Raw genomic sequence first — 72,089 nt, 5'->3', positions numbered from 1 at the left:
ATGGACACTGGATATAAGGCAACAACTGTATATAATCTGGAAAACTCCAGACAAAGGGGAGGAAGTTGAACCAAATTTTTTGGTCATAAAGAAAACGTCACAATCTTCCTCCCAGAACTGTAATTGAAATATCCTTCTAGATGAACTAAAACAGCGAAAATGATGGGGTAGCCTTACATATATATTACAGCGTTTCTACTCTGCATGTTCTCAAAAGCTTCAAAACAGTTATTGCTAAAATAGTGGTATGTCTGGCTATGAAGACTGAATAAGAGAATGAAGACTTTTTCTGCTAGAAGAATTGTGCCTCTACATGCCACAAGAGCAATGAATGGGCCAATACGACCACTTTGAATAGTAATTAATCTCATAGTGATACTTCTTGTGATCAGAAATGCTGATTTACAGAACATCTCTCAAACTACAGTAGCTGAAATTTATAGTCCCGCCTTCCTTCTGAAGCAGTTGTGAAAGATTAAAGTGGGGAAAAACTGAGGAGGAAACGGGTAACAGCCAGTCCAATACAGCTCTCTCTCTTAACAAAAAAATCAATAATGTCTGTAGGCATCCAAACCTTATCTTAACCAATCTTCTCTTAATTTTCCTTCTATTCCAAGATTCTGTTTCATTTGCTAACATCTGGTTTATATGCACACCTATTGTGTGTCACCACCATTCCCTAAAAAACTCTTTCCTAGAGGTTGTTCAGAAGTTAATATGGCAACAAAAGCTCATATATATAATTTTATTGAAAAATAGCAACACAAATTCAAAGGAAAGTAGAATTATGCAGTTGTATTTACTAATATTTTATCTAATTGCTTTCAAAATACTTTTTATTACCAAGCACCCTCTGTAGAGCACTTTGTCACAAAGGAGAGTAAACAAATCTCTAAGTACACATAGGGATGACAACTATGCTGTGTTTTTATGTACAGCTGGGGGTAGTTTGAAGCATTTGTATGATCTTTAATTTGGGCCAGGCAATACATTCTTCATTAGTGTAATATATTAATCTTCATTAATTCAATATATTCTTCATAATGATGTTTATAATTTTTACTTCCAAAGATCATGTCTGCATGGTCTTCTCACAAAGAAAATGTTGTATTAAAAACACACTATCCTTAACACTGTACATCTTGTCTTTTAAAGGTGTCTGACACAAACTTACCACTGTGAATTAGAGTTCAGTACAGGTGAAAATCATGTCATTATTCACTTCATGTTATCAAAAGCTGCTTTGCAAAAGTGATTGTCTCTTACAGGCTGTGTAAATACAGAATTATAAATTAATTATGAAACTATAAGGAAATTGAGTTTGTAAATCATGGAATTATTTGAATCATGAAATGTTGTGTCCATGGTGTTTGCCGCTAAGTTTACAGACTATTGTATCTCTGCCTAAGGCTCTAAATCTATCATGCAAGATTTTATTTCAAGTAAAGCCTGTTACAGCCAGTAGGAGCAAAGGTCTCAGATGTTGGAACTTAGAATTATTGGTAGTAATTTCAGACTTCCACCAGGAATTGTCCCCTGATCATTATTTCAGTACCTCAAATTTTCAGCTACTGACCATACTACTAGCTCTGTACAAAACAAAATAAAAAGATCATCATTTCCATGTAGAGCTTGCAGTTTAAAAGAGCAATCACAGATAAATAATCACAGACTGACGGTCAAGGTTTTTTTTAAAAAAAAGGAAAACACCTCAGGCATCTTGACAGTGCAACAGAAAATTATATTCACATATGATGATTCCCTTCACTCACCTGCATATAACTACCAAACATGTGTACATATCTGAACAACTCACCCTAAATTCTTCTTAAAATAAAACAGAGATAAAATAAAGAGAGAAATATACACTTCTAGAGTGCAAGTATCTGACTTGTATTACACGTCCTTTAGATTATTTTTGAATTTGAATGCCTATTTCTTTATGCTCATTATAAGAAAATCCGTATAACCAAGAATAAGCAGCCTAACTGTTGTCAAAATCTTTGGATTTTTATTAAACTGTTTGTAGTCAGAATAGCAAAAGAGAGCTTTTAGGACTTTTTGAAGAGGTTAATGGGTTCCTTTTCTGTACCCGTGCTCATATGAAACCATGAGCACCAAGAAGTAAAATTTCTGTGTGAATGAGAAAAGTATGTGATCTAAGTGGATCCTGAAAGATCTGCAATGATTTGCATTAAAAATAAGCTATGTAAGAAACAACACAGAAAGATACAGAGGCATTTGTTAATGGGAATACTCAAAGTTAAAAAGTAGCAGACGAAAAGAAGTAGGCCAAGGACAGAAATCTAGAGTCCTCATTGCTTACACGGGAAAAGGGGACTGTAACATTTATAGTTGAAGGGATCTAAGTAGAACTGATGTAGTGCAAACTGTGCAGATCTAGAATTAATATGTTTTATAAGAGTGTAGATTCACTGGAGTTTTTATTTTATTTTGATTTTACCTAATACAGACAAATTTCCATCTTATTGCACATTCTGGCATCTGCAGGTTGGAATGACACTGAGATTTTCCTGTACTATTTTATCCTAAGTTTATCTCATGACCTATGAGCTTACTAATGTCACCATTGTTTGTATAACATACCTTGGACTGGGCTAATCTGTTTGTCTGAAAGAATTTCCCACAGTGAGATAGTGTTTGATTTAGTCCCAGTGTTTATACTACCAAGAAGTGACCTGCACAGAACTGGTGGCTCATACTAGGTATTTTATTTCTCAGTTAAAAAAAAAAAAAAAATGCATAAAAATTCACACTTATTTACCTGCATATTACTACAGACCTACAGAAGGTCTGATAATCTCATAGTAGCAAATACAACATGTCAGTGCACTTAGTTTTATCCTCACCTGTCGTACAGGCTTACACAAGTCTATTTTTGTAATGCAGCACTTTTCTCTCTCTTTTTCCCCCTATGTTTCTAGGAAATTAAAAACCTGTTTTAGGCTTCTGGGGTAAATCTGTTTCTTCTCTCATAATTGTCCCATCAGAGAAATATCTTCTCAACTTCAAAACAAAAAATAACTCTCAGTTAATATTGACAGGTAAACATATCACATTACTCTTAGAGATATTTCCTTAAAACTTTTTAAAGGCTTTTCTTTCATTGACTGAGTTTGAATTCAGTGACTAGGGAAAGCACCTAGATTTAGCAAAAGACAGACTACTCAAGATGAGCTGATAGTGTAATGCAGTGCCATAAAAGTTAAACTACTTCTTTGTTGAAAGATTAAGATCACATTTCTCTACTATATACAAGCTTCATAATATAAATTACAGTTTCTTTAATTTAGTAGTGTTTTAATAAAACTGACAACTTGTTCCTTGGGGTTTTATCATGTGCAGGTTCTTTCTTTTGACTATTAGTTTCTTGTTTATTTTTACCCAATAATTCTCTTAACTTTGAGTTGCATGATATTTCTAATAAGTATAAGTGAGATGAGAGTAAAGACACCCACTGCAACATAGTAGTTGTGCAAGTAGTTTGTGTCCATTACAATTCAAGCAGCATTGTTACATAAAAATACACAGTTAAAGATATTATATGCATTGTCAGCGCAGCCTGCAAAAGGTACTATCTGTATTTGTCTTGCTTTATTCAGTAAGTTCTTCACTTAAACTACATCTAAAGCTTGAACACCATGATGTCTATAATTTGAAAGAAACAAATCAAAGAATAAAATCCTAAGTTTCATCTATCCAGTATTATGCACCCTGGCAGCCTATGTTTCTAGAATTTGAAGAGATACATATAAAAGTTTTTATAAAGGAGAGAAAGAGTAATACACGGTTCGAAAACACTTCAGCTCGACTCAGCAAGACAAAACTTGACCTCAAATTGATCTTGCGCACATAAAATGAAAGTGACCACTATGTAAAAAACACAGCTCACAAAAGCCAAAAAGAAAGAAAAAATTAAGTGATTAATCAAAACAACAGGTATGAATCCTAGCCAAATGAGTGAAAGATGCACTTGTCATTCCATTAAAGACAAGTAACATGCTGAAATAGTCTGAAGAATTTTGACCACTTTAAAAATCCATCCAGCCCCCCCCAGTGCCAGCTGTTGATAGCAATTCTTGCCAGCTTATGATTAAAGTCACCTATTACTTAGGTTGCTTTCACAATGCAGCCTGGCAGGTGACCAGTGGTCCCAAAGTCCTGGATGAAGCCTGAGTGGGAAATTTCATGAGGACTTCTAATTGAAATGGAAAGGAAAAACAGAATCTTCATCAGGCTTGAAGGGCACAACTGAATCTTCCAATCAAGAAGTAGAGGTGGGATTTTCCTGCACCATCAAAAAAATGTATCTGAAAGCTTACACTGTAATTAGGTGCATATCAATGAGGCAAGACTGACAACTTTAATCTGATGACAATCTCTTCATGACCGCATTGACACGCTTCAAATCTCTCACAGATGAGTATTTCAACGTTTTGTATAATCCAGAGTGCAATGACAGTAAATAAGAACATAAGTTATCATTCCTTTTACTGATCAGAGCAAGTACAGATCTAAACGACTGTTCATGGAAACCACAAGGTTTTTGCCAGCAATGGAGCTTGTCCTTTCTAATGGCTATGCTTTGGACATTCTTGCTTTTCCACAACTCAGAATTTCTTCTGCTTATGTTATGTTTGAAAATATGTTTGGTCCATTTTTTCGCGTTCTCACCCATGAATGTTTATTTAGAACTTACCTTATTCAGAATTTGGCCCTGAAATGTTGAATGTTCTCTAGGCTGATCTCCTGAAACGATAAATAACCACATCTTCAGGAAAAGCATGCATTTTAGTATTTTGATGCATTTTCACTATGGTATTTATGTGTCATCCTTTGCTTTCAGCCAGTATAACTGCTTTAGACTTCATTCATTTCCTCAGTTAATTGTTATTTATATTTTGTGAAAGGCAATGTTGGGCAGAGTTGCTGAGGTCTGCTCTTCGGTGACCTTGTTTTCCTGAGAGCTGTTGAAACATAGTATCATTTAATTTATCTTCACATATAATCCGTTTTCTAGCGTGAGTACATTGGATTTTACAGTTCTATGCTATGACACATACCTTTTATTATTAGTAAGGTGGGGTATTTTACCAAAAATATGTTTATAAATGGAACATATCTAATATTACTGTCTTTGATGTAGTACACCTCTTGTCACTGTCAACATTAAAGCTTTCCTCTAGAAGTTAAATTTTAAAAAACTTTTGCTAAATCCTCTTGGAAAAATTTGTCTATTTTTGGTGAGATTTTACTAAATGAATCAGTCTTCCAGCAGTTGAGCTCTCATTTTCTTCTTAAAAATGGTTCTTACATGTAAATGCAATTCCTTCGTAAAAGCTGAAAGCATTGAGGAAAGTGATTTGTTTTAGAGGTTTTCTAGCTTGCAGCCCTACGTTATGACTTTGGTCGTTTCTTTTTATCTATCCATTCAACAATGAATGTAAGGCCCCTCCGTTTTAGAAATACTGAATATACTCTAAATTCCTCCTTTTTTGATATTTGATCAAAGGCTCAAATAAGTTTTAGAGCTACCATGAAAGTTCAGGTATTTATTTTTAACTACATGTTTCTCAATTATCGTGGTTTCTCTCAGGATCATAATAACTTATAGACTCATTTTCTAAGTGGGCATTATCTGTTGTGGTGGGTGGGGGAAGCAACCAAACCCAGAATACTAAGACAGATTTTAAGCAGAAATATTGGACAACATAAATAAGGGAGAAAATCTTAGTGAATCTAAAATTGCTATCTTATTGTCCTACATTTTTAATTTCAGTATTGCAGATGACAAATAGAGAAAAGTGCTGTTACTAGGTAGGAGGTAATATCAATAAAGTTTTTAATTAAAAAGAAAGTATATTGGGAAACATATACACATAAGACATTCTACCCACTTCTCGTCCAATACTTTTAAGGGAATTACCTAAAATAAATTTATTAAACTACTAGCAATTATTTTTGAAAAGTCATGGAGGGCTAAGGAGATACCAGGGAAAAGTTGCAGTAATGATGTTTGAAGTATGTAAACAAGACACAGGCAATTACTATCTAAAAGTTTCAACCAGAAGTCCTGGTAGAAAATATCATCTACTTTTAAGAGGTAAAAATATACTGGTACTGAGGACAGCAATGAAACTTTGATCACTGTACAAAAGAATAAATCTTGCCATTCAATGATTTCTTTGATCAATTTAAGTGATCAATAAGTAAAGTGTAAATTAGTGAGTAAGATAGAGGATTGTACCCTAGATGTACACTTTCAAGTCACAGCTCACTTCTGTGACAGGAGTTACTTAACCTTGTAACTCAAGGTCTACTCTATCTCCATTCTTATTGTTTTAGAGCTCGTTATGTCCCTACCTTTCAGGTGCTTAGCGAAGATAAAACCCATTAATAATTGTAAGATGCTCAGATACAACCCTGACAAGGGCCATAAAAGTGCCCAGAAAGGTAATTAGAATGGAATATATTATGATGCGTTAAAGTTGAATGTAATGTCATACAGACAAATGTAAACATAACGCCTAACTATAGCCTAAAGTTTAATTTTATCTCTATCTTGCCCTTTTGAAATTAACTGAAAATTGTCTTGTGCAGCAAACATGAGTAAATACACCTTTGGCCCCTAAAAATTCAAAGTTCTCCATGAGGGTAGGTTTGCTAATATGTCACTCTTATTGGGAAAAACAGGAAAAGCACAGAACTAAAACCTAATTAATCTGGTCTCTAGTTCAGAACAATGCATTATACTGAAATGCTCAGTTGTATCGAGTAGTCCCTTTGGTTCTGAAGGACTTCTTGTGTAAAGTATGAATCATTTGTTTGAGAATAAGACAGAAACAGGGACACAATTATTAATGATATCAGGAGAAGAAATGGGTGGCACACTACCTGAACTGACATACTTCATTCAAAGGTTTTCCATGTATTAAAGGAGATCAGACAAAGCAGAATGGAGCTAAGGAATTTAAAAGCACTATCAAGCATAATATATTCAATCATTGCAGGCAAATATAATTATATTTCTTTATCCTGCAAATATGTCTATGTATGCTAGGCATCATAAGTGGTATATTTAATTTAATGGGTCACAGAACATGTATATAAGAATATGGCCTATTTTGTACAATAGAGAAGTATGGTTAAAATTTATTACTAAATAAGCTTTATAAATTAGGAAACTAAGATTAATTTTCAGTATCTTTATGTAAGTTTAATGATATTTCAAGAAAATTCATTTTCAGTGTTGTTTCTCTTTAAAACAGCACTAAGCCAGTAATCACTAGGCAAAGATAGGAGAAAAGGCACATAAGAGTTGTGGGTACAGGGGCACTGAGCTCATTTCACTTCTGTGTATAACATTTTAAACATAGATTACAGACTGGATGCTCATTTGGAATTTCTAGTATAGGAAACTAAAATTCAGACTCTGACAACATTACCTTTTCCCCATAGAATAACTGATCTTTTCATACAGTGACTAAGAAATCAGCTATTTTAACAGTAGTGATAGTCCACACTGAACCAACATATTTCTGCAGGCATTCAAAGAAAAACATTAGTGACTTCGGCAATGATCCTTTCTCATTTGATGTGCTTTCCATAAATATTCTAACAATAGTTTACTGAACAAAAACACTACAGCAGCAGCAAATTTTCAACAATTGCTGGAAAATATCAACAGCAGCTAACTTTTGTCTTTATAACTGAAGTTATTAACAAATACTCTTACTCATCAAATTCTCACTCTCAGGTATGTATTGGCAGAGATAAGAAGAAAGAGCTGCATATCCAACCAGAAATAATACAGCCTAAATGATTAATAGTCTCAAGGACTTCATAAGCAAGCCATGGGCCATAACCTCTTCTAGAAAACAACAGAATCACAGAATTAATCAAAAAATGCTTGAGATTGGAAGGGATCTCTGGTAGTATCATTGGTTCCCACTTGGAAGAATATCATGGGGTAATAGTCAATAGTGTCGGAGAAGCTTTGGCAGTATCTCCACAACATCCCAGATCCAAACCCTTGGCAAGCAGCAAACTTCTGTAGATGACAGGTCAGGCTGGCAGGTGGGCACCCTTGTTCCACACAGCAGGGATTCGCTCACTCTGCTATCACTCTCCAATTCTTCCTGGTGCTCCTACACAGCTCAAAGTAAGTCAGCCCAGATGTTACACTTAAAAGCACCTCCAGCTCCTCCTCAGCTTTGAGGGCAGTGAACCTGTCCCGTAGTTGCAAGCCTTCAGGTGGAGCAGGAGCTGTCCTGCTAGTGCCAGAAGTTAGTAGTTTCCAGCATTTCTCTTTCTCCCAAAATGTTTGACAGATGTTAATGAATAGCAAAGGCAACTGAGGTAACCATAATATGCTGAAAAATGTGTAAATGAAGCCCAGAAATCTCTCGGTTCTGTAGGATGTTGTCTAAATATTTTCTTCAAGTATGTTGCAATTTCATACATATACATAAAGATAAAAACAAAGAAGGAAGGAGGCATGGACAAAGGAAGAGCCTTTTAGGTAGCACTGTAACATGGGTACCACACTTAACAAACAGGTCAGAACAGCATCGATATCATCTGCCCAAATATCAAGGACTGCTCACAAGTAACCCTCCATACAGAAAGTATTTGTAATATAGATCTCATATTTATACTTGAGTATGTCACAGTTTTAAGACTTGTCTTCACAATATCACTGGGACAGAAGTGCCAGTATCCCTACCTCATAGATGGGTATATGTGCCATACAGTAGTGAAATTACTTCTTTCACAGGGTGGTATGTCGAGGGGTGGCATCAATAAAAGTGATGACCCCCCAAAAAGTAAAAAAATATTATTTTCTTAGCAGAGAGTGATTAGTAACCTGCTTTAAAATTCTGCATAAAGCTTACCCACTTCTGAAATCCCCAGGATTAACAGTCTTTCTCATACTGACATATTTAAAATTAATATTTTGTATTTTTCTGCAGATTCCCAACCAATATTCAGTTCACTTCCATCTGATATACAGCATCTGAACACATGGAAAGGGATTCCCTTGACTGCAGACAAGGGCAAACAGTAGGCATTTGTAAACTAGTGAGTGTATCTACCAGGTGCCCACCAAAGTTGCTCTATCACTCCCCATCCTCAGCTGGACAGGGGAAAGAAAATATAATGAAAGGCTCATGGGTCAAGATAAGGACAAGAAGAGATCATTCACTGATTACTGTTGGGCAAAACAGACCCAGGTTGGGGAAATTAATTTAATTTATTACCAATCAAAATCAGAGTAGGGTAATAAGAAATAAAACCAAATCTGAAAACACCTTCCCCCCACCCCTCCCTTATTCCCAGGCTTAACTTTACTCTAAAATTTCTCTACCTCGTCCTCCCATATGACAGAGGGGGACGGGGAATGGGGTTTGTGGTCAATTCACCACATGTTGTCTCTGCTGCTCATTCCTCCTCACACTCTTCCCCTGCTCCAGCGTGGGGTCCCCCCCACAGAAGACAGTACTCCACAAACTTCCCCAACATGAGTCCTTCCCACATGCTACAGTTTTTCATGAACTGCTCCAGTGTGGGTCCCTTCCATGGGGTGCAGTCCTTCAGGCACAGACTGCTCCAGTGAGGGTGCTGCACAGGGTCACAAGTCCTGCCAGCAAACCTGCTCCAGTGTGGGCTCCTTTCTCCATGGGTCTGCAGGTCCTGCCAGGAGCCTGCTCCAGTGTGGTCTTCCCACAGGGTCTACAGCCTCCTTTGGGCACATCCACCTGCTCTGGCATGGGGTCCTCCACGGACTGCAGGTGGATACCTGTGCCATCATTAACCTCCATGGGCTGCAGGGGGACAGCCTGCCTCATCATGGCCTTCACAATAGGCTTCAGGGGAACCTCTGCTCTGGCTCCTGGATCACCTCTTCCTCCTTCATCACTGACCTTGGTGCCTGCAAGGCTGTTTCTCTCACATATTCTCACTGTGCACCAGTTTTTCCCCCTCTTAAATATGTTACCCCAGAGGTGCTACCACCGTCACTGATGGGCTCATCCTCAGCCAGCAGCAGGTCCGTCTCAGAGCCATCTGGCATTGGACATGGGGGAAGCTTCTAGCAGCTTCTCACAGAAGCCACCCCTGTAGCCCCACTGTTACAAAAGCCTTGCCATGCAAACCAAATACAAGTAATTGTAGTAGAAGTTTAAACTGCTCAGGTCTTTCTGAATCTCAGGTTAAATCAGTGCATTCTAAAGCCTGCTGATTTCCTCAAACCAGCTGCCTACTCCGCAATGGGGAAAAATTCTTTCTTCCCTTAAAAAATATTTCAAAAGTCTGGTAAATAAAAATGAAAAACAAACCTGCCAAAAGAATGTCCTTTAAATCAGCATTTTCAGTTTTGGGAGTTACTGGACACTTTCTCCAAAGCCAACTCTTCAATATTTTTGAAACTTTAAATAAACAAGAATAGTAAATTCAACCACAATCCCATGTGAGTCTTCCGTATTACTCTGGTTGCCTACAAGATAGATCTATGGTCTATTCTGAGACCAGTAACTGTCTACTACTAAGAAAGGAAAAACAAGAACAAGATTATCTTGTTGGGTTTCTTTGTTGGACTCTTAACTCTGAGTTACTGAGGGTTGTTTACTAGTTGGAGATTACCTACAGTATAGGTGAAGTGGTACTTTAGCCCCAGCTATTTATGTCCAGCTGTAGTCCAACAACGGCATTATCACATGCAAACTGGTTCCCCACAGCTGGGTGGCCACATGGCACTTCCCAGCATTTGAGGAATGCACACATTTGAGGCAGCATGATGGGTCTGGCAGTCTGCGTCTAGGACAGGAATTCTGCCATCCAGAGTTTCTGCACAGCAGCAGCATGTTCTTTAGTCCTTATGCTGCCTGTACTTTTCCATTTTCTGTGGTACTCCAGCAGCCCACTTCTCCGATAAAAGAAAGTTGACAGTATCCCAAATTCTGCTATGCAGTTACAATAGTGGTCAGTCATGGAGCTTTGTTACACCTCAGTTTATCTGTTGCATAATTGAAGTAATAATATCATTGCATTTTACTCCCAGGCTGCAGCTAGAACGATGACTAAAGTCAACCTAAAAAAATGAAGACTAGGTGAAGACATTAAATAATAAGAATTTTTAAAGTTCTTCTTCATAATGAGCTTTTTTGAAAGGATTTGGGTGTCCTGGTGGAAACTAAATTGACCATGCGCATGCAATGGCTGTCTTGCAGCAAAGGCCAGCAGCATTCTGGGCTGCATTAGGAGGATTGTTACCAGCAGATTGAGGATGTTGACCGTTCCCCTCTCTTCAGCACTGGTAAGGTCACATCTGGAGTGCTGAGTCCAGCACTGAGCTCACCGGTAGAAGAGAAATGCAGACGTACTGGAGCGAGACCACAGAAGGGCCACAAAGATGATAAAGGGACTGAAGCATCTCCCATTTGAAGGAAGACAGAGAGAGCTTGGACTGTTCAGCCTAGAGAAGGCAAGTTGTGGGATCTTATTGATATGCATAAATTCTTGTTGAATGAAGTAAAACTAGAGTAAACTGTTCTCAGTGGTTCTGTGATTTATATACATATATGCTGAAAATAGCAAGGCTGTCTTTGCAAAACTGTAATATCACCCATAGATGATATTTTCACTTGTCATTTGTGTGAATTCTGTAATTCTGTGATACTAGCACAGCACGGTCAGGCATGGTATAACCTGTTGATAAATCTATTTAGGCTGGGAATCACAAGATCTCCAGTCAGAACAGTAAAACATTGTAAAAACAGCTCCCTAATAAGACTAGTGAAGACTATCAATACCTGCAGATTTCAGGGAAGAAACTGATAAATATATGAAAATCATTATATACGACCATTGCCTGCGAATACCCAAAAACTCAGGGATGCAGAAGGTCCCATCTAGTCTTATTTGCACTGTATGAAAGCATTTTATACGTAATGTTGGGGGCTTATTTATTTATCATGACCTTTGAGTGTAAGGACACAAAATTAATCTCAGTTTGAGTTTGGGAGTTCAGACACAAATCTGAGATATACCTCATGTATTTTTACGCATGCTGAAGGAATAAATCTAGACTATGGAATATGTTTTTAATAGGTAATCATTCTATATTTTATACATTGTTCTTTCTATCATCTAGTATGTTGTGCATCCAAAGCACAGCACTTAAGCATTTATATAGCTTTAAAGATATGAGTAATGTGGGTGTTATGGGTAAACACACTGTTATTTCAACCTATCTTCCTAGTATTTCTTCTGTAAAATAATACTGAAAAAACTCTTTGAAACTGGTAATCAGTGAGATTACTTGGTTAAATAAACTAAACATGTCCTTTGACGGTTAGCCTCTAGTATGAACATAATTTGCAAATATGCAAAAGATAAAAGGAATAATTCAAATAGGATATTTTAAAGTAATGCCATATTCATGATAACAAAATAATATAAACCAGTTCTTTAATATTCTTTTTCCATGTGTTGTTGCCTGTCACGGAAATAAATTACCGCGTGTCCCTATAATGACAAAGTGATACATGACAAAAACAGATGGTTACTGAAATACATGGCTATCTCATATGAAGTTTTAGCTGCACTTCTGATTTTCTTGGTAAGTTTTCATCTCTCTTTTTTTTCCATTTTTTTCCAGTATGACCATCAAAACTGTGTTTACCTTCATTATCTCTCATACATTTGATGTAATTCAGGCTAATTCTCTTGGTTAAGCCAAAAGTTTGTGTGTGGGGAGGTGGATGTTGAATTTTATACAGAGGACAATCACACATTCTATTAAATTTTTGACAAATATTGTGTTGGATTGAAATACCCAATGTTTCCAGATGCAAGTATGAGACCTATCAAAACGTACAACTGTAGGTGGAGTAGATTATTGAGGTCTAACGTCAGCCATAAAATATTTTGGATACATGACAAGACGTAAAAGAGATTATAAGAAATTTCAGACAAGCAAAACAATTTTTGTAGTGAGGTTATAAGCTATACTAAAGAAGAAGATAGATAACATGTTTCTTTTCTCACAGTTAGCTACATACTTGAGCTACAGCCATTCATCCCTAATTCCACCCACTGAACATAAGCCATCATTCAATGTTCTTCTCTCATCCACAGATGAATAATTAACTCCTTTGCCTGAAATTGGGAGCTGTTTAGACAAGGGAACAGTGGTACCAAAATACCTGATACCTCCAACTCTCACAACGGTTGTTAAAAGTTCCTTTCCCCCCCTTATTATCTCTCCAGAAAGGACAATGAGCCATTGGAAGCATTCTGCTGTGCAATGAGCTTCTTTATGCTGGTAATCCTCAAACAGTCTGTATTTGCTGAGGATAAAGAGAAATATTTCATGTATATTTTTTGTTTCATTTTGTGTACAGGTGTTAAAAAGAACTGCAATGAATGATGGTCAGTTCACAGGCAGAGGAGAATCTGAACTACATGCTGGATTTCAGAATGTTTAACTCTGTTTATTTTCATCATGCAAACATTAAACACCTTCTTGATCATTGCTAGTTAGATCTCTAAACACTCTTCCGGCAGAGAAAGCACAAATATTGCATACTGGTTTTGTTTTCTCTTGTTCTGCTGTTCTTATCACCTACAACTAAAATGTTGATTCTTCTTTATACTAGTTTTGTGCTGAAGTTAAAATAACATGAAAAGTTTTAAAAATAAATGTACAGTAAATTAAAGAGCAGCGGAGAGAGCTTCTGCATGACAAGTGCTGAGAAAATTTGGGGAAAGTTTGACATAGCTTAAACTACAAGGGCATGTAAACTGGAGACAATTGTCAACAGAGAGCTCAAGATCAACAGCGTGTCAAGGAATTGAGAAGAAAAATCATTTCCAGTTTGATTCTGATGCTTAGAGTGAGAGGATATTATATTTCCCTGTAAATAAACAAGTTTGTGTTTGATATATGGCTTAAGTATAATTTCTTCTTAAAGCCCATCTGCACGAGATGAATTAAGCTAACTTGTGTTGCTAGAAAGAATGGCATAGTGCAACGACTGCAATCATTATGATTTCATTCCAATCAATATGGTGTTCATATGCCTACTCTTACGGACACTTTCCCATCATGATTCTTTTTCTGCATGTTTTCATAATCACTAGAAAAAAATAATCTTTATTTAAATATGAAATCATGACAATGATGGTGATAAAATAGTGAAGTTATTCTAACAAAAGTGAGACAGACCCACATTGTCCATCAAATATTCACATTCTGTCTGGAAGATAAGCTAATTGGCCTTTTCAAGAGAGAAAGAGAGAATGTTAGGACTTTGCAAACAAGTCCTAACAAATACAAGTGGTACCTAAGAAAAATACAGTGCCAATGGAATATGACTCTACTACCCAAAACTGAATGAAAATGAGTTTGAGTGGATCACTCTTCCACTACAGCCTTATCAAAAAAAAGAAAAAATCAGTATATTCAGAGTGCAATATTGACTAAAAGATCTAAGTCATGGTATTCCATAAGGTCACCTTGACATTTTGGCTCTGAAAGCTTTCATTAAGATTAAAGTCCATTTTTAAGGTTGAGACATTGTCTGTCCTCAGAACCACTTACAAAGAAAATATTTCTAGTCAGTACACTGATTTAATATACTTAATTCAGTTATTGCAGTACAGAATGTAAGGACACTCACTGAGATTTTTTTTTTGCCATAGATAAATATGAATTAAATATCAGTTCTCAGAGTACAAATAGGACAAATATACTTGGACATATCTTTAATTTTCATTAAACACAAAACAGCCCCAGAAGTACTGGTAAAAGCATGAGTATTTGTCAAATTTTATATGGAAATCTATCAAGAGGAGGGAGCTTCATTAAATCTACAGTGTTATCTTTGCAATGCCCTCTTCTGAATCATCAAATGCAGGTAGAATTACCCACGAGGAGCAACTGCAATCTGGCCAGAAATATTGTGGTACCGAAGAACAGTTATTGGTTTATTTTTATTTAAGATTTTTCACTACATATTTAACTGCATTTCTTGCTTGTGCACCGCTGCTAAACAGCTTCTCAGTCCAGCACAGACACACCAGGCCCAGAGAATGAGCAAGTTCTCTTACAGAGAGGGTTTCTAGAAGGTTGTTTAAGGAAGGAAAGCATATACACAGCCTGTCTGACCTGACTCAACAGTACCATATCACCAGATAGAAAATGGTCTTGCCTTATCTTAAAGCTCAGTAACTTCTGAACTCAAAAGAAAACCTGAATTTGGGCTTTCTATATATTCTATCTGCCTTGGAGATGTCAAGGTCCCTGTGATTGCCTTTTCTACCCATCATTACCAATGTGACACTGACATAAGGACAAGTTATGTGCTGGCAGACTGAGTTGACACGTGCATTGCAAGGCCAAAATGCATGAACCTCAGCAGATGGAACCTGAGCAGAGCAGGAACCATGTTTTGTCCTTCACTACAGTAATGAGCTTTCAGCAAGCCCACAGAAGAACAGTTTGCATCCAGGGCAGCAGGCAAAGCACAGTTATATCATGATAAAGTCAGGGTCTCACAAGAACATCTGCAGATTACTTATTTTCTTAATACCAGACCTCTTTTTAATAGTATCATATAATTGAGATGGTATTATAAAACTTTAGATGCTAATTACTGCTAAAATTAATGATATTTCCAAGGACATTTTGTTGCAAGCTTTCCCAAAAAGATTTTTCTGACATTTCAGATGAAAACAACAAGAAAAATAATATTTCTTTTTACCTTTTCCTCATTTATAGCACTCTTGTGCAATGCTCTTCTGAAAACACCTTCTTGTACTGAGAAATACTACTCTTGAAACACTGTGTTAGAGGATGGAAACATAACAGTGATGAGTATTGAAGTTAATCACTCCCAAATGACATGCTTTCCTTCCCCATCCACTCAGGACAGTTGATTGCAACTGGTTGATTCCACCTACTCATGGCATTTCAGAAACAGAGTTGTCGACTTTTTTTAATCTGTAGCACCAGCTGCCCCCTACTACGTAATGGCTATCAATCATAGAATCATAGAATCATTAGGTTGGAATAGACCTATGAGATCATCAAGTCCAACCATTGACCTAATACCACCATAACCACTAAACAATGTCCTGAAGTGTCATATCTACACTTTTTTGAACACCTCCAGGGATGGTGCCTTAACCACTTCCCTGGGCAGCCTGTTCCAATGTTCAACCACTCTTTCGGTAAAGAAATTTTTCCTAATGTCCAATCTAAACCTCCCCTGGTGCAACTTGAGGCCATTTCCTTTTGTCCTATCACTAGTCACTTGGGAGAAATGACCAACCCCCACCCCACTACAACCTCCTTTCAGGTAATTGTGGAGAGCGATAAGGTCTCCTCTCAGCCTCTTCTTCTCCAGGCTAAACAGCCCCAGTTCCCTCAGCCGTTCCTCATAAGACCTGTTCTCCAGGCCCTTCAACAGCTTTGTTGCCCTTCTCTGGACACGCTCCAGCACCTCAGTGTCTTTCTCGCAGTGAGAGGCCCAAAACTGCACACAGTACTCAAGGTGCGGCCTCACCAGTGCTGGGTACTGGGGCACAATCACCTCCCTACTCCTGCTGGCCACACCATTTGTGATACAGGCCAGGATGCTGTTGGCCTTCTTGGCCACCTGGGCACACTGCTGGCTCATGTTCAGCCAGCTGTCGACCAGCACCCCCAGGTCCTTTTCTGCCGGGCAGCTTTCCAGCCACTCCTCCCCAAGCCTGTAGCGCTGCATAGCGTTGTTGTGACCCAAGTGCAGGACCCGGCATTTGGCCTTGGTAAACCTCATATAATTGGCCTCGGCCCGTGTATCCAGCCTGTCCAGGACCCTCTGCAGAGCCTTCCTTCCCTCAAGCAGATCAACATCCCACCCAATTTAGTGTCATCTGCAAATGACTGAGGAAGAACTCAATCCCCTCATCCAGATCACCGATAAAGATGCTAAACAAGACCAGTCCCAATACCGAGCCCTGGGGGCTGGATGGAACTCCATTCACCACCATTCTCTGTGCTCAGCCGTCCAGCCAGTTTTTAACCCAGCGTAGAGTGCACCTGTCTAGGCCATGAGCCACCAGCTTTCCTAGAAGAATGTTGTGGGAGACAATGTCAAAGGCTTTGCTAAAGTCCAGATAGATGACATCCAGAGCCTTCCCCTCATTGACTAGGCAAGTCACCTGGTCATAGAAGGAGATCAGGTTGGTTAAGCAGGACCTGCCCTTCATGAACCCATGCTGTCTGGGCCTGAGTCCCCGGTTGTCCTGCACATGCCATGTGAGCATCCTCAAGATGAACCACTTCATAATCTTCCCTGGTACAAAGGTCAGGCTGACAGGCCTGTAGTTCCCTGGATCCTCCTTCCGGCCCTTCTTGTAGATGGGCATTATGCTGGCAAGCCTCCAGTGATCTGGGACCTCCCCTGTTGACCAGGACTTCTGATAAATGATGAATAGTAGTTTGGTCTGTTTTATTAAGGGATCACCTTGAAGTTCAGTCCTGCAGACTGCCTACACCATTGAAACTTCTTTTTTTCATTAATGTATTGACATGCATTAGGTTAAAAACACATTTTAGGGTGTTGGAATTAGAGGATCCTGTACCATGGAGGACTGAGTCTTTATGCTAGACTGGGGAGAGAGATCAATGTGACAATTATCTCTTTGCTATCCTTTCCTTTGTGCAAGACGGACACGCTGAATTTTTAGTAGTAGTAGTTTTAATTAGGCAGTTTGATTCCTTCATGCTAACTGAAAGGAAAGAAGACAGAGAAGCAGTAGAGGGAGTGCTTGTAGGATTACAGGTTGATGTGGTATCAGCACTTTGTTTGCAGTAATTAAAGTGTAGTGGGCACAGGGATTGAAGCCTGGAGGGGACAGATACCTGAAAGTGGAGGCAGACCTAGATGTTGCGGAAACACAGTCATAGAGGAAAGTGCCCACCCCTGCCAAAGGACAAACAGATTTTTTTTTGAGAACTTATAGCTATTTTGACCATGAATTTGAACACTTGAATTAAAACAGTTAAATTAGTACAGACAATAGAAAGAAGGAATTATACAAGGTTGTACGAGCACAGTTTATCTTGCTTCCCATCTGGGAATAGTTACATCAGTTTCTATCTAATCAAATATATCAACATTAATATTATTATACTTGTTTAATTAAACAGGTTCAAGTCCTTGCATTTCAAAATGATCTAACTCTTCCAGCTGAATAAATTTAACATAACACACTGCTTCACAACCAGGCAGGACAAAGGTCACAGTAAGTCATCTAATATATGATAACTCATGAAGTGGCAGTAAATCTGATCAATTTCACACACGTCACCATATCTTTAAAGTGACATAAGTGTATAATTAGATTGCTTACTTCTGATATATTTAGGTACTTACAGTACTCTTTATAAATATCCGTATGTAACATTGTGCAACAAATCACAGATGAGAGAAAGTGGTTGCCAGTTGTGTGGAAAAGTGTCAGTACCTACACTTTTAGAAATAAAAAAGATGACCCAAAAAACCCAAAGAATTAGACACTGTTAGTGGACAGACAAAACTGCCATTAAAAGTGGAGCAAACAGAGCAGAAGAAACTTTGAAATCAAGAAAAGACAGAGACAAGCAGAAATAGAAAATACTGCAGATTAAGAAATTAGGTCTCAGTCTACTTTTAGTAAAGCAAAAGGCATAATTCTCAGAGTATGCAAGCAAAATTAAATTCAAACCAAGGAAACCTACAATATATTCCAGTTTTTCAAAGTGCGAACTGTAAAGAAACATACTTAAACAAAGCATATGTATTTACTACAGTCAAGTTTAAGTATTTTCACCTATTTCTAGAGAAAAATACTATATATCTTCCTACATATATGCAAAATCTGTAGAAGTCTGAAAACTTTTCCAGGACACACCCAAAATCTGATTTTTCCCTGCTGTAGATAACATTCCTTTTGCATGACAAGAAATCAATTGCTAGCAACCAAGTAACTGTGAGAGCTGCCTTATTCAGTGTTACTTTATAAAAATACTCAAATGTCACCTGGTTCAAATATGTGGCTTATCAAACACTGAATACCAGGATTATTTGCTAACAAGATAGTGACCTGGTGTTAATGTGCAATGAGAAGGCTTTATGTGAAAGTTGGAGTAACTCATGGACACTCAGCTGCCTATCAGCTTCAGAGAACATGACAGCGCCTGCCAGAAAATAGTGTGTTGGCCCCCTCCAGTGTCGCAAAAAACTAAGTGTGTCAGCTGTGGTATGTCAAATCAACATGCCTGCTAGTGACTCACCATTTTACATTACTCTGATCTTATGGTTCCACCACAGCAGACAAAAATATTCTTCAGCAGCAGTCAGATTTAAAGAAATTAAAAAATGTGTGTTAAAAATAGTAGACAATATTCAGGAGTCAATCTACTCTTAAGAAAGGAATGTAACACATAATTATTCTTCAGGGAACAGATTTAAATGGGAAGCTGGTAAATGACATGCAAGATCTGGCCACGGTTTGAGTAATTCTTTTTTTCTCTCCTCTTGTCCTACTTCCTTGTTTTTATTTTAGTGTGAAGCATTTTCTTCTACATCTGAAAACCTTTTAAAAAGTTTTTTTTTGTAAAACCTAATAGTATCCATTCATTTCAGCTTTCAACCTATATAAGTTGTTCTACACACTTCTACTGCCATTTTCCCCTGTAAAATGAACAAAGTACTAAATTATGAAGAAAGTGGTGCAAATCTTTGTGAAGAGACAAGAACAACACATTACCAAAGCACTTCCCTCTTAATTTCAGCCCCTATAAACTCATTTCACACGGTGAAAAAGCGATGGATGTTACTTTAGAATATCATGCTGCTTCTCGGATCTTCCTGAGAAGGTTATTATTGAAAACTTCATGCAGCTGAACCTGCCTCAGTAAGCTGAAATTGCCTCCCTGAGTTTAATGCACCAAGGTTTTGAGAAGAGCTCCTCAGAGAAAGGTAAATATGTGTCCTTTCTCACTCACTTTTCTCTGAAATTCTTGCCATAGATTCAGAACCAATGCTTATGGGAGACTGCAAGCAGGGTCTTACACTATCCTAAATAAAATACATATCTCTTAATTAAGACTGGGAAAACCAGAGTTTTCCCACTGCTTGTAAAAGGACTGGTAGAGTTGTGCTGAACATCTTTTTACAATATCCTTCTCTAGAGTTGTTGCTGTGTCTAACTACTGGTGGACCAAGTTTGCACTTCTGGAAGTCAAGAATCACCCATACTCAAATGGTTGCACATCACAGTTTGACAAATGACCTAGGACCATCTCTACTACTGTGTGCTACCTAGAACACTTCCCAGCACTGGGAAAACCTGACAAAGCAGCAACTTCAGAAAATGAGATATGGCTTCCCAAAGTCATCCTAGCACATCTGCAGGCCGACAATGGATTTTTGGGGGAGCAATTTCTTTAAAAGGCTCAAACATCCAGTCAAAGATTGTAAAGGATTATTTTCAAGACATAACACACTGGCACAGCTTCAGTAATAAGTCACCCAATAATTTTTTTCCAGAATAAAATTCCAGTGTAAAATTTCAAAGGATTTTCACTTAAGTTTACATTGAAGTCTCTTGCCTTGCAATAGGCCACAAAGTCCAGCTGTCAATCTCATTTCAGAGTGAAGACTTTTTCCACAAAACCCTCCTTCACTCTCAGTGTAGTCACATTAATGTAGGAACCTAAGCCACCAGCAAGACCCTTGATCATCTCTGTTCGCTTCCTCTGACATGTTATAATTATGGCTTTTGGTTTTTCAGTTGCAAACTTAAGACAAGTGGCAGGATGACTTTTGCAACTATTGCTGCACTGTAATGGTATATGAAATAGGGACATTGCAGCTCTGTCTAAGCTAAATGTCTGTCACATGGGCACCTGTTATCCCTTCCAGTCCTGTGGTCCTAAATAACCAACAGGTTTTTGTCAGCAAGGAATGGGTGAAGTAAGGATAACTTTAAGGTGTTATAAATCTGTGCTGCTTACAGCTGCAGCATTAATCTGTACCATTTGCAGCTCTGCAGGCTGCCTCCTGAAGAAGCTGCTGCCAGACCTGGTAGGGGACACCAAAAGAATTTGCCCAAAGTGTATTACTGTTGTGTTGGCTTAGTTAGTTCGTCTGCTACATAGGTTTTAATACAATATCTGCATAAAAGGAGAGACTGGTGAGCAAAGTAGCAAAACTGAAGCCAAGGCCAAACTTCAAAAGCATGAGGTATCTCTGGTGACTTGACTTCAGCTGTGTTGGTGGATGCCCAAAGGATCATATTCAAATAATAAAGATACAATCCCTTTTCCAATATTATCTTAGATTTTGGCGAAGGACCTCCCCTTAAGCTGATATATCCTCTAGATTTGAATGGGTCTTTCTACAGATTTTAAGGAAAGCCGTAAGATGTAGAGAACACAAAGCATTTGTATGATACGGAGTTTCCCCTCAAAAGATTTTGAATGAGGAGGATGGTAAGGAATAAATAACTGTCTACAAAATCCTACTAAACAGACTGTAGGAAATGGGGATTATACTTTACTAAAATGTTAGCAGGTTTTCATTGACTGGATGATAGAGTAGTTCTGCAGCGCCCTTTGATTGACGACTGCAGCCAGATGGATACCAGCACTACAGGAAAAAACCCGCTAGGTTCTGAGAAATGCTCATAACTGGCTGACATCTGCTGGCTGCAACTGTCCATTGGCGCTACGATCCCAACGCTACCTCCATCACGTGTCAGAGAACACAGAGCGGGCCTTTGTGGTATATATATATTTATATATAAGACAATTACGTAAGGTACAGGGTTCTTCAGGGAAAGGTAAAATGCTATTACCTTTCCAAAAAGTGTTTTAAATTTATAAAAAAAACCCCTCCCAAACTAAATCTAGCTTTATAAAATCATATAAATGGCTTTATATTTTCTCATTATCCAGTAACTAGTGATTTTTTAAAAGACAGTAACAATTTAAGGAAACTATAAAGCACAGACTGAATATAGAAATAGGTATCTTGGCAGAAGTAAGCAACTTCTCTAGTGCTTGAACTGATTAATTGGCAATCAACTATCTAATGAAACCATGTTATGTTCAATAATATAAAAAATGTTCTACACAGAAATGTAAAAAGTAGGGAAAAATGGAAAGAGTCATACCTGAAGGAAAGCAAATATACATTTTAAGAGATTTTTTTTGACCGTCTGCTGCATTTTGATTGTTTTATTATAACGCTCAAATACTTTAATGTTATCTAAGTTCCTGTGATAAGTAAGAACGTACAGTATGTTACATAACTGATTAAACCCATTAAAACATTACAGGATAGTACTATTTTAGTATATTAATTTCAATATGTTAGTTGCTCTAATAGTGCTTTGACTTTGATTTTTTTGCCAATATCTCCCCAAACACCCATTCACAAAATACATTGAGCCATCACCCTAATGAAAAATCCTGCAAACAATTGAATGCATATCTGATATAATTCATTAATATTGCAACTATTGCAAAAGATAAAATGAAGACCTTACCTTATGCCTTTAGAATACTTTTACTATATTTATTACTGCTATTACTCACTGATGGGTTACTATTATTCAGTGATAGTTAACATGATTTAAGATAACTTCCATTCTTAAATGAACCATTATTACTATTAATGTCCTAAATAATACTTAGCCAATGCAGTAGTGAAGAGCTAAAGTAAGTTGGTAAAGGAGCGCTTTGAATGTTTCACAGTTTAAAATAATCTGTAAGGTAGACATATTGGTACTCAACACCAAAAGACTTTTTAAGCAGCAAAACTGATAAAATCATTTGTGAAAACGTAAAAAAATCTTTTGAAATGCAGAATCTTGTGATGATTATGCAATACTTAGATAATTAAGCATGCAGTTGACCTTGGCACATTACAATATGTAATTTAATTTTATCTGCCTGAATTTTACCTGTAATTTCCTAGCCTGTAGTTGTTTAATGATACTGTGCTTTAGGCTACTTTCCACCAGTGGGTACCTTCAAGGACATAAGAAACATCTTCCACAGGGGTGACGATGGCATCTGTCCCCAAGCAGCAGGAATGTTCATTTGCAAAGCTCATTTTACAGCACTGAGGCCTTCATCAATAAGACAGATTGGCACCTTTTAGCAGGAAAGATACACTGTAAGCATAGAAAGGTGTGGTATAATACCAGGATTAACTTCACCTTCTTAATGCTTTTATTTAATATCAGTTGAGGAGAATTAGAATATATATCCCCTGCAATTTATTATGTTTTATTATTATGGACAGACATCAACCTTGGGCTTCAGTCACTGCTTTTTTGCATTTATTCCCATACAAGATGCAGAGGAAAAACTGTTACTTTTGCTGTACACAAAGATCTGCCAAGTCTCACATATGCAGTAAGACGCTCTTTCTGTCAGCCCACCCTTTTCACATCCCAGATATATGCCTCCTGCACAGGTTGTATGGCACCATGCCTCCCTCCTGCTCCATTATCCCTTCTGCCAGAGGCAATTGACTGGCAACATCCCAGCTGGTGGCATCTAGTACACAAAGTCAAAGAGAGGTAGAAAAGACAGTGAGGTTGTTCTGCATCCCAGGACTCCCACACTCTTCCGCAGCAGAGTTGGACCACAGATCCCCCAGCATGGAATTCCCTCCTGTCACATGACCGTGCGCTCTTGGGTCAGCCTTAGCCACTGAGAAGCTGCTAGCTTAGAGTCCTGTAAAAACCACAGTACTTTTGTGGATATTGATGATTTTGCAGATTTTGTCATTCATTGTGCATTCCACGTCTGTGCATTTTGATGACGTGCAGTGTCAGAACTACATTTTCCCTTAGGCAGATTGCCAGTGAAACCTCTCAGTCTCAAAGACTAGGACTACAGTAACAAAAGAGCGAGCCCAAGCTGTGCCTGCACCCATCCATCCTCCCCAGACTTGACAGGCTGGCCAGCGTGGCTCTGGCCACCACCAATAATTATCCTCCCAGGCTGCCAGGGCCGGCGACATGCCAAGAACCATTCTCAAATGATATTTGTTCACAGACACCCTGAAGAAGGAGTGAAAGACTTTAAATGTATGGACATAAGTTGTGCTGTGCCTCTTTGCCCCAGGACCTGAGTCTGGTCCCCCACCATTTTTATTCACTAGTAGCCAGCAGGAGGTGTGTCTTGTTTTTTAACCACAAACCCACTCTTCTGCCAGGTACAGTATGAATAAAGGCCAGCAATCACTATTTAAAATATTTACCCTTCTGTGATTCAAGCTGCTTTAGGTTTCCATTGTTCCCTTTAAAGGCAGAGCTTCATATACGGAATTGTGTGCTGCTGCCTTTCCCCAGGCAACCCATGTCAATGCTACTTCACCTCTGAGGCAGCAGCCTGTCCCTCATGTGCCCTTCAGTGCTGCTCTCCACAGATATTAGAAGCAAATTCACCTCCCTCTTTCTGTCCCCACTTTTTTGGTGGTATAATCCTCATTAGCAACCCATAGGAGAATTGAAAAGAAATCCTACTGGTAAACAGCAGGCTCAGAAAATACCCTTCCTAATACTTTCTGTCACACCCAGAGAACAACTGATCAGGTGCCATGTTTTTACCAAAAATCCAAGTTTGGTATAGTTTGTCCCTACTTGAAACTAAATGGACACACCTGCTGTTCCAAATTTTCCAGGTGAATCTGGATGTGCAAGCAACTGAAATAACAGCAAAAGTTGACTAACATGAAGTGCTCAGGCCTGAGGTGTGTTGCAGAAGTATATTGCTGTGGAAGGAGATTGAATATCTGTCCTTTGGCTAATTGTACAGACAGCAGACAGACCCAATGCAGGTGGTGTTTGACATTTGGATGGAAGGAGAGAAGAGAAGAAAGACAAAAAACCCTCACTCAGCCTGGCACTTGCTGGGAGCCGCATGGCACAGCTTAGGTACCAGAGCTGAAATCAGGAACCAGCACCAAGAACCAAGATAAAGGTAGCTCAGGAACTGACCCTGTTGAGCAGACACTCAAATACTTGCAAAAATGAATCGGATGAATTAGGGGAAGTGGCCTAAGACTTGCTAGAGAAGGGTGGAAAACAGGCATAGTGTGTCATCAGTGAGACTATCTCTTTCTGTGTAGAGTCATTACTGTAAACACATTTTATGACAGATACAAAGACAGAAAAATCCACAGTCATCTGAGACAATAAACTGTCTATTCAGGTGCAGACGCTTCCCAGGCATTTTGAATGCGTGGATCTCAAGGATAAGTAGAATTTTATGTACAAATATGTTTGGGTACTTCAAATGGTATTTCAAGGCACCTCTGTGTATCAGCTTTTAGAAACCAGCAAGTCAAATAAAGCTCGTTACAACTCATTTTGCTTTCTCTTTTTTGTTTGTTTTTTCGTGTCACGAAGTCAATATTCATTACTGCTATGTAATAGGAGTTAAGCTTTTTGCTGCTTCCTTTTTCCAGCACTAACTTGTTTCAAATACAAATTAAGTGCTATTGAGCTAAACTGTCTTTCCAAATTTGCTGTAAGGCAATTTGCCATTCTCCCAAATCCAGAACAAAAATAGAATCAAGGTTTGTGTTTCTTGCAGAAAGCTTAAAAAAGTCTATTCCAGGCTGAGGCATGTGTTGAGAGTTCCTGTGTTTTATAGCAGCTCTTGCCAAATCACAGTAACATCTCAGAAGCAACCTTCCCACTCTTCTTTAGCAGGATGTATTTCATATTAGTATAGAAAAATCTGTATGAGAACTGCAACACTGCCAAGAGGAAATAATAGAGACTGACACAGTGGAGCAAATATATTATAATTTCATATTAATATATACTTGTTCACTTGCTTTCTTCACACATAACTTGGCTACAGACAAATAGATCAAGAATAGCTCGTAATAAATTGATTGAGTTCTCTCCTAATCACAAAAAATTGAAAACAGTGATAATTTTCCCTTCATTATCAACTTTAGATTTAACTTTTAAAGCCTAGATAAAATTATATTCCAGTTAAAGGTCACACTGGGTCCAGCAGAAATCCTTTCCTTTCAAATTTACTTTAAATTTTGATATTTATCAGCTAGAAAAGTTTGATAATTTTTAGTAAGAAAATGTTTGACATTCTCAATTTAAGCTTCTTTTTCTGAAATACTGAAGGTCAGAACTTTATTTTTTTCTTGCAAAAAAGAGGTTTGCATTTCTTAAGTAAGACTGATCATATTTAGGAATGCAGTACATGTTCAGATAAATAAAGAACAGTTGCTAGCAATATATGCAATTAAAATAGTGGAAGAAATTAAACTTGACATTCATTTGACCAAACATGTTTATTCATAAAACGTGAAAAATAAATTTTCCTATTTGTAATAACCTTCCAGGTACTCTAAACATAGCTCTGGATAGATTTATTAGAAGATGGTCTATTACTATAAACAAGCAATTCCAGTATTTGGAAATCAAGATTGTCATTGCTTTCTTCCTAAATTGTTGGTGATTGACTTGAGAGCTGAGGTCACTATCTTGCCATCAACTCATATTTCCTAGACAGATGGCAACTACAGATATTCTTGGGATGAAACAAGGCACTGATGTAAGGCATAATGAATATGTGACAAGAATGATACTAGGTGCCAAGAAAATTCACAAGATATAGTTCTAGAACTGTTTCTTTAGGGAAAATAAACTGTCTAAGTAGTTTGAGAGAAGACTCTGCTTTAAATCTCGTCAAAATCCCAGATGGGGTGGCCAAAAGAGTTTGTGCTTCATTTTAGCTTGTGCGGGAGTTTTCTGCTCAGGCTGCTTCTGAAACCAGGACAAGCTGTGGATATAACAAATGAGACCACAGTACAATAACATGTTCCTGTTTGAAGGTAAAGGCCCCTCATCTCATAATTCACTGGCTTTAGGGTTATTTCACATGCAATGAACTGTTGGACTGGGGCCAGAGACTGGGAATATGTAAATTTGAGGGCTGCAGTTCAACAGAATGGCTTTGCTTTACCTAGCCTTGAACATGTATTGGTTAGCTTTTCTTTCTAACCTGTCTTAGTCTTATTTTGTCTATAGGTGTACTGAGGAGTAGCTTCAGTGCTGTAAACACATTTTATCACTATTATCTTATCCCCTGGAGCTTTTCTTAGACTCCTTTATATAAAATCATTACCACTGCTGTAAACCAGGATGAAGTCTAACATGCCCAACTTCAAAGCAACAGGGAGACGAGCCTTAGGCCTGAAAAACATAAGCACTTGAAATAAAGGTTAATTTAGTGCCAGAAAAACCTAATTCTGACTAATTTATTTTAGTTTAATGCATGCCTGGAGGCTAAGCCCAGAGCTAAGGGTGGCACAACATCTGAGGCTCACCCCTTCCTTGCTTTTGTCTTGCTTCGGGGAGTCCTAAGTTACTACTTGCACTTCAAAGGCCAAAGTCACCCTACCCCTTAGGCCAGGGAACAGGGGGGCTATGGATGGAAGTAAGGTTTATCCCACTCTTTTCTGCCTCTTCACAGCCAACTTGACCCTAGTAAGAAATGCCTTGAGAGCATCAAGATCCAAGAAAAAGTAGTATCCAAACAACAGGTAGGATACAGTGGCAAAGAGGTCCTTCAGGCTATTTAGCTTTTTGTGACTTTACTTACTCCCAGCACATTAACAGTATGACAGCATATGCTAGCACATGCTGGGTGGGCAGCATACACTCAGTGGCAACAATCTAACACAAAGAGCACAATTGGAAAACAAAAGAATTTGTAGTTCAGCGTATTTGAAGCATTTTCTTTGTTGATCAATGATAAAAGGAAGAATAGTTCACAATCATGAAAGTTTAAGTAATTTTAATTGCCCAGATGAGTTTGAAGACTGATTTGAAATCTTAACCGATATGTGTTTATATTTTCAATTATTTAACTTGAATTTAGAACCTTTGCAGAATTTTTAGGAAATGGAAAGGAAAAGACATAGTAGTACTGAGACCTTATCTTCATCTAACGAATTTCTGTCCTTGCTTTGATTGCTTCTGTTGACCTTCAAACATCTTTTATCACATTATATCCATAAGTTTGTTTTATTATCTTCACTTGGTCTAATTACCTGGATGATTCTATACTGTTCCCTACAGGGAAATATACTGCTGAAGTTTGGGTTTTTAAATACTAATTAAAAAATTCATTAGTGTGTGAATTAATTTCCATGCTTTGTATTTTCCTCTCCCTCTTGATAGCCATCAGAATCTGATAGCAACATAGCTGTTGCCATACTTTAATTATACTCGTCGGATTCCTTTATCCACCTGTGGTATAGGTAAATAAACTTTGTTACACCCAATCTAAATGCAAAGCCATCTAAACTGTAAGTTTAAATATAGTTTTAAATATAAATAAATATGTTTAAATATAGCTTTAATAGGTTTAAATATAAATAAAATTTCTTCATGTAATATAAATAGGTCAACTGTTTTCCTAACATTTCATATGTATTTAACATGTGGAACAATATTTTAAACTATCCTTCTTAAAAGTGTTCTTGGGCAATATATTGAAGGTTGAGTTCATAAAACTTATTTGCTGTGATAAGTTATATACAAATGCACTGCAAACAAGTGTCAAACCACTTCCAGTTTCTTACTTAAGACTGGTGTTTGTTCAAGTCTTACATGGCTTGTACACACACACAGTTTCATGACTGTGACTTTAAGTTTGTGAGTACGTCAGTGGTAGCTTTTTGTTCCTATAATTGATATGTGCAAGCTAGTGTTCAGTGACTGAACTAATTGGCCAGGTTTTAATGACATAGGATTCAGACTTGTTACAGAAAAATACAGGTAGGGCATGACTGCTGTAAAAACAAGATCCAGAGAGAGACTATTTTGCAAAATCACATAAAAAATACTGTAACAGTACAGAGGGAGCATCCATGCCTGTTGAGCCTGAGAAACATCAATATGTCCTATTCATTCCTGAGGAACATATGTTCATGATATTGTTTAAAATGCTGTTAACTACAAAAACAAGCATCTAATCAGTTATATGTTCACATCCTGTTCTGCACAGCTTCATTTAGTTTTGTCTTTTGTTTTTCCTGTGTCTTGGTTTGGCTGGGATAGAATCACAGCCCAGCCATGTTAGGCAGGCTTTTGGCAGTTTTGGGTCAGCCAGGGCAGCTGACCTGAGTGAGCTACAGGTGAAGCCCACACCATAATGTCTGCTTGTTATAAAGGGGGAAGGTTTACTGAGGAAGGGGAGCTGCTGTGGGATTCCTGCTGGGCTTCTGGCTGGTATTCTGCTGGGCTTCTCCCTGCTCCTGGGCACTGCTCTCCTGTTGATTGTGACTGCTGCATGTTGATTTGGCGGAGTACAACCTTGTATACCTCTGTTGGTATTAGTGCTGTTTCGTTAAATCTGTTTTCACTTCAACCCGTGGATCTCCTCTCCTTCTCCTAATTCCCCTTCCTGGCTGGTGAGGGGTTGTTGGGTGATAGAGCAACTGTTATACTTTAGCCCGGGATATGGGTTACATGTAGACATTCTGTTATAAAGTTGAATCAAAAAAAAAAATCAGAGTTCCTTTGTGCTGTAATTCATTAAGATCTTGTCTAGTTGTCCTCTATCAGTCTGTATTACATTTTAACAGAAAAAAAAAAGTGTCTTTCTAGATTAGGTCTTCATTTATCACGAAAAAGGTAAAATTGGCTGTTGTAATTCTTGTCCCACTAAGGCTAAAGTAATTTTAATCTACAGCTTCATACACTGCACAATAGGAAAGTTCTTCAAAACTCATCTAGGATGATGAGGCCATATTAGTGCAACAACAGAGTCCAGTGGCAGTAACTCTGGTCCATATTATGAACACTGGGCTGGTGTTGTTTCTCAGTTTGATGGAATAAAGTGTGGAATTGCTACTACTATTACTTTTTCTCACTCTGATTCCTATTTTTTTAATTACTTACTGCACATTTACAGCAACTTAGTAGGAGAGGTTAAAGCTGCAGATCTGTTGCCCAAAAGTACAAACTAAAAATATGGTTCTCTAACTGAAGGAGGACTAGAATCTGTAGCTTTACATTCCAGATGACTACTGAATTTGTCAGAATGTTATAGTTACATAATTACAAGAAGGGTTTCCAGGCTGCAATTCTCAAAGCTGAAAGGTTCCAGTCACTTCTTTTTTCTACTGGCATCTCCTGTGGGCTCTTTAGGCATATCTTTGCAACTGCCACCTTTTTCAAGTGCTGGCTGAATTCCCTTTGCACATCCGTAGCTTGATCTGACACACATAAAGAGGTTAGAGAAACAATTTGAAATTCAGGTTCAGAGCAACCTACATACATGAGGAGCTATCTAGATATTTGAATGTTGTGTGCGACAATACTAAATGTCAAAATTCCCAAGTTCCTTTGCATAACTGACTCTAAATTCCTTTATGGTTGTGCTTCAACTCCCCCAGACTACCTTCTTCAGAATCAAGTAGCCCTGAAGTGTCTTCTCTGCTTTTTCAGAATCTGCACTAACACTTTCTGAAAACTGGCTGCGATAAGGTAATTTCAATTATTTGACCACAAAGTCAGAAATATCAAGGTCACTGTTCAGTTCTGAAAATCCACAGATATATATGTGTGCATACATATACACATCTGTACACAAACCTCCTCTGGTACATATAAATATAACTTCACATACTTAACTCACTCTTCCTAGCAAATAAAGCGTTCAATGATTTGTGATGCCAATACACATCATTCAGAAGCTCATGAGGAAACAAAGTGAAGGATCAACAGTCTGATCCTGTGCACTTACTAACAAGTTACAAAATTAAGGTTTCAAAGGAGCAGACTGACAATGGCATTCCTTCTGCTGCATGTTTGCATTCATTCATATCAAGTAGCATTCCCACTATCACATATGAGATACACAGTCTCGTCTTATGCTGAACAGAAACTGGTATGGTTCAGTAGTTAATGTATGTAAGTCTAAAGAGATTATTTCAGCTGTTTGTTATCTAGCTGGGTCAGAGTTTAGATAGGGAGGCTCAAAAGAGACAAGCAGCATAGGTGGCCTATGGATAAAAAGATTCATTCTTCTGTGCAATCAATCACCTTCAGGGACAGAGAGTTTGCTTTACAAGCAGAGAAAACAAATACATATATGACTGAAAAGGTGAAACCAGCTTTGAAGAGACATGATTACATTTGCCTGAGTAGAGGCACACCAGTTTCATCTTAAACTTCCAGTTTAGATTACATAAATACACACTTAAGGGACCCAGTATGTGTTAATTTCCCTTAACTTTACATTCATGCTTTCCCAGTTTCAGTGAAAAATCTTATTTGCAACTTATTAATATTCGGGTAAAAAAAAATCCTGTTCTCGTAACAGGAAATTATTTGATTAAAAGTTACTATATGAAACAGAACATGTGTATTACATTGTTCTATTTGCAGAGAATATTGGGTTGGGTGAAAGAAATGCAAATTAAGTTGATTAATAGTCAGATTTTACTGGGGCTTGAGCACAGTGTTCCACTTGAACTTCATGAGAATAAAGCATTGAAACAGATTTTTAAAACCCGGCCCTAATACTAACATTTTCAAATATGATTATTTAAAGGTAGACCTTGTACTGAGGTCCTAACCTTGCACCAACAGATGTGCAAGCCCCTCTGTTTTCTGCAAGATTGGAGTCAGAGACATCTATTACAGAATCACAACACAGATGAGGTTGGAAGGGACCTCTGGAAGTCATCTGGTCTGACCCTCCCTGCTCAAGTAAGGCTACCCAGAGCCAGCTGCCCAGGACCACATCCAGACGGCTTTTGAATATCTCCAAAGGTAGAGACTCCACAGCCTCTCTGGGCAACCTGTGCCAGTGCTGAGTCACTCTCACAGTAACTAAGTGTTTCCTGGTGTTCAGACGGCACCTCCTGTGCTTCAGTTTGTGTCCATTGTCTCTGGTCCTGTCGCTGGGCACCACTGAAAGAAGCATAGTTCTCCAGGACATATTTTGCAAGGTTGCTTTCTAGCTGGGCAGTTCCTAGCATGTACTGGTGCCCACGATTGTTTCACCCCAGGTAAAGGACATTGCGCTTCCCTTTGATGAACTGCATGAGGTTCCTGTCAGCTCATTTCTCCAACATTTTATAGACAAGTACAAGGAATCATCCTACTAAAGAAATCTGGGATTGGCCAACCCTTGCTTCTGACAAAAGGTGAGGAGATGATCCTCCAGTAAGGAAAGGATTTAGAAAGAGATGGTCTGGGAAGAAGCCACGGAACTAAGAAGGCAGGCTTATACTTGAGTAAAGACCGTGGTACTGTTCTTTAATCAGTAAACAAAATCTCGATTCATCATGACAAAAACAGGAGGCAATCTTGTGCCCAAAGAACTGAGGAGGAGGAGAGGAAAATTATTCTAGGTGTTTATGTATGATTTTCACTGCTGTTAAATATCTGCAGCTCCAGTTAAACAGTTGGCCAAGAGTTTAAAATGCAATATTGCATCACATGCTCCACAGCTGGGGTTGCAACCATTTTGTTCCTTTGCAAGTCTGGAACCCCTGAAGAAATAAATAAGTAAAACAGAGAGAAGATGACATTTTAACTTCAGAAGCTGATTTGTCAGAATACTGGTAATACAGTTAAAGTGGAAAAAAAAAAAAAGGAACATGTGTTTTTATTCTTGTGTTCACTGTGTTCTGCCTGCAAAGATGCACAAAAGGTCATGTATACCTTTGAACAGGAAATTATTGCTCTTGACATATAAGTCAATATAGCTTGCAAAGTGTGAGGAAGTATAATGTGACATAAAGCTTACCCTGCAAGTGTCTCCCTCAGTTCCTCTCTAATAATGTGAGTTGAATAAAATTTCCTTCTATTACGTTATATCCTTTGCCTATTTGAATGTTAGGAACTTTTAATTCATTTGCCTACCAAAATAGAAAGTGTCTTATTTGATATCTCTCAAGTTTAAAAAGCAACGGTGAATAGTAATTCTGAAGTGACAGCCTTCATCATATTTTTGCTTCACAAAATAAGAATAAATGAACTTTGTGACCTATGCTACATATCTGAGCTATTTCGGCTTTTTGAGAAAATATATTTCCAGACTTAAGACTTCTAGCAGGAAAAGTTCTGCTGGGATGACTCTCACATTTATACCAGTGACAATATGGATCTTTCCTAGAGGTAAGTCTTACCTGTATAAAGCTATCTCTGGAAAGAAGAAAGAAGAAAGAGGGTATATCTAATCTAAAAGGGAAGCAGCAGAAAAGTTTCTGTAGTTGTCTAGAGCTTAAAACTTGCACAAAGGGCTAACTTAATAATACGAAGCTTTTCCTCACTTATTAATATGAAAACACTTGGAAATAGAATTTTTACCTACTTCAATTTTCAATAAAAACAAATGCAATCAAAAATAGAATAGTATGTTAAATGTAGTACAAAACTTACTGGCAACAAGTACTGTTCTAGTAAAATCTTGGCTGCATGAATGGACAATGGAAAGTCAGTCCCTGCTTTCCATACTAGGATCAAATTTCAGACTGTCTTAAAGTGCTGCCAGTTGCACAAGGCACATGGGCTCCTGAATGCCAAAAGGATGGATTTTATGATAGCCACATTCCAGATAAACTAGTGCGTTCTCCTGGCCTACCAAGGACAGAAAAAAAGGCTTTTTGATTACTATTTCTGCAAGACCATGTTACAACATGCGACACTGCAATATCAGGTACAAACAATTGCCTAAGCTTGTGTATTGCGTGGAAACAAACTAACAAAAACAGGCCCAGACACCATTCTTAAGAGATTTTCCAGTATTAATACAGTCCTATCTATGCTTGGTTCTCCTCTGTGATCTTGCCTAACTGCATGTGGCTATAGCATTCATAGCAGTGGCAGGGCTAAGCGGGACAGAAATATAAAGGCAAGTGTTAGCCATACACCAAAACCAACACCTTAATAAATAAATAATTGAAGAAAAGTTGGTGCATAAACTCAGTACAGGTATCCCATTCAAACTGCAAAATGAGGAAGGTTGTAAGAAGACATAAATACAGTGTATAAAGTGAAATTTCTTTCTCAGAATCAACAAGAGTCTCAAAAATACAAAGTTCAGATATCTTCAGATATCTCACTGATAGTATAAACTGTCATGTTATGATTTAAGAACCCGGTTCTACTTCAGTTACACAAAATCCTTTTTCATTTTCTAGGATATAAAATACGAAATGATGTCATAAAGATTTATTGCAGGAGGGCCCTGTCAGCCAGTCATTAAAATGCAGAACAACTGAAGGGTAAACTAAGACCAGGGTTTTTAGCAAAAACAAAGAGCACTGTGAAAAAATCCATGCAGCTATAGAGGGAAACATTTAAATCACTATAAAACGAGTATAATTTGTTTGTTCTGAATATAGTTAATATTTGATTAGGTAGGTGCTTGGAGTTAATGTCCTTCTTAATTAAATCAGACTCCTCCTTCTCTACCCCAAGAGAAAAAAAAAAGGATTGATAGTGCTTTTTTTCAAATGCTAATTACTATAAGCAGGGAAAGTCTTAAATCAGAATGCCTTATTCAGTCCTGCTGCTTCATCCATTTGGATCCTACTCACATTTCCTTGGGAGGCCTGCTCTTTTCTATCTGTGAAAATAAGCACAGATGTTGGCTCCACCTTCCTCAGAGCAAGTTTTGCCTAATGACCATTTTGAATTCATCCCACTTGCACCTGTTCAGCATTTTAAAGTAAAATAGAGCACTTGATTGACTCCCAATATCTTGTCCAAATTTTCTTAACTTGATTATGTTGCCGTGAAAGCCAGGAGATTATTTGAGGAGCAGCCACAGTATGAGCTGGAGTAGGGCCAAGTTCATTATTCCTGGAACCATTTTTCTGTTGCTGTTGAAAGTCTGACTTGGAAGATATTGCAGATTAATTAGAACATTAGATGGCACTACTACTGCACTGAGGTACAAAAAGGAACAAAGATAACCATATGCAATTATTTATAGTGCACTAAGTATACAAAAATGTTAAAATTAAAATGGTCACGTTGGTCTCAATATGACATTTCTGCAGAACTGCGCTTTTCTTCATCAATAGAATGCACCAGCTTTCTTATTTTTTACCTTTTCCTGCAACAGAAATCCTCATACTTATTTACCTCTATTATTCCTCTTTCCTCTTCCATTACAAGTGTCTGAATTGCAAAATTACTCTTTCACAGAATGTGCCAAACCCTACCATCATTAAATTTCTCATCAGTTGCCTAAGTTTTTCAGCAGTCTGGAAAAATTCTTTCATTTACACTTACATAAATATGAATAAACTTTTCTGAAATTTATAGGCCGACTTCTGGTTTCACAACACTAAAGCAAAGGGAATTTGGTCTTTAATACCTAACAATATATATTTTCAAGTCATTATTTACACCATTAAAATTTACAAAAAAATAACTGTTTCATAGCAAATGAGACATTATTCTATGAGTGATTCCTTTGTTCCAAAATTAAACAAAACCTTGATGTTCCAGAGTTCTGTTTGAAAACTGATTCCTCATATGAAGTGATGGAAAAAAATGACACATGATGAATTGGGAAAAAAAAATTAATTTTATATTTAAAGTATGTATGTCTGTACGTGACACAACATTTAAAAAATATAACCAGAAAGCAATTCTGCGAAGAATATTATCATTTTGTTCAAAAAAACGTGAAACCGAGATATCTTGTTATTCCCAGGAGGTATTTTCTTGACTTTTCTTCTCAGTTATTTTGAATCAACGTAAAACTGTGAAATGTTACAACTTTGACTACATCATACTCTCTAATGGAGTATGGTTTTGCCAATCGTTGGTGAGGTAACAGAGGAGTTGCTTGACTTTAGATTTGATACATCTAATTAGAAAACCTTGATTGCACTTGCTTAAAAATTCATGTTCACATTTTTTCCCCACAACACTTCAAATAAAGAAATCTTATATCTGTTTGTTTCTTGATTTTGTAACTCCAACCATTTTCTCCTAACAGTGTCCTGTAATGTGAATTTTATATTGCATAATTCTAGATGTATGTACGAATTTTATATATGTGTAAGTATGTATGCATGTACATTTCAAGGAAAAAAAAAAATTAATATTGTAACAGAGGAAGATTATCAGTAGGTAATAAGTTATAGACTACTAACAGACTAACAACTTAATTTCTCATGAGAACTGAGTAAGGCAGAATTCTTGCAGAATTCCTAACTATTGCATAACTAAAAATCATATCCTAATGCAAAAGAAGAATAATGAAATCCTTAGAGAAAACCCACACATTTCCTGACTTGGTGCTTGCTTTGTTTTTTTAGCATCCTCCCCAAATTAAATATCCATTGGTACTCACCAGTTTTACACAAATTATCTAGCATTTCATAAAGTATTATCTAGTATTTCATATCATATTTGAATTAACAGCTGACATATTGGTTAAAAAAAAAAAAAAAAGGATGCTGTTCTTTAGGTGATAAATGAATATAGTGTGATACTAGGACAATTCTTTATGGTTCTCTAAATCATGTCACATCTTAATGCAAGCCAAAATCAAATTACTTACATTACAAAATGGTATCATAATGCAAACTATAAAATTTAAAAAGATTTGTTATTGTTATCAAAAGTCTGGTAAACCAATCCTGTCATATGTCATAATAAAATATCTGGCCATCACAGTGAATATTCTTACTGAAATTCTTACGTATGAACACAGACATAGGATGTGTTGTGATTTGGTTTTCCTGTGACTGTATATAATTTAAAATTATATTTGCTGAAAAATAGTAATGTTCCCATTAAACACAGAATAAATGCATTATACAGCCTAAAAATCATTCAAAAGTACACAGATCCAGAAATTAAACTGTCACTGACAAAATATCAACCTTCACCATAACCAATCAGATAGACACAGTGTTCAGCAGCACAGCATGATATTTCATACTAGACATTTCTTTGAATTAGATATGTTGCATCCTCAATCTTCTGTTAGCTAACCTGACAATAAATATGATGAATCACTAGTAGTACATAAACCTAAGATTATTATGCAAAATTATTGTGTGTGTGTGTGTCCCTTTTCTTTGTCTTCATTTTTAGATGAACTTACATGGACACACACTAGTATAATAAATACCAAGAACTTGAAATAAAGATTTTCATGTTATATTTCAAAATTAGTTTTGAGTACAATTTTTTTTAGTCAGAACCAAACTTTATAAAGCCCAAAAAACCAGTGCAACATAAATCATTGAGACAGATTATTTTAAGGCATTCCTAAATTGTAACAGTAACCCAATAACTGCAGCTATCCATTTAAACCTCAAGGGTGAAGGGCATGTCATACCACCTTCCTTACCTACACAGATGAGCACATAGGGCAGCCAGATTCTAAACTGGAGTAGGCTGGCATAGCTCCGTTTTAGTCAACAGGAGTAAGCAGCTGTATACAAGCTAAGGATCAAACACAGGGGATTATTAAGCTAAGGAAAATGTAACAGTTCCCTTACTTAGTTTGGGCAAAGGAAAGCTTCCAGAGCTGGTGCACCTGTTCTGTTTTTATCTCTCCCCATCCTTCATTTCAGTGCATACCTATTATATTTTGTGAATACAGTCAGTTTCCTTCACACAAATACAAGTTTGCAGACTACCATATTCACAAAAATGCTTGATAGGCAAGGTTACACAGTATTCATACCAGGTTATATTCTCAAACAATCTCCCCACTGCAAAAGAGAAGTCATTAGCATCAGCTATTTGTGTTTTGTGACTCTTTGGCAGCACTTGATCAGTAATACTACCCAGCTAAAATATACATGCCTTGAAGAAAGTCCTCTTTGGCTGACACATTGAGAAATGTCAAAAGAAAATGAAGCTATTCATACAGTGCAAGCAAAACTTACATGTACACAGTGAAAGTTAGATGTGCAGCTGGCACAGTCTGTGATTTCTTTTGGCTGGCTTGCATATTGAATTGCAATTTTAAGGGTCCAATTTTAGAAATACGGCTTTTTAGGGTTTTTTGGTTGTTTTTTTTTTCTGAGATTGTATTCTGATTTTTCATGGCCCTATATTTAGGATTCTGAGTTCCACGCAGAGCATCCTAAATTTTCCTAGAATGCAGTTTTCATGTGTACATGATAAAAAATCTATATCCTTGCCAAGAAGAAATCCATACATATTTGCAGTGGTCATATATACAATTTATTATTAATTGGTATAACTCCATTACTGCAAATATTCATTACGAGTAAGTTTCATACATCAGTAGAAACTTTTAAGAGAAAACTCTGAGCTAAAATGCCTTTGAAACATTAGCTGAAAAACCTTTGAAACAAATCATCCTGGCTGCATTTTCAACTAATTGGAAGATATAAAGATAACTGAAAATACATCATCCTATTAGCTCTAAGGTACTCTTTACAGAAACAGTCAGATTGTACTGAGATGCCTTATCAAAATAAGAACACCAGTTGCGATGATCCAGCTTATCAGCCTTGACCAACTAAAACAAAAATACAGATATTTGTCAAACAAATAAATGTAGATTCTTAAAACTTAATAGACCATTCAGTCATCTAGTCTGTCCCTTTTATATACCATAAAGACTGAATTGCATCCAGTAATTCTTTCCTTGAACAAAATATTTTCTGTTTGCAGAAGTATATCTTCCAGTAGGGTATTCAGGTTTGGTCTGAATTAAGAATTATAAAATGCAAATATAAACTTTGAACTGTGACACCATAATTTTTATTACATTTTCTTCTGCAATACTTTAAATAAGATGTTTGCATTTTGTGGAGTTATCAAATGTGGTGAAAAATGTACATAAAATTAAATTATGCAAGTATTTTGCACAGATCTTAGAATTAACGGTTTCTGTGGTAAAACAGAAAAGTCAGATCTGAGAATGGAATGGATAAGGATAGAGAAAGATGTATTATTGAGCTAAAACAGTCTTCAAGCAAAGTCTTAAGCAAAATATAATCTCCACAGCATATCTGATTAGGTGAGCATAAATACAATAATAAAAAATGCTGTGATCCCCCAGCAAATGTTACTGTCAGCTATGTCTTTCTTGTCTCTTAAGAGTTCTTTCCCAGAGATTCCTGAATTACAAATCCTAATTAGACATGTTATCAATCTTACTCACATGAGAAAAATTATATGTGCACAAATATTTGTTGGATTAGAGCCATAATACGCTTCTGGTGGGTTTTGGAGCATTAGCTCCTTTTAATTTTCCAATTCATTGAGTGCACTTCATTTCAATATTAAAAATCTTTGTTCCTGGTTGGTTTTATAATCTTTTAAAAACATGTTTAGTTTTATTTTGCCCATAGTTCAATAAATATGTACAATGTCACCCAATGATAGTGAAGAAAATAAATTTGTGTTTGAACCACAGTGCAGAAATGGATGCTGCTTAATAACTAAGAAAAGGTCTTCAGTCATAAGGACTGAGAAACTTTTGCCTTGCACAAGTTCGACTTCTCCAGGTAGTGGTGGAAGAGTTTAAAAGCTAATCAAATCCTAATGAGAAAAGGGTGGGGTTTAATCATAAAACTAAAAAAGACAGCAGTCACAGGATCTGCACATATGAGAAAAGTTACATTTAAACTAGTAAAATGCTGAGACTCTGCTCCCAAATCCCAGTGCGCATATTGTCTTCATCCCAAACTGTAACAGGACAAAATCTAAAATACACAGCAGCACCCACACACCCTTCATTACTCTGTGCACTCCATAGGAATTAAATATTAAAAAGAAGTCATGGTGAACTCCAATCTCGTATGTGATCTGGATGACCATGAATCAGGACCTGAGTGAGAATCTGACATGCTATGAAGTCTAGTTGTATCCAGAGACACCTACAAAACAGAAATGAAGGAAGCATGATGCAGAAGCAGCTAGGTACTGGTTCTTAAAATCAGGAAGGTCAGAAATAAACATTGTTTGAATTACCTGTCCTCATTTATATGACAATCTTCTGTCCTTTAGTATTCAGTTCTGTTTTCAGATACTTGTAGAGGTCTTCCTTTCACTCTGTTAGGAGAGGTGTATGACTATGTGAAGACAGCTATCATCAACTACGATCAGCTATCATCCTTTATAATCAAGAATCTTTACACTGATTCGTATCTGAATCAGGAATTTCAGCAAAAATACTAAATTTAAATGCATTTCAAGACAGCAAAGGAAATTGTTTTCATGGGAAACTTGAAATCAGCAAGCACAGACTTTAATGTTTTGAAATAATTAAAGCAGACCCCAGGAAATGACTATTCGCAAGAGTTCACAGACAAGAAATATATTCTAAGCATAAGCAAACTTCAGTAGTCTAATCTATTAAAAGAAAAGGGAACTGTTTTCATTTTCTGTTTAAGAGAAGCTTAATGCCAGTGTACTTGCAGCACAAATATTCAACAGGAATCTATTTTTTTGTCAACAAGCTATCACCAACACATGTTAGTAATTTTTCTTACTATGCTTTTCTTACAGGGAAGCCCTGTAGGCATGGCCCAACAAGGGTATAATAAGATAGTGGTTGTTCAGTAGCTTAAATATCACAATCAATAGTACCAGATGGACCTTTAAAAATTCCATCCACCCCCCTTATTTTCTTCTTTTTAGATACCGCTTGCTTGCTTTCTTCCTTCTGCAGTTCCCACAGAAACAACACGGACAGCTTCCCCCATTGTGATCTCTGTTGACCCTGACATTTGTGCAATGAGTTTTCTTCTTCTGCCATCATTTTCTTAGAAGAATTCAGTAAAACTCCTTTTCATACTTAAAATTTCTGCACTTTCAGGCAACTTTAGAGAAAAACAGAAGTTCTGTGCTGATTGTTTGCTTGTTAATGAATATGGCATTTAAACGACAAATAGTGAAAATCCAAAACACAGAAATTGAATGTTGAACATAGTATTGAAAATGGGATGTAGATGAGTTGCTTTACATCTGTTATGTATACATAGACATTTATATGTATGCACGTATCTTTCCAATAATGAATATTCAGGATCAAAAGGGTGTTAACAAGACTGCAGAATCTGGGCTGTAAGAGATTAGATATATATTTGCAAATACACACACATCATTCCTCATTTTTCTGTAAATATAGCCTTCAAGAATTTGTGGATTAGAAATTATTTTCCACATGTTTCTGCATATGAAAAATGGCTCAGGCTTTCTAATCTTGTTAGCATTGTATCATTCCATTTGTTGAAGCTGCATTTTAATTGCTAAATTGCCTGTCATTGCTTACTCTAAATACATTCTCAATTCCATTATAACCATGAAAGACTTTCAAAGGTATTGTGAAACTTTCTCTACAACAAAGGTATGCACATTTCACAGTAAATTAAGTCTGTGTACTTCACAATACATACAATGCTAGCTGAGAGAAAAACACTTACTACATAGGATATAGTAAGGCTGATATATAGGGCTTTGCTGTCAGCCTGAATTTTGTCTACCATATATTTCTCATTTTAATGTTGACTTTATGTATAGCCTCTGTTTGCCTCTTTCTGTCTTTCTCAGCTTTTTTAAAGGCATTGTGAGGCACCAAGTAGAACCAAGCTGGGACACCAAATGGGTATTTCTGGTTAGACAGATGTCAGTGCTACAGCCTTAAGGATTTGGCTAGAGATACACTGAGAAGAGCATGGCCAACATATCCAAGGCATGGTGTACCAGTTGCTGAAACCAGATTTTTCAAACAGTCTTAACTCTCAGACAGAAGACTTTGACAGAGTGCTAGCAGGCCAACCCTTTCTTAGTCGGTTTTCCCCTTGACTACCAAAATACCTAGGAACTGTATAATGTTAATGGGGAAGATGCGATTCAGGAAGAGATACAAGGCCTAGACACACAATTTAGATTCAGGTATCATGATATTTCTCAACAGAGTTCTTACTTGTTAGGTATCAGTAAAGTTCACATGACCCAGACTATGCAGAGAGCTGCCTAAGATGATAGGAAACAATCCGGTGTGGGAGCACGCCTTCAGTTTCATGTGTCTCTTCAGATTAAGTGTTTTATTATGCTAAATGACAATTTCTCCCTCTGCTCAAGATACTCAGCTCAAATTGTCGGAGAAAGGGTTTATTCTTTCTCAACGTATCCAGAAAATAAACTTGTTCTCTTCCTGTCCAATAGTTCAATACCTTTGGAGATCTAGCTCAAATTTCTGGTCATACACAAGGACTTATAACTTGAATCACCAATCTTGAAGGAAAGTAATGAGATGAGATTATAAGGTATATTGAAATTCACATCAGCAAGTAAGATACTTCTACTGAAGTCATTTTACTTCATGGGGAATAATTCCTGGAACTCGTATCAAAGTTTTTGATTTGCTTTACTAGGTTGAATAAAGATGACTGACATCCACTCAAGAACCTTTCCACATTCAAGCTTCAGCTGAAATACTTATTCTGGTTTAGTCAATGCACTTCAAGAAAGGTGTAAAGATGTTGGAGAGACTCAAGAAGAGAGCAATGAGAGCAATCAGAACTTTAGAAAATATGGCCATCAGGAGATGCTAAACAAACTGAGGTTGTTCAGGTTAGATAAAAAGTGCACCAAAGGTAAAAATTACATCAGTCTTCAAATATCTGAGAAGTATCAAAAGTGAATTATTCCCAGTGGTAACTTTGGATAGAACGTGTGGTTCAGAAATTTTCAGTAGTGTGGACCTATGTGAGACGTGAAGAGATATGAATCAGTTCAGCTTTACACACTTACATTTGAGCAGTGAAAACACAAGCATCCACATATAAGCTAGGTAGCTAGGCTACCATCATATTCAGTGCAGCTTAGATGTTCGTCTTAGCCAAAAGTTGACACTTACACTTGGTCAGCTGAATAAGTCCCTGGACTCCACTGACTATTGACTAGATTTTCAGAGTATAACAACATCTCAGATGCTCAGCTAACATGCAGAGGTCTCCTTTGTATGTACCTAAAAGTACATCTGAAACTCAAGATGGATCCTTCTGTAAGAATAATTCTGCAAGTGAGGATGGTGAAGTTCTGGAAGAGGTTGCCTGTATATGTTGTCTGAACCAGTAACAGCAGAGAGTGGTTTTTGCAGAGTTGATCTTTCCTTTTGGCAAAAGAAAAGTTGTTCTGTAAAGTAGAATACCCTAGCTCAATAAAACTTGAAATTATGGCTTCTGTAGTGCTGTTAAACACCACCTACAGCAAGCTCTGCTTATTGCTTCTTTGAGGAGCCACATAACATGTGGCAGAAGTTAGAATTTTCTCCCTGTGCATGTCCAAGCAGGTATAAATGCAGATGACACTACATGTCCCATTCCTGGGATTGATTGTATTAACTAGACAGCAAGTCTACGGGCAAAGGCAAGAATTGGATGAGGTTCCTTCCCACACTTGTCTCTGGAGGGCAGCAAGAGCATCACGTGCAATTCTATTTGAGCAGAGTCCAGTTCCCAAATCAGGAAACCCTTAAATTAATGTCTTGTAGATATAGGTAGTAGCAAGACAAAGTTGTGGATCACCTTAACGTTTAGGCACATACTCATTAACAAACTACTCAATACTGTTGGATTTATTCTTTATTTAATTCATGCGGTTATGTACATTCTGAAATTTTACACATCGTCATATAATTAATTTTAAATTGTTCTTATGCAAGCTGCTGTCTATACTGTGTTACAGATCCATTTCCGTGTTCAAACACAAACTATATGAATGAATTAATTTTGTTAAATCTAAAATCATTTATGTCATTTTGGAAGACCACAGTTCAGTGCTCAGAGAGTAGTGAAATGGCAGACACCAACCTGAATTGTGAATTTCAGCTCATCTAAGTTGAGGAAATTAGACTAAGAAATCCAACTCATTTGGCTCCACCTGTTATCAGTCAAGAGAGAGAGGTCTTTTCAGCATCCATACTGAATACCTAAAGAGCAGTAGGATGAATGTCACCAACACCACTTTCCACAAGTGGAACAGGGAACTTGGTAAATGATGGGAGAGCATTTTTCGCTGAGACTGTTTAAATGCCTACATCAAATGCACAATCACAAATCTAAAAATTTCCAATGGGTTTGGTGAAAACACCCTTTTCAATGTACTAACTATTGACTGCTAGACAGAAGAGTTCAGATATTTTTGCTTTGATAGTGAATGCCAATCTCTGGTAAAACTATGACTGCAGATGGAATTATAGACACACAGATCTATGTATTATCTTGTCTTGTTTATGTTTGTGAATTCAGTCTTTTCATATAATTATCATTTTACCGACTGCATGCCAAACACAGTGGTGTAACCTTCCAGTATGAATAGGTATTGAGTCAGAAAAGTGTCTGTACAAACATTGACATTAATACTGTCTTCTGTTCTGTGGTGATGTACTGTACCAAATGATTTAGACAAACAGCAAAATCATAAGAAGTTATTTTTCTTTCCTAACTTCCTTTTCAACTGACTGAATAGGTTTTAATTAGTATTTCTGAAAATTATTGGGCTAAAGAGAATAACTTTCCCTTGCTTAACGTTCAAAATATACTATCACTTACATATGGAAACACACAGCAAATCCTCGTTCATTAGCTGATTCTGTGCAGAATACCTGCAGTTCAACAAAGTACACTCTATTGTTTTTACTTCTAGGCTGCTTTCTTAAGACGGTAGATAAATGGGTTAAAATAACATGTTAAACATTGTAGTTAAGTTTCATAACTAGTAATTTAAATAGTCTTCAAAGCACATTTTTGAAAAAAAGGAGTCTAGAATTAAAAATGTTGGGATATCTTTAGCTTATATTGTCTTAATCTGAACAGTCAGAATAACTCTATTAAAATTTTTCTTTCTGTTTTTTTTCTTTCTTTATCCTGAAAATATATTATTAAATATAGTGAATGAACAAAACAAAGCATACAGAAAAAGCTTTTCAATTTTTAAAAATTTTCAGTGTAAAATATTCTCTTAGCAAATACATTTATCTTGCTTGAAACATGTTGCTTTGACAGTGTTGGGGAAAATTAGCTAAAAAGACCTTTAAAAAAAAAAAAAAGTCTTCAACATTTAGTATATAATTGCTGGTACAATGGGCTCTGAATCACCAATTAGCACTGCTTTTTTTTTTTTTTCTTTTTAATTATCATAGGCTTAGTCTATCAGCTGGACAGTAAGCAAGACTCTGCCATCTCTGTCTACTGTCCAATCTAGTTAAATCATTTTCTAGAAACAACCTGGCCTGAAGGTCAGGAAGGACACTAATTCCAAGACTCTAAGTGGGCTAATTGAACCTAACTCCGAAGAAGAAAGATCCTCTGTTAATTTGGTATGTATGGGTGAGTGCACATCAATACCACAAAGAGCTCCATTATTGCTGTATCGAAGTAAATAGCTGAAAAAAGTGAGTCAGGGAGATGAATGATGAGTTAAGTGTTAAGCAGACACTGAGTGCAAACAGTAAGTAGCACACAGTTGCTCTCAGAAGGAATGTGGCATCTGTTAACTCCTTAATTTCCTCTGTGTTAGATCTGTTCTTCTGCATATCTTTTTTATCCTGCAGGTCCTTTATTACCCAATTAAGGGAGATACTGTGAAACCGTTTAACAGACTAATTTAGTTTGTGAAGTCTGGAAAAAAGTTTTCTTGCATTAAGAACATCTTAAATAGTAAGTATTCTTGCATTTGACATGTTATATTAATTGCCAGAAGATAACATTGCTTTGATCAAAACCAATCTAGGTTCTGAATCCTGTTTACAGGCCAGCATGGGGCTGACAAGAATTGTACTTCCAGGAGTGCTTGGGAAAGTTCTGGGTCCCGGCAAAAAGGATTACCTCACAGCTTCCACCTGCACCACCTTCTTGCCTACTACCTTTATGACTAGGTGAAATACAGAAGGGAACATTTTTGTCCAAAACATACAGGAATTATGATTGTTCCTGACATTGCATTGCTTTTTTACTTTATTTCAATGTACTCAGCAATAAAGGTTCAAGAACAATCTAAGCCTTGTGACTTTTCTAGATCAGAAAATTAAGCTAGTGGAAACTGAAGCTAGTACTTGCTAATTCACATTTTCCAAGAGTCTACTACAGCCAAAGTAGAACAGATGTTAACCTGGTCAAGGCAAAAATCTATAGATCCCATCGAAAATTTTTACATGGTAATTGTCCAATGTTACTGCATGTGACCTAGCAGATTTAAACACTGTCTAGTTCAGTTACTGAAGTTAGATATTTTATAATTCATACATGAAGGTAATCAACATAAGTAATGCTAAAAAAAGCTGACTTTGAAAAAAACCAGCAGAATAATAAATTATCTTTGAGCAGGTGTATAGCTTTCTTTGAAAATATAATTGAGCTTCGGATGACAAAAAGGTAGACCTCACCTCTTTAGATTTTCATAATATGGGACCTGAAAATCATTAGTTAAATATGAAGAATGCAAGAAACAGAAATTGAGTGATGAGTAGGATAAAGGGACTTCTGTGAAAGAAATGTGAAGTGATTGAAGGGTAGGATACAGAGACACTATAAAAACTGAGTTGGACAGTTATCACAGAAAGTCTTAAAGAACTATTTTTAGGACTTAGCATACTTAATTTATCAGTATTTATCTTTGCAGGAAAAGGTAAAAGTACTTATGAAATACATTGATAACCTACACTGTAATTAGAGAAGACAGCTTAGTATCATCCAGAGAGAAACTTGATGTTGAGAACTAATATAATAAAGACGTGATAAACGCACTGGTGTGCATCAGGGACTAGAGATAAAACTTCTGTGTTAAGGAGGGAATTCAGTCAGGTGCAAAAGCAGAAAGGAAAGCAGACCTGAGTGCATGAATTAATTGCTGAAAGCACCTGTGAAAAAAGATGATTTTTGCTATGATGCATCAGGCAAGGTATTTCTAGTTGTACCAAGAAAGTAACAGTGACATTTTGCAGGGGATGGATAAAAATAATCTAGCAAGTGTTTTTGTATGAGAAACATTTTCACAAATAAAAGTGATTAAACAAACGCTACTGAGCTAAAACACAGGATGGAATGCCTGTCATACAAGACGGACTAAAAGCGTTTGGCTTCTTGAGATAAAGAGGTTGCGACTATCTTCTTCAAGCAATCAGGATGTGCAATGCAGGTTAACACAGGAAAAGAGTGGAACAGATTATTACATGAGACAATAGGTTTAAAGAACAGAGCAATACAAGCTTTTTATTATGTACTTTTAAAGCTTTAACTTATATAATAATTAATAAATATTTGAAAATATTTCTTAGAAAACTCAAAAACAGTAGAAAAAATCTCCAACTAATCCTTTTCAAATAATTCAAAATTGTGCTGTATGGGTGTGTGATTGTTATCTTTAAATCTCGCACTTCAGATAAAGGGTTATTGAAAATGTCTGTTAAAAGAAAAAGCGGTCTCAGAGGTACAGTATCCCTAGGCAACAGATGCAAAAGCAGAGAGACAGATTGCAACGAGTTATCCCTTACGTACCTTAAGCAGTGATCTACAAATTACAGCTGGATGCACAGATATACAGTGTTAACACTTCCAGGCATCTTACGGGTACATCAGAGCTCTGCTCCTATAGTTTTTAGTAAGTCTTTTCAATTGTTTCCTTTCAATACTCTGCTTCAATATCAGAATTTCAGTCTATGACAGTTGTTTCGTATTAGACAAATCACCAAATCACAGAATAAATCCATTTGGAAGGGACCTAAGAAGGTCTCTAGTCCAGCCTCATGCTCAAAGCAAAGTTATATCTGTGATGAGAATTGGTTGCTCAGAACTTTATCTGAGTTCATCTTGGAAAATCTCCAAGGATGGAAACTGCACAACGACTTTGGGCAGCCTGCCTACATATTGGCTGTTCTGATGGTGAAAAAGTTTCTGATTATCTCCAGTCTGAACCTCTCTCATTTCAGCTTATGCCTGATGCCTCTTTTCTCCTGCCATGCACCTCTGTGTGAACAGCCTGTCTCCACCTGCTCGGTGACATCCCTGTAGAAACTGAGGCTGCTGCTAGGCTCCCCCAAAGCCATCTCTGCTCCTGGCTACTCAAGTCCAGCTCCCTCAGCCTCTTGTCATAAGGCAAGTGCTCCAGCCCCCCTGACTGTCTTAGTGGCCCTTCACTGAACTGACTCCAGTTTATCAAGGACTTTCCTGAACTGGGAGCCCAAAATTGGATGTGGTTTCCCAGATACGGTTTAACAAGAGCTGAGCAGAGGGGGATAATCACTTACTCATGATTTCCTGGCTGCGCTCCTGCTAACACAGCCCAGGACACTTCTGGTTTCCCTGCAGCCAGGTCTCACTGCTGGCTCAGGCTCAGTTCACTGCCCACCAGGACCCCAGGGCTTCTTCAATAGAGCTGCTCCCTGGGCAGGCAGGCTCCCACCTGTATCATTGCCAGCAACACTGTAGAGAAGGACCTGGGAGTTTTGGTGGATAATGGGATGACCATGAGCCAGCAATGTGCCCTGGTGGCCAAGAGGCCAATGGCATCCTGGGTTGCATTAAGAAGAGTGTGGCCAGCAGATCGAGGGAGGTCATCCTCCCACTCTACTCTGCCCTGGTAAGGCCACATCTGGAATACTGTGTCCAGTTCTGGGGCCCCCAGTTCAAGTGAGACAAGTAGCTACTGAAAAGAGAGTCCAGCCAAGGGCTACAAAGATGGCTAGGGGGCTGGAGCATCTCTCCTATAAGGAGAGGCTGAGAGACCTGGGGCTTTTTAGCCTGGAGAAGACAGACTGAGAGGGGACCTTATCAACACTTATAAATATCTAAAGGGTGAGTGTCAAGAAGATGGGGCCAGGCTCATCTCACTGGTGCCCAGCAACAGGACAAGGGGCAACGGGCACAAACTGGAGCACAAGAAGTTCCGCTTGAACATGAGGAAAAACTTCTTTACTCTGAGGGTGACAGAGCACTGGAACAGGCTGCCCAGGGAGATTGTGGAGTCTCCTTCCTTGAGATATCCAAAACTCATCTGGACTTGTTCCTGTGTGACTTGCTTTAGGCTGACCTACTTTGGAGGGGAAGTTGGGCTAAATGATCTCCAGAGGTCCCTTCCAAGTCCTACCATCCTGTGATTCTCTGACTCTTCCTTCTGATGGGCACAACTTGGTATTTGTCCTTATTGAATTTTGTGAGGTTCCTGACAGCCTATTCCTCCAGCCTCTCCACACTTCTCTGAATGGCAGCCTTGCCCTCCATCAGCTCCACCAAGTCGTGGATAAAGATATTTAATAAGACAAGTCCCAGCATACACCACTGTGGACTCCACTTTTTTCACCAGTCTCCTGACAGAGTACAATCCATTAACCAACAGACTTTATTAGTAGTATTGAAATCATTATTTTAAAATTATTTCATTTAATTTTCTGGAAACAAAATCTGTTTCTAGATACAAAGATAAGTAATTTACTAAAAAATTGAAAACTTCCAAAGAGGAAGAATTGCATCATGGGTCTAACTTTCTGATCTGCCACTAAACTGGAAACTTCAGAAGTATATTTGCACCTGAAAAAAAGTCTGGCAGTGAAGATCCAAAATTTTAGACCATTTCAAATTCAAGTTGAATTTGTAATAATGCTAGACTATTGCCACAGAAGTAAGCTGATTTAAAAATGTGGGTCTGACTCTTTCACTGAAGCACAAACATGATGATAAAAGGTAAGAAAGGAAGATATTGGATCACTTTATTTACATCAAAAGGAAGTGTGAGACAAGGGGGAAAATATTGGAACTACCCAGTCTTCATTAAGCATAAAGACAGCAACATCTGAACAAGGTGACATCTGGATAAGGTTGGCTATGCCATATTCAGCAGATGTTAAATTAAAAGGTATTCTGAGAGAAAAGGGCAGGTTGGAGACCTGCTCATAAAGGTCAAGCTGGTGTAATCACTGACAATTTGATCTATTGCTAGGTATAACTGTGAAAGCTGGATCCTCAAGGCAGCAAATGTGAAGTCATCAGAGTCCTTTGAGATTCTGTGCGGCTGATATACACTGAAGACATCAGAGCAGGGAAGAAGACAAATGAGCATATATTGCAGCAGTGCAGAGAGAACCATTTACTGCTCCCAGAACATCAAGGAGAGCAAGCTGAAATATTTCAGGGACGTACCAAGGAGACATGGAGATCGATCAGCAAAGACAATAGTGCAAGGCAGAGCTGCAAGCAAAAATGGAAGCATGCATTGGGTCAGCAACATAACAGAAGGGAAATTTCCACAAGAAATGAGGGGATGTCAGGTCTTGTGAATCATGATGCAAAGGGCCACTGACCTCTAAATTTAAGGTAGAGCTTGATAATGATGGATATAGGTAATTCATCAAACAATAATGTCAGCTGGTAAGCAGCCTAGTTAAAAGACACATGAAATGTAGCCTCATGTTTCTGACCCCTCAAGCACCATATAAATAAGATGATGGTTTTTTTCTAATAGAAGCTGTAGATTTCATATATCAAAATTCTACTTTATATGAATTCATAAAATGTATCTAGACACTCCTTATGTATAAACAGACATCATAAAAATTCTTATACTATGACAAACACAAAATTATATAAATTGACTAGAAAAATCTTATAAATTCAGTTTAAATATTTTTATAATAAAAATTATTTGTTATTTAATATTACACCATTACTGCAATAAATACATTCAGTATGGGAAACCATTGTTAGTTCTTCTACAAGGTTTTCCTCAGGATTAATAAGCTATGCCATTATTTGTGAAATCCTCACGTTTTTCAAAAAGAATTTTCAAGAACTTTTTTTTTTTTACTTCAGCATAGTAATGCTGAAACATGCTGCAAGCATTCCTTTTGATATGAAGAAAAGTATAGTGATGAAAAAAGGGGAAGAAAAGAAGGAAATCTTACACATTTGTAGACATGGATTTTGCTACAGATCTATGTGTTCCTATATTAGGAGTATAATCATGCAATATCTCTGGAAAAAAATCCATGTATTGCTGACACTCTGCAAATCACAGCTATGCTCAATGTAAAGAAGACTGTGAGAAGTGTTTCCCAACTAAAAATACCAGTGCTAGAACACAAGTCTGTTTAACTGAAATGGATACCCTCTGAATGAGAACCAAACCACCGAGCCGGGATCTTAGGCACTTGCACTGGAATAGCTCCATTGAGCACTCAAAATGTAAATACAGGATAGGTACCTGAATTAAACAGAATGAATACCACATACTCCTTGTACAAATCCCAAGTGAAAAAAAAAAAAAAGGGGGGGGGGGGGCAAGGGGGTGATTCAATAATGATAAAAAACATTACTGAGTGCTAATTTCTTGTAAAATGAAGTTTGGTTGATGAAGTCCTGGAGGAAAGAAAAATGGCAAGTCTTTTTGTGTACATTGCAAATTCTAGTAGTCTGACACTCTTTCAATGCTTCTGTGCAATCATTATACTTCACTCTGCCTATTACTATGTATAAAAACATCTGTCACTATACCTTAAGCCAGCCTTTTCCAGCCTAACATTCCAGCGTCTATCTGGACCATGTTCATTCCCTTTGCACCATTCCAGTACCTCTGAACATAGTGTTTCCCTGTGTGACCAAAAATGTGCTTCTTCACACCATTGAGAGTAGCTTGATAGCTTTAAACAGAATTTCATCCACCAAAAAGCCTGGTTTTGTAAACCTTAGCTAACACCAAACTTCTTTCCACACCATGTTATTATTCTTTCTGCACCATAGGCAATCCACAGGGTGTATTCGTGTGCTGTATCTGTGGAATATCTCTTCTTTGCCTAGAATAATCATTGTTCCACCAAATTTATGCTTACTCTCTTTTGTGGCCTTCTGCATCATTATCACACCCAGCATGAAAGAAGATCTAAACCAGTAAATATATATGCATGATTTCCACACTGAAACAATCTTCTCCTATGATCAGATTCGTTACAGAAAGGTTGTGAAGAACAAAGTATAATGAATTACATTAGAAAAAAAATGTGATTGATTACTTACAGAAAATAAAAATAGTGCTTTATTATCAGGCTTAATAAACTGTGAAAAATGCTTTTATATGTGGCTAGCATTTCTTCACCCACAACCTGGCTTTACAGCTCTGTAAAGTAGGATCAGAGTTATGAAGAAAATAGACTTTTTCCATCTGATGTGCCTACTGCAGTGTCTTAAATAGCAAAATCCTCTGGGGGTGTACTAGTTCCTCTTTTCACCTAAAAGTGACAAACTAGAAATTCAAAAATTGCTGGTGCTCCCAGATATTGTAAATCTGTAGCTATGAGTTACTGATGTATACGACCTTAGTTAAAAGCAGCCTGAATGGGAGAGAACAACATTCAGTTCGGTGCATTAGCTGCCTCAAGCTAATTTCTCTATGTACTTGATAAATTACAGCTTCTAAATTTGAATGAACCGCTTAAGCTACCTCTGTCTATATGACATGACTCCTTGAAAAGCAAGATATATTACTTCAAAGATTTTTGTGTGTTTATAGATCAAAAATACTTAACACTATCTCATTTAGTTAAATAAAGTGTCTATATAAATCAAGAGTCCTCTCATGCTTTCAGGAGATAAGCTGGCAAGGCATATACAGTCCTTTATGATCAGAGTTCATAAGTTCACGTACTTAAACCAATCATGTCTTGGGAAACACATAAAAGTCAAACTACTATGTGTTCTGCTTGAAAAATATTTAATATCACAGAAATTTGTCAATAAGCAGCAAATCGAGTTTGTGAACAGGTGAAACAATGTGTTTAAGCCATGTTCAGTGTTGACAGCAACAAGACAGTCACAGAAATATTCTGTGCTCAGTGCTAGCCAGCAAGATCTAAGTATCCCAACCCTCAATACATGTCAGCTTTAGCCTTGAGAATACTTCTAGCCCCTTCATTCACAACCATATATTTTTTAATCACATTGCAAAACACACCGTAATGGGTTTTGGTTTTCTTTAAGGAGGCATATGTAACTACAGAGAATTCTTGGGAGATACTTGGCTGTATTGTCTCGCCTTTCATCACTTCACCGCCAGTATCTTTTAACAGGTAAAAAAAAAAAAAAAAAAAAAAAACCAACCAAAAAAAGAGAACAACAAAAGTAGTACTAGGTACTGTAACAGCTGGGAAACAGAACAAAGACGTGGATAAGGTAGAGCAAAGTTAGTTTACGTGAGTGAATGGCTTGCGATAACCTTTGACATGCATTTCCATATTTTTCATTTCCACATCTCTAGTTTTCTTTTCGTTCTTTTCATCGAGCGACATTGGTTTTAATGTAATTTTAACTCATATTTGGCTACGCCGATACGTAATTGCTGTTGGGCTAATCACATAATTAGAGCATATGTATTTACATAATTGCAACACCTTATTAGAAAGTGTAATTAGAGTGTTAATGGAATTATGTTAATGTCATACTAAAAGTCCCCATGAAACTGTGGGAAAAAAGACATATAAAAACGAACTATAAACAGTGTTTAAAGTTTTCTACCTTATCCCTACTTCTCAGTGTTGTATCTCAAGTACATGTTAACTTTCGGTATTATAAATAGAGATTGGCCAAGATTAATACCATTTTTAGAAGTCCAAGTCTGGACTGTGGAAGTTTGAGATAAAAATAACTTAATACCATCTATTTATTTTACTAGGGATTGTTCTTTTGAGGTGGAATAAGAACAGTAATCATTTTTTGTATATAGCTCTAGAAGATTCTGCCCTTAGTATCTCAACACAAACCAGTAAGACAAATAAAACTCTGCAAAGACCTCCTCAGTAGAAGAATCTAATAAACTGAGGACTGCTCTGATGGATTAAATTGATTGTATGTTATGTGAAAGAGGAACCTAAAATCCTATTGGAAGCCCTGTAATCAGCTCAATCTTTCCTTCAGTGTTAATAAATTTTGACTTCTCAACTCTGGATACTGTTATAGCAGACTCATTCCTCCATCGACTTTAAAGGCAAATAAAACAACCTCTGACTTTTGCCACTGACTGCTCAAACAGTTACCTGATGGAGTCACACTAAAGCTGACTTTCTGTCTCCTCCTTCTATATTTTTCTGGAAAACACAATTATATGAAATGTGCAACTGTCCCAATTTTCAAAGAATACACTTGGAAAGAATATGTCCTAAAGTTATAAATAATGTGTGTTTGGGTGTTTTGATTGTTTGGGGTTTTTTTGTGGAAACTTGGTGTTACTGAATTAAATTTAAGTATAGCAAGGCACATGGCAAATACAATTTTTCCTATTCAAGTATATATATACAAAGATTAATTATATTCAAGCAGAATTTTGTGGTTTATCCCTAAATTTAAAACTTTGATTTAAAAGTGGTATTATTGTACTAACTATTTAGATGCAGTCAAAATGGTCTTAGAAGAGCAGGTTGGGCTGAACACACATAAATATTGTCCCATATGACAGTACATTCTACGTTTACAGGCCTGCTACAAATATATTGAAAATCACAACATTGCAGCGTGACTCCTGTGACCTGTTCACTGAAGTGACTATCTGTACATATCCAAGAATAATTTGTATTGATGGGCTTTGTCTTCAAGGAAACCTGTAATTTGTCCACTGCTTACCTGAAGGATTCTCATCTTGCCCTGAAATCAGAAAGATGATCCATTACAGCCATTGTTACTTTCTTACGCAACTGAAGGAAGTGCCAGAACCATGTTTCAGAGCCGGAGTAGGTAAAAAGGCATTTTCTAAGAATACCATCCCGATGACAGGATGTGATTTCCTCCACTTCATGAGGAGAAAGAACTGATATTTTGAGTTTGGAGGGATGATGATCTACAGCCTCATATTCACTGACAGACATAAAAAGGGGACAGAGTAGAAGCTGGAGTAGGTTATACTGCAATATATGTACACACTATAAATGGACAATGAAGTGCAAGTGTATAAGCAACAGGAGGTTGACAAATGTGCATACGTGCGATCAGGGTTTGAATTAATTTTTTTGGTTGTGTAGAGCATGGGACGGGACACATATCAATGCAAATATTTATTTAGCAGATGAAATTATGAGATTCAGGCATAGGCAATGTTACTTTTTTTGACTACTTGTGCACAATTGCACATAAATCGCCCAAGCTGTGATTTGAAATGTGCCTATGGCAGGGTGCAGTATTACACTTGTAACACAAAAACTGGAACGGTCTGAAGAGTGACTCCAGTGACTCCTTTGCAAGTGGTGACACCAGTGAAAATATGACTGTAGTTTTCCTTCTTCAGGTTTGGTATCCTGCATTTTAGTGCCTGCAACATTCATCAGAAAAATAGATAGGGCCTATTTGATCTTTACAGCAGACGAAGTATCTTATGACTCTTTCAGCATGTATAAATGGATCAGCTTTAAAGGAATAAAATATGCTAGATAAGAACCTCGAAAGGCAGTCACGGGCAAGATACTACGCCTCTGGTACCCCAAGAGCTCCTCAAACAATGCTCTCTATCTTGGCATGTAATTGCAGCTCTGGGGAAGTCTTTCTTTTACCATGCCTGACAGCATTTTTTGGCTCATTCAAGAGAAGCAGACAGCCTGCTGTTACTAGATGGTAAACCAGACAAGACTAGGAAAGCGAAGGATAATCAGAGATCCCAGTGGTCACAGGTTCACCTCTCTGAGATCCTAATTACTGCGTACAGTCCAGTTGATGAAGCAAAACTCAGGCAACTTTGGGTCACATTTCTTTGAACAAACATGACATAGCATGAAGAGCCAGAAAAGTGCTACATCAAAAGTAGATCTGGACAATAAGAACCATCCAGCTTTAGGATATACATCTGCATTTCACTGCAGCTATAGCATTATCATCATGCAGACTGCCAGAAAAAATACCAGTATCTTATTTAACTAAAACCATTTAAGAAATAAATATACCTCTTTGATTATATTTTTTGCTCCAATACCTCACCTTGCTTAATCGCTTACCTCCATGTCAAAAACAAACTCGTATATCAAAAGTGTCAGTATTTAAATTTTTATCGAAATACTAAAAATGACTTGCCATTGTTTTGCTATTTATTTGTCATGGTCAGTGTTACAAATTCAAATTCATGTTATTAGTTGAATGTATCAGCTTTTACTTTAGTGTATCCTCTACCATTCAAAGAGGCAATGGGGCAGAAGTCACTTACATAATGACTACATAATCGAACTGGCTTTTTTGTGCTGTAAGAAAGAATGTTGAACTTAAATATTCATATCACAAGTAGAACACGAATGTTTCTGAAAAAAAATATTTTAATTCACTCAGAATATGTGTATTTTATTGAGGAGGAGAGGACCTGCTCATCTAGAAGAAATAACACCATGATATTAGAATATTAAACAGAAAAGAGTAGCTTTCGGCACAATTTCAAGTGATCGCTAAGTTTTTCTGAACACAGGCAAAATGTGGATGCCTAAGACACAGAAAGACAGGATTAAGGATGATTCAATTCTGATGTTCTTTAATGTTGGAGGTAACTGGCACCTCCATTTTGAACCAAAAATCTCTCTACTTGTGGCCACAATTGCACAGAAACCCAGACTGACTACCCAGCCCATGCTTAAGCTTTGCTGCTGTTCAGCATGGGAAAACTTGAACTTTAACTCCAAACTACATGTAATGCAGATATTTGACATAGAACAAAGCTGCATACCCCTGTAGCAAAGGTCTCATTCTTTCAGGAACATTGGTCTAGCAGCAGTATAGTAGTGTGAGTACCTTTCTCATAACATCGTATTCATGTCTGCAGGCACTTCGACAAAAAATCTCTGAACAAGTTGGCATAAGAAAAGTGTTTAGCCACATTCTAACTATCGCATTTAAGCTAGGAACTGTGAAAAAGAAAGCCTGACTCTAATTTTGTGAGAAAGGCTGATCAACCTCACTGGGGAAGGTGAAAAAATGCAAATCATGGAAAGGCAATAAGATCACTTATTCCAATAACATGTAGCTTTTCACAAGCTAACCAGCCATCAGAAATTTCCAATCAAACACTAGAATCAATGATGTGGGCTTTTTAATCCTCTAATTTCTATTCTGTCTTCACAAGGCAATACTTCTGGCTTACCACAACTAAGGAGATAAAAATCCTTCTAAACTACAGTGCTCCTTAACTGATGAGGAGAGCTACAAAGCAACATCAGACGGCCAGCATAACATTCAAAGCAAAATAAACAAAGTCATTGGGTCAGCATTAGCTGAGAGGCCAAAAAATGCAATTTAAGCTTCTAATGGTTTCTTTCTCCATATGGTCTCTGGCTTGTCAATACCTTTTTTGTCTTTTGTCAGTGCCCTTGTACAAATACAAATTCTAGAGGAGAGATATTAGGCATAAACTTTTACCATCAGGTGTAGCATGTGTTTGTCATATCATACATTATCTATTTCACATACATCATATATATTTTCTTCTAGGACTATATTTGTTCTATTTGGACTTCTGACAGAGCACAGTGCAGTGTAACTGTACAATGCAAGTTGTAGTTGCTATTTGCAACCTGATTTTGTAAGATCAATGCCGCATTTCAACTTCTGGATATCAGATATATGTAAGTCAACTTATGACCATTCGTGCACAGTAAACCTATAAAATGCACAAATAAAACTCAAACGCAAGCATTCACCTAATTCAATGGACTTTTCTTCATAGATCTGAATTATTTCAAGGAGATCTTGGTTGCTTTTGAAAATCTCTTGCTTCAGTGTTGTTTCAAAAATAGCTTTAAAAAAAAAAAAAAAAATTGCCAGACAGAAATGGAGAAATTATTCAGTAGCATGTAAAAGTCACAACTGGGCCATTTGGGTGATACGAGGCAAATGAAAGCCAAAAAAAATTAACAAATGTTGAAAGAGAATAAGACTGACAGCTTGCCAACACCATGACTATAAGATTTTCATTGTGTTCTTCTCATTATGCCAACTCAGGTATGAGATTTACCCAAGTATTTGATTTGTCATGATTCTCTTTTGGCCAAAGAAGACATTTATTTCAATGTAGAACAAGTTTGGCATGTCTTATGTTTTGAGCAGCCAGAATTTGAAATGTTGGATGTCAATTGACTGTGTGTTCAGTAAGAATTTGTAAACAAGTTCTAAATCTGCACATTTTACATCTAGCCATGTACAGGAAGAACAACGAGAGCATATGTTTTCATGTCACAGTGCTCCAGGTTAGGATTTGCAGCAGTATTATTTCATCAGAAAGAATTGCACCACCAGAGCTCATAGGCACAGATTTAAATATTTCAGAAAGTCTTAGGCTAAGACATGTTGCCACCACTAGAGTATATCCTGAAAGAACAACTGCTTCCTCTACTTCTCAAGTGTCTTCTCTGATGGATGATAGAAACATGTTGACATGGTGATAAGATTCAAGTAATTATATCCATTCTAACAGAAAATTTCTGCAGATAGCTTGCACAGCCGACTGGCTATTGATGATTGATTTGGCTTGGTTGTTTCTACAGCTGAAATATTATATAGAGGATTCGTCAGACAGTCTGTCTTAAACTGAAGGTTCAGTTGCAGAGCAGAGTAGGGAAAAAAAAAGACAAAATTAACTATAACTGCCTCCAGATGTAGGAACTCCAGCATGAAATACTTAAACAATAATGTAAAACCTCTCCTCTAAGTCTCCCTTGGCACCAGATCCCTCAATGGCAACTAATTTGTTCAGTCTTTAAAAAGAGTTTCAGGGCAACCTGTAGCTGGTAAGCTGATTTCACCCCTGTCCATATTAGGTAAAACTATAATAAAGAATAGAATTAGTAGGATTATGCATAAAATGACAAAAGGAGGAAAACATTAAAACATCTTTTCTCATGAAAGTTACACCTCAGTGATCTACTTAAATTCCTTGAAAGAGTCAACAACAGAGAGACAGGTGTCTGGATCCCAAGTGTTCCAAGAGTCCCCATGCCTCCCCAGCCTTTCGAAGAAAGTAAGCTGCTATACACAGAGACCATACATAAGTATTTATTTAAAAGATAGGAAGCAAAGAACAGAAGTAAATTATCAGTTTTCACAGTAGAATGTCATTACCAGGGATATGTGATGATATTAATTGATATCTTATTGAAGTTACTTTACAAATCCATGAATGGTTCAAAAAAGTGTAAAGAGTGACAAAGTTTTCCAATGAAACTAAGTTATTAAACACAATAAAGACAAGGTCTAATGGTGAAAAATTGTAGAAAGACTTAACATGAGTGACTGGGGGACAAAATGGAAAATTCAAAGTATCTTGATATAAAGTAAAGTCCATGAAAGAATAGATCCTAACTTTGCATACAAAAGGAACTGACTATTGCCAGTCAGGAACAAGATTCTGGGACTAAGATGCATGAAAAGTTCAACTAAACAGCTGTCAAACAAGCAAGTCAAATGATGGACATTTTTAGGTAAAGAGAGAGAACTAGAGAACATTATTATACCAACGTATAAATACAGGGTGTATCTACATCTTAGCTACATATCATTCTAGTTCTTCCCACCAAAAAGAGTTCAGGGATGATCAAAGACATGGAACAGCTTCCATATGAGGAATAGATCAATTTCTTCAGGCTGAGAGAAACTGTGATAGTCCATAAAGCACTGAATGACATGTGTAAGAAGAACAAGAAGTAATTAATTCCTGTTTCATCCAATAAAAAACTAGGAAACATCAAATGAAACTAAAAGGACACAAGCTCAAAAAGCAAAGAAAAAGTATTTCACACAATGCTGAATTAACCTGTGGCATTATAACACAATTTTTTTTGTAAATACTAAATACTAAATACTTTTTTCTCAAGGAAGAAAAATCTATTGAGGGCTCTTAAAAAGCATCACATCAGATTTCTGAAGTCCCAGGGCCATAAACTGGAAGATTAATTTTTTTAAGTGTCACAATATGTTGTATGCTTGCTCTGTTTTTATTATCTTCCTAAGGAAGAGGTATAAAACTACGGGAACTAAAATAATGCCCAGAAGAACATTTGATCTAATCTGTTATCATTGTTAGATTGTGCTTAAATCAGTTTGACATCTAAAGAATTTTCACCAGTATACCAAACCCTTGAAATAAAATTTTTAAAAAAAATATATAAAAAGTTATTCTTCTCTCAAAAGATATTTTTTTATTTTTTGTCCTCACCAATTTAAACTTTGATTCTTGTGTTGTGAGAACATTTTCTTTCAGTATATCTAACTCCAGATTTCTCATAGAAGTAAATTCGAAAATGTCCTAGGAATTCCTTAATCATGTGATCTCGAGCCAAACTTGAGGAATTGGAAGCTACCTATGTTTATTTACCAACTAAGTGCTATTCCAAATACCACACATGTATACAGATAAAAATTAGAGGACAAAATCCACCAGACTGCACCATTCCAATTTTAGCCAGGGGAAAGCATATTCTTTGTTGAATCCTAAGATTGTAAGCAATACTGTGAACTAGAATAAAACTGAGGATTTTTTTTTTAATAGATTATGTCAAATAGACTTAATTCATCACAAACGTATTTCACACTGACCACAAAATATCCATTCAGTCATTTTCAGACTTTCTGCTGTTTGGAGTAAATCAGAGAGAAAAGGTTGCAAGCATTGAGTATTTAAGCCATTTAATTCTTCCAGTTATGAGAAATCTGAGGATCTTTTCTTGCCATAATAAAAATCATTTTACCTATCACTAGCATCTAGCGATTGCATTGATCATCCTATTTCCTCATTAATCATAATAAACTTCAATGAACAATGAGTTATGACACACAGTGTATTTCTGTCCCTCTTCCACGCCAAGGCATGGTTTGAGTTTTGGGCACGAACTACATGATTTCTTTTACCACTTTGTTTAATTATATCTTCCAAGTCCCTCCCATGAGTTTTTATTTTTACTATCTTAAGATAGCAACTAGATACAAAGACTAAACTATTTTCTTCATTTTCCATTTACATCATTGTTCTTGAGAAATAGAACTAACTGAAAACTGCTTAGATCTGAAAGGGGTGCTTCCAGGACAAGCTACCCTTCTCTGCAGCAGTCTACCCTTGCCCCAGTTGTCTGTAAAAGCAAAATAAACATATTCGGGGCTCAAGTATGAACAGTTGTCCCTGATGGTAAATTGCTAGAGCTGTCCCTGGGCATGATCTTGGATCAGTCCAAATAGTCTTGGGGTGCCCCAGTCAATGGCCACACAGAGTTTAGGGGCCAGTTTAGGGCCACATAGGCTAGCGGCCATTCCACACAGCTCATAAGTTATGGGGTTTACTGGTTTGGGGAGGAGGAATTGGAATAGGATTTACTTGTATAGACAAAAGCTAAGCTGTGCCTGTCTGAGTCATGGACAGAAAACAAGTCCTGATCTTGTTTTCCCTTCCAGCATAGATAAACGTCTGTGATTTTTTTCTTTTCCAAAGTGCCAAGAAGTGACATTTCAGGCAACAATATCAGGGGTTTGACAGCAGTCTTATGGGCAATGGTTTGTTTTTTTCCTGATATATTTTTGCTGGCTATGAGGGCATAAATACTGAAATTTCTTGTCTCAACTGCATTAGGGAGGGCTTACAATGGGAGCTAAATGTTGCGGCCCCAGGAACCTGGGTCTGAAAGCAGTACATACGCAGCCCACCTGCATATAGCAGCCCACCTTCTGGATTGCTCTTCATCAGCAGTCAAACTGATTTTGTGGGACTCAGAGCCCTTAATAATCTCAGATCATGATTAGCTTCTTATTCCATCTATTATATGAGGCTTTGAAGTTTCATCCTTTGAGCCTTACAGAGAGCTGTAGAGATTGTAAACCTGAAATCTCACTGTAACATAAGCATTTGAAGATTATTCTAGATGTCTCTGAGAAGGTGAATTCTGCCAGATTTGCAAGAAAATTGCACTTCAACTGGCAATACAATGTCATGAGATATTAATGATTTCTGTGTGGGTAATATGCATGCAAATAAAATGCACTCTGTCAATTTACAAGAATAAATTAGTAGAATTTCAGTAGGCAGTGCATTAGCAGACACCTGCGGTTCTATTCAATATCTATGTGCTTTTAGAGAAGCCAGCACTTATAGGGCTCAGATTGTGACCATTTAGATGCATACAATTGGATGTGAATTAATATAAATCATAGACCTGGACAATTTTTTTGCTTGATAGCTACTAATGAAATTCGTTCACTCTTTCTCAGAGTAAAAACAGCTGTAGAAAGTAGAATTTGTAACAATTTTTGTCTTTTCATTGACAAACTCAAAGACATTCTGTTTCCTATATGTGGCAACACGTTGAAAAATATAAAGGGGTATTCAAACAAAAAATAAATTTCTGATTGTATTTAAACTTAAGTACACCTGAGCAGCCCTAATAATATACTGTTTTGTACATGTAATAATTTACTAATTTATAAATTTGAGATTAAGAAATAAACTTCAAAAGTATGGTCTTCTCATATGCAAATATTTGGCATCAGTTATATTAGCAAACAATTTTAAGCGCTTTGTGGTATCCTTCCTGACCTTCAGCTGACACATTAAAAATGTGCAGGGTGTGCAGTCATAGATCTGCTACCCTTGTGCAGAAATCTATGAAATCTAAATGGCACGAGCAGCCTACCTTAAATGTCTGTCTTGAATGCTTGTCCACCAGTGAGAGTTACACTTTAGGTACTCTCAAGCTGCTGGACTCTAATATACAAATAACTGTATGAAACTGTTAACCAATCTGGAGATTTGACTTACTTTTTTTTTTTTTCCTGATAATTCTGCATGAATCTATGCACTCTAGAATAGGCAAACACACAAAAGTAATAAATAAAATTTTAAAAATATTGAATGTTTTTTTATTCAATGCACACCATTGAAATTTATGTGCCCAATGCTATGTGCCCAACCAAAAAAATGGTGGTTCTCGAAACTATCTATTCAAATGAGAAGCAGTCATTCAAAATTATAGCAAAAATAAACTAAATTCCTTTCAGTAACATTTTATAATAGTTCAAAATTTGCAAATGAAACTTGACATAAGGAGTAGGCATTTCAGCTCTTTCCAGACTCAAAACAATAATCTACAACCATGTTTTCACTCTTGTCTTGCAGCCGATTGGATCTTAAATATTGTTGCCCACCATCTTATAAGAAAGATAATTTAGTTTTACAGCACTTCTTTTTGAGAGAGAGGTTTTTTCATCATTTGCCATAAAATCCAATATGCTTTTTATACATCTTGATTTACACTAAGGTCCAACAAATTAATGAAAATTCCTACAAATTAATTGGTTAGAACCGCCTGCTTACACAAAAAAAAATGTGAAATATTTAAAAGGATAGAAATGATGTTACTAATGCTCTTTATGAGTACATTTATTCTGTCATTGTTTATCAGCTTATTTGCAACGTCAGATTTTACTCTGCAAGTCTTCTATGTACCCAGTATACCACTGTAAAAGCTTTTCAGAAATATATTGAGTTTACATTTCCCTGTTTTACACCAGAACAGATTTGCACAGCACAAAGTGGAAAAAAAAAGAGATAACCACAAAAAAAGAGCACAGTTTTCCCTCAAATCTGCTTGCTGAAGCAGTACTGCTCCTGTTACTTTTCAGCAAAAGAACAGAGACAATTTGTGTACGTATATAGCACAAATAATACAGAGTACTACTACTACTAATAATAACATGCAAGGCATTTCTCTGAACTTCCCAAGCCCCAAGGAGGTAAGGAGTTCAAAAGTAATGATGTCACCTGTGCCCTTCTTGCAGGTATTTTGAAGCTAATGTGTTATAAAATATAAATAGGTCATAATGAGAAAATGAGGTGTGGAGGTTGGGTTTCACTAGATAAACTAGATAAACTAGATATCAACAATAAAGTTACACTAATAAAAAATTTCTTTACATTAAAACTTTGGTGCTTATAATCAGTGTGTTGTAAGCTGGGTTTTTTTTTCCTAATAAAAAAATTAAAACTAGGAAGTAAAAACAGAAGGTTTCCTACACAGTAAAGAACACAGGATACTTAGATGAGGTAAATTTATGCTCAGTTAAGAGACAACAAGAATTTCAAGGATATCGAAAGATTCATTCCAGTGAAACCTGGATTTTACCATTATTATCATCACAATATAATCACTAGGACACCCAATACACCAGGTGCTATAAGAACAAAAAGGTAGACCAAATGAGCACGTGATCTACGATATAAGCAAAACATACAGAATTTGGAAAATGGAAAACAAAAAATAAAGGAAAGCCTGAGAATTGAACAGTATTGTATGCATCTACAGACAGAGTTTGAGGTATTTTGTAATAAATATATGTATATACTGAGAACAAACAGCATAGGATCCTTCTCTAAAGTAATTGTCAACCAGTTTTCAAAATGTAAATAGCTTTACACTATTTGGGTATTTTCTAGTAAAGATCTCATCAAACTCTCAGACGATCTGATAAAACTAAACCTTAATATTTCGTTCCTATTCTTCAGTCCGACAAGAAAACGTTTGCTGAACCAAATAGAAGGTCCATCCCAGTCCAGTAAAATTCCAACAGTGGATTCTTAAAGAAAGCATAGAAAAACAGTGTAGGTATATTTTACCTTCCCTTGCACCCATTCTACGTCATTGTGCAGCAGTAGTAGGGATTACAGTTATTGGTGGATGGAGCACATAGAACACCAGCTTCAGGGATTACTCTTGAAAGACCATTCACACCATATAGAAGAGTAACTGAGCATATTTTTGCCTATTTTGTCATAATATAAACTAAAATTAGTTTTTTTAATTTTTTATTAACAAATTCAAAAAATTTTAAACCAGAGTATTACTGACTAATAAAACGCACTTCTCTGCACACATTAATATTTTGCTATATAGTTAACTATACAAGTTTTCCTTACAAGAACAGATGGTTTAAACATAATTTATAAGATATCTTGAGTTATTTGCATACTTCTTAGATAACTTCAGTTATTCTTCAAGCAAAGTAAAGGTTCATAGAAATGGGATGCATGTTTCCCTCCATTAAAAGCATTGAAAACAAAACACTCACTACACCAACAATTCCTGAATATGCTGCAAACCAATATCCATTTGTGTTTCAATAACCAGGAACGCATTTTGTGTATCTTTTGGGCTATGGATTTTGTTATATAGCAGCAGCAGACAAAAAACAAACCCTCTTGCTTTCCCACTTAGATTATTGCCAGAAAAGAAGTTGTATGAGAGATAAATTAAGACTGAAATGTAAGTGCAAAGATGAAAGGATGGTTGTATGCTTAAGACATGTAACTAGGACTTTGGAAGTTTACATTTAAAATCTAGCTCTGCAGCACACCTCCTGTGTGGGCTTTAGCCACAAATCCTACAAAGAGCACTGGAGTCATGATCAGAGCCACAATACTTCCTGAGAGAACAGACAGCAAAGTGTGTCAGATGTTGTGCTCCTCTGAAAATGAGGGTAATAAGTACTAAAATGGAAGGCGGTGAACACGACACCATACTTATATCACCTGGCTCATCAGCTGTAGTCATCTGCTAATGAAGACAACCTACAACACAATCTTTTTTATAACCTGTTAGGGTTCCACTGAAACAAATCAAGATTTTGCCTTCTTTCTTCTAGAAGCCCGTTCCAAATTTTCACAGAGTTCATGGTTCATGAAAGGGCCAGGTTTCTTTTAATTCCCAATTTAAATTAATTTATGTCCTTGTGCCAACACTAATTTAACTCAAATACATCTCTTCCCTTTCCCTCACTGGTGATTAATCATACTTTTTCAGTCTTCATTTTGCAAGACTAAGCAAGTGAGCCTTTTTTCCAGCCACTCCTCGAAGAATAGTTTCCAAACATTTATAATCTTTCTTTCCACTTGTTTTATAAATATATCTTTTTCAGTCCTGAGCACCAGGCTCAGAGGCCTTATGAGACAAGTACTTCTCTACCTCCACTAGAAATACTTTGCTCAAAATGTGCTCAGTTAGCATTTGCTCTTTTCACGACCGCATATGTGCACATGTTTTGTTCTCTGTCTTGTATAGGCATTTTAGCAGTTTTCATTCCCTAATTCATGACCATGTTCCTTGTGGTATTAATACCCTTTCCTAATAATACTATTACTCTCAGTTCTCATGGTCATTCAGTTTTCCTACCAAATTATATTCTGATCCTCCTTTCTGTTCAGGTTATTTTGTGACCTCAGTCGTTTGTACTAGCATGTGTCTACTTCTCCCCATTTTATTTATTACAATATTAAACAAAATGATCCGAAGATGGATCTTTGAGAAATTTCTATGTAATGACTACCTTCCAACCCAACAGTTCCCCTTTCAGCTTCACCCAGCATAGTCTTTTTTTATCTAGATCTTTACACACATAATTGTGTTTGTATTAATCCTTAGCTTCTGCTGTTGAGCTAATAACCTTTCATAAGGCACTGTATTCAAAGACTGCATTGTATTCTAGACAGATGAGATCTGCTGCAGTTCACTTGTCTGGAAAATCAGTTATCTTCTCTTAGGAAAGTATCACATTACCCTCAGGCATTCTGTATTTGGTAACAACATGTTGCATCTTACCTCATTTTTATTTACTTCCACAACTCAAGCTCTTCACTTACGTAGCCGTTCCAAAATGTATATTATTAAGCTTATATTAACAAGTCTGCAGCTGGTAAATCAGTTTTTTATTTTCTTAAATATACACACATACACATTACATTTCCTACTTTCCAGTCCTCCTGACCACTTCCAATTCCGCAGATGCTACAATAGATATTCTTGACAGCAAATCAGCAATTTTACATGCAAACTTCCTCAGTGCTCTAGCCTAGAGGCCATCCAGTCCTAGACACAGAAGTATGACGCTAAACCAAGTATATAAAAGAGAAGAGATCCTCTGAAAACCAGACCTTGACTGTTGATGGTGAGTACTCATTTTCAAAATGGGCATACTTCCTCTGCAATAGATTTCATCTATCTATAAAGAAGAAAATAGATAATAAAATAAGTCATTTTATGGCTGAATACAGCTCTAAAGTTTCCAAATTCTCACGTATAAAGGATGTTAGAAATTTTTCTCAAATGGCTTCAAAAATTATTTGAGATTTGAAGAAAATACCTTACAAAAACTGAATTAAGGCAGTCTATGCATTATTTAAAACAAACAAACAAACAAAACAAGAACAGCAAAACCACAACAAAAACACTGAGAGGAGACCTGATTACAGCACTGAAGTACAGGAATTACAGAAAGTATTTCAGATGTTGAAATACTTAAGCAAAGTAAAAAATGGCAGTGACTAAAAGTCAAAATAGATGAATTTAAAATGGAAACAAGATGCATATTTTTAAAAATGAAGGTGGTTAGGGACTAGAACAAAGCCTCAAGGAAGGCAATGAATTTTCTATCTCTTAATGTCATCAAATCAGGAGTCTCTTCTCATGGCAGAACACAGCAGCCCTGGCTCTAACAGCACGCTAAAATGATTATACGGCTTTGAAATCTCTAATCATGTTATCATACTGATAGTGCCGGGGCTGGTGAGTTTTGTCACACATTTGGAGAGCCAACAAGGAGAGCTGTAGCGATCAGCACTCTCCAAGATGTGTACCTACCTAAAAATGCTGCAGATGCTACTAAAGAAAAGTGTTCAAGAAATCAATCACTCTAGGTAGCATAGGAGCATTTCTTCCTAAACATTTCTGAAATTCTGAAAATTTATATAGAAGCAGCACCTGTCTTTAATTAAATATACAACAACACACTTATTAAATATACAAAAAGTGGAAGATCAGATATTGCCAGCACTGATGGAAGAAAGCAAAACAAACAAATGCACTCTCAGCTGAGTATTTCAGAAACAAAAGAATCCAGTACAGTAGAGGTATTTCAGAAACAACATTATAAATGTACTTGAAATAAAGTATCAGTGAGCATGAAGGAAATGAAAACTCAGATCTTTATGAAATACAGGTCCTTCAGGTATCAGAAAATAGACACAGTTTTTAAAAAGGCTTTAAAAATCACGGTATGTATTGGCAATGATTATCAAGAACGACATTTTAGAGCATTGTGTTGTCAACCTGAAAGAGGTACTCCAGAGCACAGCTGTGATGCAAAACAAACCCCATCTACAGATGCATTTCAGCCCATATGACTACCTGTGTGCACATAAGATGCCACACCTTTTCTGTGGCACAAGGAGACAAAGGATTACCTGTCATAACTTTAACCACTTTTTAACCTGGTAAGACTACTGTCACCTTGTTTATGGTGGCTGCCTGCCCACGTAAAAAGGAATTCAGGTTACATCTATACTGAGAAATTACACAGTGCTGGAGAACCTCCCAGTCACTCTGATTTGATCTTCTTTACTGTTGAACTGCTTCTACTGGACTTTTGGCCCATGCTGACATGCGCTCACCTAAGCAGTTCTTGGACACAGTATGATAGTGTGGGCCAGAGACTGTTCCCAGCCAGGGACCATTCTCAAAACATAATCTGGAGGCAGACAACTTATTTAGGACAGAGATTCTGACAATGTGGACACAGAATTTTCCTTACCAGTTTGTCCAGTATCTTTTCCCTAGCAGTAAAAGGACACCTTCATTTCCCTGCAGACAACTAAATACTTTACTTAATTGCTTCTAATTTCTTTTCTGCTGAAAGATAATAAATAGGATTGAACAGTCAGATACAAACATATTTAAAACACAAAGGGAATTGAGTAACATCTGAAGTGCACAGAAATATCTGTTCTCTAAAGCAAAAAACAATATAAATATATAGACAGACGTAACAGAAAACTCAGAAGACATTTAATAAGAAATTGCTACATTTTAATATAAATTAATCTAATACATATAAGTGACAAATACTAATGAGGATGCAAGATCTAAGTTATGTAGGAGATGTAGACATTTATGTGAAATGGCATAGTAATAAAAGATTTTCAAACCGTTAATTGCACTTTACTTATGCTAAGGGGATGTAAATACCTGATGTGCTTAACACCCAAATGAACATCTTGAACATTCAAAAGGATGTACTGAAAATGGTAACAGATTTAGTGATTGTTTTGATGTTCAGGTTCCATCTGTTGATTTACTTTCCTATGTAACTGCTCTTTTAGTTATTTAAAAAAATACACTGAAGTTCAAGTTAGATACTTTTAAAATATGTTCAGAAGTTCTAATTAGAAGTTAAAGTAATTACTTTAATCATATACAAAAATAACTCTTCTATTAAAGCTGCACTGTATCAGTGCCAATATCTTAATTCTTTTTCAATTGTTATTTATTCTATTATTCACTGCAGTTTTTATTCAGCGTACAGAGGCTTTCCAATGGTGGAGTTTGGTGTTTGGGACAGAGAAGATAATACACTGTTTCTAAGACTCTGCTTGGAAGTGATAGAAGCCCATTCAATCCTACAGCCAGCAGAACACAGCAATCTCCCGATTTTTTTACCCCTGCAAACTACATTGCTGTGGCAGCTGCCCAGCTCAATTGGGAGCCCCTTCCTGAGTAGGGCTGCTGGGTTAATGCACAGCATGGGGGGGTAGCAAGCACTAGAGCAGAGGCCTTTCCTGGCAGGGCTCTACCAGCAGCTCCATCTCTCTAATTCAGGAAGGCTTGACATTAAAGGTCTCTAGATCATCCATAGTTTATTAAACAGTGTTAAGTCACAGAATTGAGCCTTATTTTGCAATCATCCATACTGTTTAATTGTTAGCTGGCTTCCTCACATAGATATGGCACATGCCATGCCAGGCACTCAGGAAGAGCTTGTGAAATAGCAGGGACAAAGGGCTCATCAGGAAACCATTCACAAGAGGCAGAATAAATGAATTCACTCTGTTCTGTGGAGGAAAAGATGGGTGTAAGCCTGACCACAATGCTTAATCTCAGGGGCAGAGAACTATCCCTGCCACACTCTATCCAAGGGATTACATGTAGTCCTACCGCTTATAGCAGTAGTAATTCAACAAGAGGGAGGAAGTAGCGTCACTGGAAAAGAAAGGTTTTCTGCATGTTTCATTTACGGCTGAAACATAAAGCTCCATTCACCAGTTTGCTGCTGTCCTTCCTCGTGTCAAGGTCTCTGGCTGCCAATCTAAGCATAACAACTATTCACAAGGGCACACTGGCAACATATGCAGAAAAGTAACCAGACAGCTAACAGCTATAAATTTATATACAGGTGTAATATAACAGGAAAGAACAGGTTCTTCCATTGCTTCAGACCACTATTTTACAGTAGTGCTACACTGGAAGATCTGGTCAGATGCAGCATTACCACGATCATCATTCTTCATCAAGTGTATCCAAAATAATGCTCGTGCTGGTGGTTGATGCATCCCGCTATGTAAAAGCATTAAGCTAACGCAAGAATAATACAAAGACTGGACCATCCAAGACTACTGAGGAGAGCAGGTAAAAGTCACACGTGCCAAGACACATTTGTTATAAAAATCTCTACTGAAAGGAAGAGAGAGAAAGGGAGAGAACCAACCGTTAGGTTCCCACCTCTCCCACTGCAGAAGACAACACCAGGCCAGACATGAGCTCTGACATGGCTGATGGAGTGAACAGGAGGATTCTGTTAGACCTAAACCTTACTATGCCTTCTAGATCTGGGCAATATATACATATTTATTAAAGTGTTACTGTGTCAGCTTCTGTCCTCTGCAGCTGTTCTTCAACTCTGGAATTTAATAACTTCCACTGTAGCTTACTTAACTGCAAAAGTTGGAAGAAAGTAGGTTGTCAACAGTGCACGCCAAGTGGATGCTGCTGCTTCACTGGTCAGCAAATTGGACGATTTTCATCCCTCAGTCCAGCAACAAAAGGATCAAGAAAAAATTACAATAACAACAACAAAATCCAAAACGTATAAAGAGAGTCTCAAGAAGAAAGCAGTTTGCATACAGCTTCAGCAGTAACTTGAGATGAGTCCTTGGCAGAGGCACGAATTATAACAAGCAGGCTGTCTTCCCCAGCCAAGGATTCAGCTGACAGCACTGACTCAAATTAACAAAATCATGCAGAGGTGGGTAAAAAAAAGAAAAAAGAAAAAATAGACTTTCATAAAGGTATGCCCCATATGAATTGATCTTTTATCCCTTTGCTCCCTGTTACAGAACTTCTTGGATGAATAAATTTTTTTTTTTTTTGAAGATTTTAGCTTGGAATCCCTTTAATCAAGCACTGTTGTGGTCTCCTAGAAGAAAAGGGCTTGCAAGTGCACGAGGCACTTAGGCCTAGTGGGATAACAGACGAGATAGGTTGCAAGACAAAAGCTATGGGTACTTTACAGGCAAACACGATGTCACTTTGCATATATGCTAAGCAGATACATGGTCTCACTGTCTATGCCCTGAGCTGTGTAGCTGCTTTCACGCAGGCCCGAGCTCCATCTGTTTTCTTGGGCTTCTTTCCTCAGCTGTGACACCACACAAACTCACCATGTCTGCTGGTGGTGTGAAGCACAGGCAAAACAAGCTGGTATCTGCCTGCGGAATAGTGCATTGCCACACCTCAGCAGTGATCAGGCCACATGCTTTAGCTCAAAGGGGAGAGAAGATAGCAAAACCTGCCCTGAAAAAGATGCGCTTAGAAGCAACCAAAAGTACTTTAAAATGTTTCTGCTCTTTTCACTATGATACGTGAACTTCGAGCCACTGTAAAGAATAGAGTTAAAAGGTAAATAGCTCAATGGACTTTTCAAAATGAGAATTTTAGAATATAACATTCTAATTCAACATGTATAATATTGATGTATAAAAGTTTCCTCGCATAATTACTCAAAAAGTCAACAAATAAAAAGACAAGGAAGAGCACAAAGTGCAACTATCTCTCAAGTCTGCAGTGTACAGCAGCTCATTAAATCAACTTTACTTATTCTGTGCTTGGTGTGACAGAAGTTGGTAAGAAATCTGATTTTATCTTGAGAAACCATTATTGAGATTACATCATTACTCAATGGAAGGGGACTGTTCTGGGTTTG

The sequence above is a fragment of the Leptosomus discolor genome, chromosome 2, assembly GCF_034619465.1.
Source record: "Leptosomus discolor isolate bLepDis1 chromosome 2, bLepDis1.hap2, whole genome shotgun sequence".
Lineage (NCBI taxonomy): Eukaryota > Metazoa > Chordata > Aves > Leptosomiformes > Leptosomidae > Leptosomus > Leptosomus discolor.
The sequence above is the reverse complement of the archived record's forward strand: the minus strand, read 5'-3'. Positions refer to the sequence as shown.